This window comes from Chenopodium quinoa, unplaced genomic scaffold (genome assembly GCF_001683475.1).
Source record: "Chenopodium quinoa cultivar QQ74 unplaced genomic scaffold, ASM168347v1, whole genome shotgun sequence".
Taxonomy (NCBI): Eukaryota; Viridiplantae; Streptophyta; class Magnoliopsida; order Caryophyllales; family Amaranthaceae; genus Chenopodium; species Chenopodium quinoa.
In genome coordinates, this window is record NW_018744874.1 from 2,169,777 (window position 1) to 2,225,126 (window position 55,350).

At 36.9% G+C, this 55,350-nt stretch overlaps 4 protein-coding genes and 1 long non-coding RNA gene across 9 annotated transcripts in view; 2 read left to right on the forward strand and 3 right to left on the reverse strand.

Moving 5' to 3' along the window:
- The window catches only part of LOC110705149 (uncharacterized CRM domain-containing protein At3g25440, chloroplastic-like), a 5,617-nt gene extending 2,337 nt beyond the window's left edge, over window positions 1–3,280 (forward strand). Inside the window, exons 2-3 of the mRNA XM_021882992.1 lie at window positions 342–743; window positions 1,488–3,280. Of these exons, the coding sequence (XP_021738684.1) occupies window positions 342–743; window positions 1,488–2,699 (1,614 nt within the window). The 3' untranslated portion in view covers window positions 2,700–3,280. The remainder of the gene's footprint in view (window positions 1–341; window positions 744–1,487) is intronic.
- A 1,633-nt stretch (window positions 3,281–4,913) lies between these two features.
- Window positions 4,914–5,747, reverse strand: LOC110704919. Its single transcript, XR_002508022.1, has 2 exons — window positions 5,407–5,747; window positions 4,914–5,191 (listed from the first exon to the last, which is right to left on the reverse strand). It is a non-coding gene; the product is annotated as an uncharacterized LOC110704919 (long non-coding RNA).
- Window positions 5,748–19,840: 14,093 nt separating this feature from the next.
- On the reverse strand, window positions 19,841–26,983 carry LOC110705150 (coatomer subunit alpha-1-like). The gene is made up of 4 exons (XM_021882993.1): window positions 26,661–26,983; window positions 25,855–26,079; window positions 24,426–24,920; window positions 19,841–23,214 (listed from the first exon to the last, which is right to left on the reverse strand). The coding sequence occupies exons 2-4, from the start codon at window positions 26,060–26,062 to the stop codon at window positions 20,279–20,281; spliced, it is 3,639 nt and encodes a 1,212-aa protein (XP_021738685.1). The 5' UTR covers window positions 26,063–26,079; window positions 26,661–26,983; the 3' UTR covers window positions 19,841–20,278.
- Window positions 26,984–29,740: 2,757 nt separating this feature from the next.
- LOC110705151 lies at window positions 29,741–33,976 on the reverse strand. The gene is made up of 11 exons (XM_021882994.1): window positions 33,806–33,976; window positions 33,615–33,700; window positions 33,162–33,270; window positions 32,524–32,622; window positions 32,362–32,427; window positions 32,155–32,271; window positions 31,827–31,901; window positions 31,348–31,450; window positions 30,841–30,888; window positions 30,295–30,416; window positions 29,741–30,174 (listed from the first exon to the last, which is right to left on the reverse strand). Exons 1-11 carry the CDS (start codon window positions 33,884–33,886, stop codon window positions 30,073–30,075), a joined length of 1,008 nt encoding a protein of 335 aa, XP_021738686.1. The 5' UTR covers window positions 33,887–33,976; the 3' UTR covers window positions 29,741–30,072.
- A 633-nt stretch (window positions 33,977–34,609) lies between these two features.
- Window positions 34,610–39,523, forward strand: LOC110705152. 5 transcript variants are annotated; one of them, XM_021882997.1, is made up of 7 exons: window positions 34,610–35,300; window positions 35,431–35,526; window positions 35,690–35,803; window positions 36,100–36,325; window positions 36,650–36,687; window positions 36,767–36,910; window positions 39,037–39,523. In XM_021882997.1, exons 1-6 carry the CDS (start codon window positions 34,662–34,664, stop codon window positions 36,863–36,865), a joined length of 1,212 nt encoding a protein of 403 aa, XP_021738689.1. In that variant the 5' UTR covers window positions 34,610–34,661; the 3' UTR covers window positions 36,866–36,910; window positions 39,037–39,523. The 5 variants fall into 5 exon arrangements, with proteins under 5 accessions (XP_021738689.1, XP_021738688.1, XP_021738690.1 ...); XM_021882996.1 differs by having other exon boundaries at window positions 39,053–39,523; XM_021882998.1 differs by lacking the exon at window positions 39,037–39,523 and adding an exon at window positions 37,802–39,030.
- Window positions 39,524–55,350: the final 15,827 nt, after the last annotated feature.

Below are 55,350 nucleotides of genomic sequence, written 5' to 3' on the forward strand. Positions count from 1 at the left end.
TATAATTACAAATAAGTGCTTCTCCAAGTTCAATTTTATAATCTCAGATATATAAGGTGTAATGAGTTCAAATAAGCCCCATTATGTTCAGATTTAGCATATTCAGGTGAAAAGATCAAAGCCTTGTGCAGTTCATAAATCACTGGTGTTTTCTGAAATTCCTTTGTAACCACCACCAGGAAGAAAAGAAAAAAAAAGCTCCTTCTACAATGGGGCACTGCTCTACGCAGTTCAATCAAATTATGACCTTGTATCAGTTTTGCACAAAATATTAAATTTCATCATATGATTTTTTTGCATAAATACTTAATATCATCATTGGTCTTTAAATGATGCTGCAGGCTAAGAAGAAAGTTGCATTGCTTCTGCAAAAGCTCAAGAAGTATGAGCTGCCTGAGTTGCCTCCACCAAGGCATGACCCAGAGCTGCTGACAGCTGAGCAGCTCCAGGCTTTCAAGAAGATTGGCTTTAGAAATAAAAACTATTGCGAGGTTGGTGTTCGGGGAGTCTTTGGTGGAGTTGTCCAGAATATGCATCTTCACTGGAAGTTCCACGAGACTGTGCAAGTTTGTTGTGATAACTTCCCTAAAGAAAGGATTAAGGAGATGGCAACAATTCTTGCAAGGCTAAGTGGTGGTATTGTGGTTAATGTACACAATGTAAAAACTATTATTATGTTTCGTGGTAGGAACTACAGGCAACCCAAAAATTTGATACCTGTCAATACCCTTACGAAGAGGAAGGTATGTGAATCTAGTTTTGTTGTTGTTTTCCAGATCTACATGGTTAGAGTTGCCTATGGCTGGTCATTTTAGAAATTTTGTGTCTTGATTGATACGTATGTTACTGGCTAGTGCCTAGTGGCATCTACCTCCTTCCCCTGAGCTACCTTGAGTTGATGATGAGAGTCTCAAGTAGGATGGTCTTTATATGCGTGGCCTTGAAAATTGAAGCCACATTCACCCCTTTTGTGGAACTTCTATCCTGAATTTTTTTCATGTGCTCATTATGTCCTATGAGGGCTGTCATTTCTTGCATATTGGGTTTGTGTGTGTGTGTGTGTGTGTTGGGGGGGGGGGGGGCATAGCTGCAATTCCATTGATGGAGTTCCTTTTTGTAAATTTTAGTGCAATGATATAATTTCCATTGTTTTAGTCCATCTTCTGGTGGTCTAATTCAAATTTCCTAAGCCTGGTCTGGTTTACACCAATATATTGTAAAAATTATAATCAAGCGGGGTCTTTTTAGATGTCTTAATGTGTATATTCCAAATATCTAAATTTTCATAATATTCAATAATATGGTTAAGAATTTGGCAGTAATCTAATTATAAAAATGATGATCCACTCTGTGTCCTGTATGATTTTAAAAAATAAGATATATGTTCCAAAATAAGTTGAAGTGAACACTGCCTAGTTGCCTGTTTTTGCATTTGTCTTCCACTGGAATTTCATGCTAATGATCTACATTTTGGTTGGCAATTGCAGGCTCTCTTCAAGGCAAGATTTGAGCAAGCACTTGAATCTCAGAAACTCAATATAAAGAAGATTGAGCAGCAGCTTCGCAAAAAGGGAATAAGCCCGGATGATCCTGTTGCCATGGCAAGTATTCAGAGGGTAGCATCAACATTCTTTAACGCAATTGACAAGAAGGAAGGGAGCCCCTATGTCTTCCGTGAGGCTGAAGAATCTGTGAAGCAGCCTCTGAAAAGATCAGAACACTCTGATCCTTCTGAGGATAGTGATCAAGAAGAGCTTGACAAATTTATAGCGGAGATAGAGGATGCTGTTGACAAGGAATGGGCTGAGGAGGAGGCTGCAGAACAGGAAGAGTACGGAAAGATAAGGTACCGGAACAAGGAAGAGTATGGTGGAAGATTCAACAAACCAGAGCGCTTTGTAGATAATTTCTCCGATGATGGAAATAAAGGTCGAGGTAGAGGTATGATGGATACGCATCGAAGGCAAAGAATAGAAGACAGTGAAGATGAAGATTCTGCACCTATTGAAGAAGATAGCGCAAGCGAAGATGAAAGGCAGGCTTATGATTCTGATGATGATAAACTTAAACGCCGACCATCCAGAGTTGAAAGATGGAATCCAGAAAGGTCAAGAGGATCACATGGAAACCAAGGCTTCAAGCAGACCAATAATAGAATTACAGGAAAGATGTCTGAAGAGGAATCTGAGCCAGAAAGTATGTTTGAGGACCTAGATGATGTAATGCGTGAATCTGATAGTGAAGGGGGACATACACCAAGACTACCAAAGACCCCAAGAAATGAATACCGTAGTGGCCATAGCTCAGATAGGAGAGAGAGGAGCAGTAGGGTAGATGGTGCAGGTTATCCTGCAATTGATAGTGATGACTCTGATGAAGGTGACAAAAATCCCAGGTTTAGAGATAGAACCAGAAATCAGGACAAAAGAGGCAAGGCTGATAATATGGGCAGAAAATGGGGGAGTGATGGTTCTGATATTGATGAAGATTTTATTGAATCTGAAATTGCCATGTATGGATCAGGTGATAATGATGATGATGATGCTCTCGAATCCAGCGCTCTGAGAGGAGCCGATGAGGACTACAACAGCTTGGGTGGGCTGCCACATCATCATGCCAAGGTGGAGGATAACAAAACCCCTAGGAGAAATCAAGTGTCTCGAAAACAGAATGATGATGAACTTTGGGATAGTGATTGAGCCCGGTAAATGTGAGTCCATCAGTGATAGCATCAACTATTGCAGTCCTGGAGTAAAACTGCATTTCAATTCGAGAAAGGATACAACTTTCAGGATGACTCGACTGTCTCGTGCACTGAAGATGGAAGTACTGCATGTGAAATATCGCATTGCCTGTATAGGGCTCTGACATAATCATGAAGTACAATATACAGCACCTCTTCCAGAATCCATACATAATACGGGCTACTGTACTTGGGTAAGTAGAATTTATAACTATGATATTCATACGAGCTCATGACATTTCATTGTGTATTCTGCTCATGTTAGGGGTGTTAGTGGTTAGGTATCTTTTTGAAGGTAAACTCATGTATCAGTGAAGTGTATGTGTGTAGAAATTCACAATGTAGCTTGCCTTTATTTTGTGTTGGTTTGAAGGAATTTTCCATGTAGCTTAATTTAAAGAAATAATGATGTTGCTTTTGCCACAAATTGTATTTGTACATTATCCTGGATGCTGTTACTGAACTTGAAAACTTGTTGGGTTTCGATAACATTTGTTAATTCAATAACATTTGTTAAGCTCTCTTTTTTGTTTTTCCTCATTTGTTTCTACTATATGAATGTGATATCTATTTTGCAAACCTGTTGGTTTTATTGACATGAAAGTGGAATACAATACACTACTCCCTCCGTCCACATTTACTCACATTAATAGTGTAATATAAACAAGTAACCAACTAATTCGAACAGAGAGCAATCTCAGAGGAAGGTAGCTTAACCAACGTGAGGAATTACCACAACATTTCCTGCATTATCAGTCCAGATCCAAACTCGACTGCAAACATAGTCATGAGTTACAATAGCCGTTTGCTTCTTGATGATCGCCCTTACAAAAGGATTCTGTGTCTCAATTATCCTTTTCGCGACTTGAGCATTTTTCCCTAGTAATTCTGGCCAGGCATTCTTTCCTGCATCATTATAAGAACCTTCATTAAATCATTAGATTTAGTTTAACCCCGTAAAAATCAAAATCAAAATCAAAATTGTAGACCCAAAAAATATAAGTAATAATCACCTCTACAATAAATTTCCATCTCAACTTTTTAAAAAAACAAGGCCGCTGTTGCTTAAACTCTGAAAGTTTATTTTATAAATTTTAGAGCTAATTATGTGTATGTTGTAAAAAAAAAGGGTACAAAAATGCTGATTTTATAGAGGAATATTGTTGTTTATCGGCATTTACTAAACTTTGGACACACTTACGAAGTATTTTTTTTTTTGAAGAAACCATATTTGATACTTATGTATAAACTTATCTAAATTATTTTTATTTAAATTTGGATTAATATGATTTTTTTATTTGACTAAACTTTGACCATATTGAAAAAAAAATTATCAAATGAAATATCGTGAAATTTGTATTACACGAAGTATATATACTTACTGATAAGAAAATATAATAGAGGGGTATGGTATACTTCCTCCGTTTTTCTTTTATTGCACCATATTGACTTTTACACTATTCACTTAATCTCCTTTGACCATCTTTTACAAAGTATGATTTATCCATTAGGAAAAACATAGTCACGTGAGATCTAGTTACATTCGTCTCGAAATCTACTTTTCAAATATCAATTTTTAATAATTTTTACAAAAGTATAATTAAAGATATTAATAGCCAAAGTAATGCATTGGCAAGCGTGAAACCCCTTATAGTGCAATAAAAAAAAACGGAGGACGTATTAGATATTCCGATCTAGTTATTGGTAAATTAAGCAAACCATGGCCTAATTTAAACTCCTAATAAAGTTAAAATTTAAGATGTAATCTTTTGTTCAATGGAATCATTAACATATAGTTTTGTACTATTATAGGAAAATAAGAAATCCTGGACTCGTGTTTCATGTATGGATTATTTTATTATCACTTGTTAAACGTAAAAGAAGATCCCAAAAATAATGATGATGGTTATGAATTGTATGATATCTAGTCATTTGATCATGGATATTTTTACCAAATATTTTTTGGCGTTCATCTAAAATCATAGACTACGTACACAAATTGTTGGCGTATAACTTGATTATTGTTAACACGTTGATAGCCATATACTCACATTAGTGTACCACAAGTTATTAGGTTACCCTTATGGTAGCACCACATCAACGAACGCACGTGTTACTTGTGTATTAAAAAATTATAACGAAAACGAGCAATCAAATACTCATTATACAATAATAATATTGCTACTATAGTTTTATTTATTGATGAAGGTAGCATTACATAATATTTCAATCAAGGAGATAATGAACTTAATCAGCCAACTTTAGGTACAAGGACAATAATTCCAGCATCATTCACCCAAATAATAACCCTATCACAACGATGATCATGGATATAAAGATTTTTAACATTATTAATGACTCCCGTCACAAGTATGTTCTCACGCTCTACCACTTTTTTACCTTCTTCACCACTTTTTCCTAGCAATTTAGGCCAGAAGAGTGGATCACCTGCATCAATATATAAATAAACATATCGTTAGTTAGTCGTTTTAAATTAACTAGTACGTGTACGTCCCTCCCTCCGCTTCTTTTTGTTCTTCGTATTTAGAATTATTTTGCCAAAACAAAAAGAAGCAGAGGGAGTAATTCGGCACAAATGAAAAATGAAACAACATAAAAAGATCACATAAGAATTGAAGAGAAATAAGTAATGAGGTAATTACCCTCACACTTATCTTGTGCCATTTTTTTTTTTTTGAGAAAATTAAAGTTGAAAATGTAAATTTGTGTTTTTTGTTCATAGAAGATTAAAAGAGGGGGTATTTATAGAAGCATTTTGGATGAGGTTATGCCTAAGATAATATTAAAAAAAAAATATTTCTTGCTTAATTATTAAAAATATTGTAGGAGATGAGCTCATAAATATGAACTTTTAATTACAAAGGATTTATTCCTTAATCTGTATATTATTTTTTGTAAATGCGGTTGATTTGATGCGGAGTATATATTTTTGTATTGCTCTTGTTTAAATTCCCCTTATTTCTTACTTTGGGGCTTTGGATACATTGCTCATACAAGTAATTGTATTATCTCTTCTATGAGCACATCTTTTATAATGTATATAAAAGAGATTAAGATACCTTGTATATAAAATTAAATACTCATTTGAGCAATGTATCTTAATCTTAATATAGGGTACCTAAATAGAATTATACATTGTTCATACAATTAATTGTATTATCTTTATATACAAGGTATCTTAATCTCTTTTATTTAGGTGCCCTACATAATTTTTTTTTTTTGAATGGAATAGGGAGGGGTAATTTCATTAAATAATAATAGCCATTCGGCACTTACAATTATCCCTTAAGATATCTAAATTCTCAATACATGAATTAAATACCCCTAAACTAATGACATCGCTTCTGAACTGCTCCTGGATAATTTTAGATGTCTTTGCATCGTTCTTGACCGAGCTCCATTGATGTATAGTCGCAAAAGAGGTATAACTTGATTGATCATCAAGATCTGCAAATTTATCAGACGAATCTTCTAAATCTGCACCCATATACCAACAGACGCGCAATTCCACAAATTTACAAGATGAATCTTCTAAATTTATATCCCAGCACCCACTAAAACCAAACAAACAAACAATACTAAACCCTACATGGAGGGACTGATTATAATCACCATACTGATGGTAATCTTTATTGGCCAAAAAAATTAAATTAAAGAAGAATTTGGGGCTTACCATCGATAAAAATCGATGGCAGCCCCTAAGTTTTAATATGGTGGCTAGGTTTGAAGAGAGAGAACATAAATTTTTTTAGGGTTTTTGAAGAGAGAGTAGGTGCCCTACATAATTAGTATAGCTATAGTGCGTAATGATAATAATATTAAAATATATTCAGTAACATTTGCTCTAAGACTTAAATTTGTTAGCTTTCTTGAAATGTTATGGATGTTTGTCATTACAATTTTTAGTGAGACAAGATAATGTCAGATCCAAATAGATGAAATAGAAGTGGTTGTTGACTAAGTAAGGTTTTATTTTTGAAACAGTCCAAAAAATTAGTGAAATTTGGTAGATTAATGAAAAAAAATGATAATAAGGTCCAATTGATTAAAAAGGTGAATAAACAAAAAGAGTCATTTTGCAGTTTTTAGCCACTCTAAAACCCCAACTCTATCTCTCAATTCTCATGCACTTTTTTTTTTTTTTTAAATAACTCCCATAACTCCAAATAATTAATTTATGAAATTTTTTTTATCGTAACTTCCTTTTTTTTAAAAAAAAATCTATAACTTTCACTTATACTAACTTTTTTTTTTTTCACATGCATTAGCATGGATACATCCGGCCCATACATTAGCATGGATATATCCGGCCCATGCATTAGAATGGATACGTTCTAGCTCAAGAAATTCCCACTAGAATAAAATAGTGATGAAATTTGGTTGTTCAAAGTGAAAACAAGTAAAAAAAACGTGAAATAAAAAAAAATTAAAAATAAAAAGCAAGGATTAGGAATTGAAACTATAATTTGAGACTACAATTTTTTGCCAAAATAATAATGATAAATTAGTACTTCCTTCAATCCTTCAATTGATTAATTCCTCTTATTTCACAATATTAATTAAGAGTTATGTTGCATGACTTGTAATTTTTATCTTACATGCTGGAAAAAAATAGGTCTAAAAAAATTAAACGAGGCAATCCAGCTTTCAGTTATGAGACAGACAAGTTTTCAAATTAAAAAAAAATAAAAAAAAAAATAAAAAAAAAAAGCTGATTTGGGTGAGTCAAAACTCTTCTAAATGCTTGGTTGAACAGAAATTTTCAAAAATTCTACCAACCATGAGAGTTGGAGTCTTGATAAACGATGCAAGTGGTACAATTAGGGTCTATTCTCATTGACTGAACTCAGCTGAACTGAACTGCATTGAACTGAACTGAACTAAAATGAATATTTTATAAGAGAAGGAAATTAGGAGCTGAACTGAACAGAACAGAACTGAACTGAATTTCAATGTATGAGAACAGACCCTTCATCGGTTTTCATAGGCAGCAAATACTTCAAAATTTATAACAAAAATCTAATAGGGGAGGTGTGGGTTGAGTAAAATCTCCAAATTTCTGCATAACTGAATGTTCAGACCTCGTTGTACCTATTTAATTCAGTGGCGGATCTTGAAACATTTTTTATCGGGGTCCAAAATTTTTTAACATCTTCTGTTATGCATCATAGCATTTCACAAATATTAAAGACTTCGTACCAAGCAATTACTGATCAGTTTGACTCATATTAAGGCTGGGATGTGACAAAGTTTTACACTGGCTGTCACTGGCCTTCCAAGTAAACAAGGAAAATATACATGATAAATTGACTCAATTGCACAATCAATTTTAGCGTTTATAATCATTTATGATTTGTAGTGTCTGAATTTATACAAGTATAAGATATACATAGTACTCCGCATACAGTTTGATTCAATTTTTTTTTTAAACATAACTAAAGAATTTCAATACCATATGTTGAGTAAATTTTGATAACATGAATTGACAATCATTCACAAATTTTGATAACATGAATTGGCAATCATTTACAAATTTACTTGCAAATTGCAATAGTGTTGCATGCTCATAGAGATAAGAGAGAGGAAAGTCATTAGTAATAAAATAGTACTCCCTCCGTTTTTTTTTTATATGCATCACTTGCATTTACACGAAGTTTTAGGAAAGTTATTTGCTTCAGTATTATATTGTGCAAGTGGGGCAAGTGGATGATTAATTTATTTTGATAAAAGTACAATGTGGGTCATGAAATAGATAGTATGTGAGAGAGTGAAATAATAAAATATTTTCAGTGGGGTATTTGAGAAGAGAGAGAGGAAATAATAAAATATAGTATAAAGTTACCAAATATAGAAGTGATGCATATATAAAAAGCACCCCTAAATAGAAAGTGATGCATATAAAAAAAAAAGGAGGGAGTACTCCGTATAAGTTAAGTGGCCCACTTATCATTATTAGCTGTCAGATTATTATAAGAAACTCTATCTTTTACTAATACGTACACTTCTTATTTTATATATAAAGCTTATGCATGTGGCAGTTGGGGGGGTTGATATTTTCTTGTTTTGGGCTTCTTTGTCAAACGGTCCAATATTTTTATTTCAAAAACCTTTCAGGGGCTAAGCCCATGCGAGCCTCAATGAAGGTCCGCCTCTGCCTATTATGACCATATCTAGTTTAACATGAGCCCCTTGGCCATTTCTGTCTATCAACATCTAACATGAATGACCAAAAATCAAAATTCCAGAGTTTATCATTTCTGAATTCGTAAAATAAACTAAAGGTAGAAATTTTAAAAAAAATTGACATCACAAAGCAAGTTAAGAAACATTCATTCGATGATCACTCATAAAACGTACAAGAAAATCCCTAATACATCTGATGATGGTTGTGAATTGTGTGATATCTAGTCATTTGATCATGGATATTTTTACCAGATACATCTAAAATTGTAGACTACGTACACAAATCGTTGACGTATAACTTTTATTGTTTACATGTTGATAGCCATATACTCACATTAGTGTACCACAAATTATTAGGTTACCCTTATGGTAGCACCACATCAACGAACGCACGTGTTACTTGTGTATAAAAAAAATTATAACGAAAACGATCAATCAAATACTCATTATACAATAATAATATTGCTACTATAGTTTTATTTATTGATGAAGGTAGCATTACATAATATTTCAATCAAGGAGATAATGAACTTAATCAGCCTTGTTTAGGTACACGGACAATAATTCCAGCATCATTCACCCAAAGAACAACCCTATCACAACGAAAGTCAGGAATATAATAATCTTTAATATTAATAATGACTCCCGTCACAATATCGTTGTCATGCTCTACCACTTTTTTACCTTCTTCACCACTTTTTCCTAGCAATTTAGGCCACCAGACTTTGCCATCTGCATCAATATATAAATAAATATAAACATATCGTTAGTTAGTCGTTTTAAATTAACTGCTACGTGTATGTCACTACCTCCGTTTCTTTTTAGAATTGTTTTGCCAAAACAAAAAGAAGCAGAGGGAGTAATTCGGCACAAGTGAAAAATAAGACAACATAAAAATCATATAAGAATTGAAGAAAATTAAGTAATGAGGTAATTACGTTGACACTTCTCCGATGACGACATTTTTTAGAAAATTAAAGTTGAAAATGTAAAATAGGAGGGGGGTATTTATAGAATCATTTTGGGTGAGGTTATGCCAAGATAAAAAATGATTTCTTGATTAATTACTAATTTTGTAGGAGAATCTCGTAATTATGAAATTTCAATTACAAAGGATTTTTTTTTTCTTGATTTGTATATTTTTTTATGTAAATGAGGTCGATTTGATTCTATGTACATATTTTTTGTATTGTTCTTGTTTAAATTCACTTGATTTCTTACCTTTGGGGCTTTGGATACATTGCTCATACAAGTAAATGTATTCTCTCTTCTATGAGCACATCTTTTATAATGTATATAAAAGAGATTAAGATACCTTGTATATAAAATTAAATACTCATATGAGCAATGTATCTTACTCTTAATATAGGGTACCTAAATAGAATTATACATTGTTCATACAATTAATTATATTATCTTTATATACAAGGTATCTTAATCTCTTTTATTTAGATGCCCTACATAATTTCTTTTTCTTTTTCTTTTTCTTTTTTTGAATGGAATAGGGAGGGGTGATTTTATTAAATAATAATAGTCATTCGGCACTTACAATCATCCCTTAAAAGATCTAAATTCTCAATACAGGAATTAAATACCCCTAAACTAATGGCATCGCTTCTAAATTGTTCCTGGATAATTTTAGATGTCTTTGCATCGTTCTGAACTGCTCATATAGGTGAGGTTATGCCAAGATAAAAAAATGATTTTTTGATTAATTACTAATTTTGTAGGAGAATCTCGTAATTATGAAATTTCAATTACAAAGGATTTTTTTTCTTGATTTGTATTTTTTTTTATGTAAATGCGGTCGATTTGATTCTATGTACATATTTTTTGTATTGTTCTTGTTTAAATTCACTTGATTTCTTTTCTTAAAAAAAAAAAATCACTTGATTTCTTACCTTTGGGACTAAGGATACATTGCTCATACAAGTAAATTTATTATCTCTTTTATGAGCAATGTATCAAAATCTCTTTAATATAGGACACCTAAATAAAATTATACATTGTTATTTTTGGTGAAATAAAATTACATTGTATAAACGTAGTAAAAGAGATTAAGATACACGTATAATTTTGTTATATAGGCCACCTATAAAAAAAGAGATTAAGATACCTTAGCTTGTATATAAAATTAAGGAAATAATCATATGAGCAATGTATCTTAATATCTATATAGGGCAACTAAATAAGATTATACATTGCTCATATAATAAGTAATTGTATCGTTCACCAAATAAAAAAATAATTGTATATTTACAAGTGTATTATCTAGTATCTTAATATCTATTTAGGGCACCTAAATATAATTATACATTGATCATACAAGTAATTGTATATACAAGGTATCTTAATCTCTTTTGCGCTGAAACTTAATTTTGTTGCTTTCTTGAAATGTTATGGATGTTTGTCATTACAATTTTTAGTGAGACAAAACAATGTCAGATCCAAACAGATAAAATACAAGTGGTTGTTGACGAAGTAAGGTATTATAGTTTTCCAAAAAAAAAAGTAAACAAAATATTTTTTTGGAAATAGTCCAGAAAAATTATTGAAATTTGGTAGATTAAAATATGATAATACGGCTCAATCTATCTATCTATATATATATTTATATAGGACCAAGTTATTATGAGAACCAAGGCTAAAATAAGAACTAGGAACTAATTTAGGCCCTTAAATCATGTTAATTGGACGGCTCACATGCTTCCCGTATCATTAATGGCATTTTCGTAATATTTGAATGTTACAAACTGATTCCCAGCTTCATTTCTAAAAAGTAAATGAAAAGTTAGTAAAAGTAAATGAAATCAGTAATTAAGTAAATGAAATTGCCTTAAAAGTTAAAAATCTGGAAAAAAGTTTGAAAATCCGCGAAATTACGAAAATGCCATTAATGAAAGCAGGTGAGATGTGAGCCGTCAGATGGAGCACGATTGAAGGCTAAGATTGGTTCCTAGTTCCTATTTTTCACCTTGGTTCTCACATGATCTCAATTATATATATATATATCTCAATTATATATATATATATATATATATATACTTCCTCCGTTCTTTTATTATTGCACCACTTGCTTTTTTAGGAATTTTTACAAATATTGCACCATTTCCTGTTTAGGAAAAAAATTATTTGTGTTCACACTACAAATACCCAACATACCCTTGCTTTTTCACACTTATTTTTTAGTTTATAAATATGTCACATGGGCAATTTTGTATTTTTACCTTTCTCTCTCTTACTTTTTTCCACTACCAAAATATTTGTACTCAATTCCTGTGGTGCAATAATAAAAAAACGGAGGAAGTATATATATTATACTAAAAAACAAGCGTCTCAATGTGAGGATGACAAATGTCACTCTCTCATTGGCTTATCTTATGTATAAAATATATACTGTTTACATATTCAAGAATATTTCTTTTTGTTCAACTTTAAACAATAAAGTAAGTTTCTTTACATGCATAAGATTTTCATGATTTCCTAACATAAATATTGATTTAATTTTTAATAATAAAATATATACTTTCCAATACTACAAATAATCCATAACGTCTTTCCAATCTTTATTTATAATCAAGTTAAAGAATAATAACTAATTTGAAGCAATATGATTAAAGTGGCATAATTAAGGAAACAAATATTTCGTATTTTGAAAGGCTAATATTGTTTTTTTTTAATGAAAATTAAATAAAATCGATAGAATTTAGTTTGACGTCAATTATGAAATCAATACAAACATTTAAAAAAAAAATCAGATGTACGGTAAAATATTGTGCACCTTTCATAAAAGTTATCCTAAATTCAATACAAGTTATCGGATGAATACAAAAGTTTTTGATAAAGATACAAAATAGTGTAAAAATTACTTTTATCGTTTGTTGTACTTCTTGACAAATACTGAATGCTGAGCCGAAATGTTGTTTTAGAAAAAAATGTATAATCTTGAACATAAATTTAATTTTAATTGGCCTTTTATTTTCTATACAATGTCATTTACAATCACCTTTTGTTTTTCTTACGAAAAAAAAAAAATTGAACCAAAAACCAATCTAGACAAAAAGAATAAAAGTTGAATTGAATTAGACATTTAGCATAGATATAAAATGTATTATAACTATTACTCGGGTTTAAAATTGTAATATTCTTATTAACAATGCTATTACCTATGAATTTTTTTTTAGAAAAACTAACATTTTGATTTAAAAATCGTGCATTGATCATGTACTATACTAGATATACAACAATCACATGCAATAATTTATGTTGTTTTATACTTCGTACTTAATAATACTTTTAACTATAATTTAGACTTTCAAATCAACATTTTATAATAAAACAAATATGCATATATGTCATTTTTTATTACACCTAAACATTATATAATAAGTCATATTGTTAAAGTTCTAATTATATTATTGGAATGTAGGTATGATACTATTTTCATGTACTTTACATTCTATGTAATAACGTATAGTTTGAAAATTAATATATTTCGTGTAAAATACTATGTGTATATAATATAATATTTTTATAATATAAAAACGTATATGTATATACTATAATATTTTATAACATGGGTCCTCCATATCAAGTGTAATCTCAATCACCACTACACCAACAACCAATTGGTGTAGTGGTGATTGAGACTAGGGAGAACCCGTGTTCGATCCCCTGCAACAACAATCGGGAGGGGAGTGGAACCTAAAAGCCCAGAACTGATCCTCGAATCCGGATTAGCCCAAAGGGTAGAACACCTAAAAAAAAATATGATCGACTAACTCAATGCATATATGACAGGAATTAACTTATCCTTTTTCTATCTTATACTTCCTCCGTTTTTTTATAGTTGCAACTCACACTTTATCACGGTATTTTAGAAAAGTGGACCTCACATGATACAATACACTTAAAATGGGGTTAAGAGTATAATCAAGTGGGTCATGTGCTTTTAATATAGGTAATAGTACAATTTCCACCGTAAAAACCTTCCTTTTATGGTGTGTTGTAACTATTATGACATTTCCATTTAGGGAAGTGTTGCAACTATAAAGAAACGGAGGAAGTACAAAACTCCAAAGTCTATATTTTTTTTCAAAATATAATAATAACATTTGTAAATTTTTGTTAATATGAAAGATATAAACCTATCAAAATGTATAAATAGTTCAATTGTTTAATAATTTATATCGAATGCGTAATTTTATTAAAATTATCTGCATGTAGTCATTAAATGTGTTGGATGTTGTGTAGCTATGCAATGTTCAAAACTTTAGTTGAACTACTTTGATTTAGTAGGGTTGGCAAACAGGTCGGGTTGGGTCGGGTTCAGGTCGACCTGTTTAGATAAACAGGTCAGGACCCCCCAACCCGAACCCGACCTGTTTACTTAAACAGGTCAAAAAAGTCAACCTGAACCCGACCCGTCTAAACTTGTTTTTTTTTTTAATAATTAATTAATTAATTTATTATTTTTTATTTAAATAACCTTGTAATTTGTTTACCCTGTATATTTTTTTAAATATAACTGTATCATTCAACTAACATAAAATACAAATTCAAAGCAAACATAATTCCATTGACATTTCAAAATAAAAATAAGTGTTGTTGTATAGTTTATACAATCATAAAACAATAAAATTAAATATGATTAATTGGCTGGGTATTATCAAATAAATAATTAAGAAATAAAAGCAAAACAAGTGTTGTTGCATTCTCCATAGTTTGGTATCTTCATCATCTAATTCGGATTCGCAAGTTCATGGGTTCAGGAGAAATAGGGCTATCAGCTATCTGCCTATCTGTTGATTAAGAATAATTAAATAAATAATTAAGCCAAACGCAAATAGAAATCACAAAAAATGCAAAAATTAGCCAACAACATTCATGCATACCAAGTTTCCAACTCATGATGAAAAAATCAACTCATAAACAAGCTGAAATATTCTCATAAACTCATGAAAAAATCAAATTAAATCGCATAAATAGATGATAAAAAATCAATTAAAATCGCATAATCAAAGTGATGAAAAAATAGCATAAAATAAACTCATAAACAAACAAACTTCAATCAGGATTAAAATAAGTAAATTGAAGAAATTGAAGAAACAAAACGCATAATAACATGTAAATTAAAGAAATTGAAGAAGAGAAAAAACGTATAAAAAACACAATAAAATTAAGTGAAGAGAATGAAATTAACAGGTAAATTACCTTGATAATGTTTAGATAAAGATTTAATGAGCTTCAATCAACAGTTTCAATGGAAAAGAATTGAAAACAAGAGAGAGGAGAGAGAAAGAGAATGAGTAAAGAGTGAATGAAAATGAAAGAGGAGTGAAAACGGCGCGAGGTAAGAAATTTTTTTAGGGTTTTTCATTTTGTTTCATTAGATAGTTTGGGCTTGGCCCATATTTAAAAATTAGGATGTAAAAATAGGGTAGGAAACAGGTTTAGGCGGGTTGGGTTCGGGTTGACCCGACCTGAAACTGACCCAATTAATTAAATGGGTTTAGGCGGGTTGGTTTCAGGTTGGGATTTCCAACCTGAACCCGACCTGTTTAACTTCAGGTCGGGTTCGGGTTGACCCAATTACATAAACGGGTTGAAAATTTCTCTCAAAACCCATTTAATTCGGGTTGGGTTCGGGTCGGGTTGTCGGGTCGGGTCAGCTTTTGCCAGCCCTATGATTTAGTGATTGTACTGTAAAAAGATATTGACTTTGATCTTGAAATATAATAGTCTAATAAATTCAAAATAGAAAAATTAAAACAAAAGAAAATGAAAATAGTAAATGACTTTAAATAATGAAATAAACATAATCTATTAAATCAATTTAGCGAATTCAAAAGACAACTTTAAGGCTTTTAAAATTAAATGGGGGAAAAATATATGTAAAAGAACATTTTTAGAGATATAAATGTCCATGCGCTATTATAAGAGTTTTGTTAACTTTTTTTATAATTAAGGTAGGGATAAATCTTAATATATACTCCGTATATTTTATTTATATAAAATAATCAGTATCCATACCTATATACGAAGTATTTGTGTTGTATAGTGTATTTAATCAGCTGTTGGTTATATGACTATTATATAATATATAGTTTTTGGCGCAATGTTTAACTTAGGAAAATATATGTATTGATAGGTTAGATATAAAGTTATTATTGTGTCTATAGATTTGGTGAGTGTGACGGGTAAATAAAACATGTACTTCCTCCGCTCTTTATTACTTGGCCTGTATTCCTTTTTGGAAAGTTTCTTTTTACTTGACCTGTTTTTTTTTGGCAAATTTAATACTATACTTTTACTTATTTACCCTTACATTTTAAACATAATTAAAACCATATACCCTTTGTTACTACACCCCCTTCTCTCTCATCTCAATTATTCAACCCTCATAGTTCACCAGACCACCATATCCTCCCTGCTCCCTCCAAAATATCCATGGCAGCCACCAATCTCCACCACCCCAACAATTTTTTTGAAACACCACCACAAAACATCAATCATCGCCCTTATCTACCTCCTCACCGTCGATGGTCTACCGTCACCTCCATGGCTCTCGTCACCTCCATGGCTCTACCGTCGCCGTGACCATCTTAATTTGTAAAAACGCTTGAAGTTCACCAAAATCAAGGCCATGGTGGTCGAATTTGGCTAGCAATTGCAGATCTGAAACCACCATAGCCAATTTCGACCACCAATAAGCTCTTAATTCTCAAAATTTTGCTAAGGGACGGTGGTTGCCCGGTTGGAGAAGTGTGGGTATTTTCTTTCTCCTCTTTCTTTTATTTTTGTGGTGGAATGTACGATGCACGGTACATCTGCGATTTTTGTCAAGTTTACGATGGTTGTGGTGGTGGCGGCGTAGGGGATATGGTGGTGGAGTGAGAGGTTACGCCTTACGGTGGTTGTGGTGGTGGCGTCTGGGTTGTGGTGGTAGCATGTGGGTTGCGGTGGTAGCGTGTGGGGGATAATGGTGGCAGCGTGTGGGTTGCGGTGAGGGGATGTGGTGGTGGAGTGTGGGTTGTGGGGGTGAGACTGTAAAAGTGAAAAGTCAGTGGAGGGGGAATAGTTACTTGGCAGGTGTAAGACCCTTAATAATCGTGCATGGGCATGATGCGCGGGTGCGCTTGTAAATAGTATTGTTAACTCTATGGTGTAGTTAATTGTGTCGTTTGTAAGTTTGTAGCATTATATATATGATATGATATTTTACTAAGTACCTACGGGCTATCTTTGGTTCCAATGGATGGGCCAAAAGTCTCATTATTGTGTTACTGTCATTTCAGTGTTCACTAATATTTGAAGCCTAGAACAAAATAAAGCTCTTTAGGGGGTGAGTGCCTAAAGGGGTATGGTGCTAGCATGGTATGGGGCATGTTAGACCTTGGCACGGTTGTTGGCTTGATACTTAGTGCGATTGGATGCGTGACTTAGGTTGGGGCTATGCGGTGCGTAGGCTATGGTGTCGTAGCACGCATAGGTGCTTTAATGCTTGGCTTAAAGCTACGGTTTGTGTGTGAAACGACACTATCTTCATAGTACATGTTATGGTACTTGTACTAAGTCATATGGTTGACTATTATCCGTTGGATATTGCGCTATGGTGCGCGCTTGTGCGAAGTGTCGCTTGGGGTTCGGTTGTGGTGCGAAGCGACGCGACGCTTGGGAAGTGTTGCGATGCTTGGGCGAAGCACTGACATCGAGCGAAGAGACACGATGCTTGCCAAGCGACGTGATGCTTGCCAAGCGACGTGATGCTTGCGAAGCAGCACGTCGATTGGCGAAGTAATGCGTTGCTTGGGGAGCGACGCAATGCTTGGCGAAATGGTATGTTGGTTGAGCATGCACAAGTAATGGTTGTGTGGTCAGACTATTTGGTGACTATTCATTGATGCATGTGTTGGGCACACGCCAAGGTAGTTATCCTTGATGGGTCAATATTGGTCACCAAGGGATGTGTCAGTTGGTGAGATGCCTATGGTGGCATGGCTGACGGTTAACAAGTGTGAGTGAACGGTTGCTTTTGGTGCGAACAGGTGCGATGCTTCGAGGAGGCGCTATGTGGCTATGCTGTGGATAAGGACGGTTAGGCTTATGTGAGTTCGGTTTATCTGTTCATTAGTTTAGCCAAAGGTAGGCGTTGCATGGATGCCACTTGGCATGCATGCATGCTCGTGTCTGTTCGCCCAAGGGAGGGGGTTGTCCTCCCATTTGTCTATAAATAAAGGACCTTGGGGGTTGTCCAAGGCATTCATTCATTCTGATTCGTATTCTTATTCATTCAAAACCCTTGTATCTTTGTCTGATCATCAATAAAATATATAGTTGCCTTTTGGTTTAATGTTTGGGTGTTTGGTTACATTGTTAAGTATTGTTTCCGCGTAAAATTCACGAGGGTATTCTAACCTTGTAGGCTTTAAAGTTAGGCTGACTAGGGGGCGTTTCCTAGTGCCGCGCAGCGTGAAAAATTACGCTAGCTGTGACAACAGGTCTTTGAGCTTTTTGCTCTAGTCTTTCTTAAATTGTGTGCCTATTTACAATGAGTCAAGTAATAAAAAACAGAGGAAGTATATATTAGATTGATTGTAGCTACTAATGCGGATGGTATGATAAGAAAATTTAAGTTTTTTGTCAACAGGAGATATAAATAAATTAGTCCACTTCTCTTACATAGTTACGTGGAGTATTATCCAATTATTTTTCAATTAATAAAATAACATTATAAAAATTAAAAGAAATTCAAATAACATAAAATACTATTCAAATAACGTTCCTTTAATAATTTTTTTTAATTGACCATTAGTAACCAAGTCCTTTATTAGTAGTAATTGAATTACCTTTGTTTTTATTTATATTTTTCCTATGGGTTTTATAATTTGATTTATAAACCGTGCATCGCACGGGCACTATGTTAGTTGATTAATAAGTGAAAAAACAAAATTGTGAGGAAATTTCGTAGAATTTTTATGGGTTTTTTTAAATTATACCCCCAAACTTCTTCGATTTCTAAGTTGTGCCCTCAACCTCACTAATTTTTATTAATAATAACCTTTGACGTTAACAATAACCCTTTTTTATTATTATTTTATTTTCTGATTTTTAAATTTTTTTAGAGTATTAAATCAATTAGAACGGGACACATGTAAAATTAATAACGCCAAGATTTTATTATTGATGAAATAACTTAACTTTCGTTAACAGATATGGATGTTAAAGGGTATTGTCGATAAAATATCGTGAGATGGAGGGCACAGTTTATAACTATAAAAAAACATGGATACAACTTAGAAATTCAATAAATTAGGAGGCATAACTTAGAAAAACCCATTTTTTATACACCCCGGTGTACTGTACACTCAACTAGATTTTGAAATTTCATTATTTAAAGTGAAAAGAAGTATAACTTAACGTGAAATTAAGAAATAAGGGTTTTTTTTTTTTTTTTGGAATCTAAACTTTTATTTGAGACTACATTTTTTTTGCCAAAATAATACGAAGTAGTAATGAAAATTAGTACTTCTTCCACCCTTCAATAGATTCATTCCTCCTATTTCACAATTTATTAAGAGTTATGTTGCATGTCTTCCAATTATTATCTTAAATGTTGGAAAGAAAAAAGATTAAGATAACAATGTTAAACGATGCAATCCAGCTTTCAGTTATGAGACAGATGATTTTTCACACACACACAAAAAAAAAAAAAAATAATAATAATAATAAATTAATAATAAAATTTTAAAATAAAATAAATAAATAAATACAGTAAATAAATTGGGTGAGTAAAAAATGCTTGATTGAACAGTAAAGTTCAAAAGTTCTACCAACCATGAGAGTTGGAGTCTTGGAAAACGATGCATATGGTACAATAACTCAGTTTTCATAGGCAGAAAATACTTTAAAATTTATAAAATTTAATAGGGGAGGTGTGGGTTAAATAAAATCTCCAAATTTCTGCATAACTGAATGTTCAGACGTCGTTGTACGACTTGTACCTATGACCATATCTAGTTTAACACGAGCCCTTTGGCCATTCCTGTCTATCAACATCTAACATGAATGACCAAAAATCAAAATTCCAGAGTTTATTACATCTGAATTCGTAAAATAAACTAAAGGTAGAAAGTAAAAAAAAATAAATTGACATCACAAAGAAGTTAAGAAACATTCATTCCTGTCCAATTTCCTTACATGTGTAGCTGTTGAGGTTCATTCTTCGGGATATAACTTCCTTGGCAGATGCGAAAGCAATTAATGCCACAGAATAGAGCCAATGCAGAGAGGGTAAAGTTTACAAATGTCTCAATCGAGCAGGGAGGTTGCTCATCTTACCTGAGATGGGGAACAAAGCAAACCAGATGCATCTTCTCCGATCACAGCAAGCTCACAAACGTTACAGATTTGCCCTTCTTGGCTTGGAACAAACCGTGCAGTACAATAAGGACATGAGACATCTTTTTGACCACGATAAATTGGCACATATGTGGCCCCACATGTCACAAAAGGATTTCGGAAATCATAGTCCAGTTCAACTGCATTAGTCATGTTCTTCTCGGCAGCTTGTACAACTTGCCGGGCAAGCTTTTGCTGTTGCTCACTGGGGTTTGTCTCAATGAGCCGTCTGGCAAAGCTAGCAGCTGTGAGGAGATTCTTAGCTCTGAAGCAAACGGTCATAGCATTTTGCAGGGCCAGCTTCAAATGAGTAGGTTGAAGCTTGCAATGAGTGAAATAAGCAGCAAGCTCCTGCTGACGCTTTGGATCATCCTTCAGCTCCCTTCTCTTAGTTTCCATCTTGAGACCCAAGACATATTCTTTTACTATGTCAATCAGTTCTTTAACATCATCAACTTCTCTTCTGGACTCCACAACTATCAGAGGAATAGTATGAAGCATACTTAAGAAGGTCCGAAGGGCATCCGAAAATTTGCCTTGTGTTGTGAGCTTGTAGCCAGTCTTCAGTTTCTCTTCAATTTGGGATAAACTATACACCAAGGCCGGTGGGCTTCTCACATTAGGGCTGGCTGACTCAGTCCAACCCCTTTCCAAGGCCACAGAAATAACAGGAGCAGATGCAAATGCACGTAAATAACTATGACTACCAGAATGAAGATCTAGGAACATGGGTTTCAAAGGAGTAAAATTTTTAATCCCAAGTTGCCGATTCAGCAATTTCATTGCAGTATCAAAATTCCCAGCCGCTGCATGCTCAGCAGCAAGAGCTGATCTCTGGGTCCAGATTTGACTGACGGGCATGCCAGGAGTTGGAGCAACAAACATTGCTGAACGGGCACTAACAGAAGCTCTTGGAGTATCTATCTCTGGGGGAAGATCCAAATCCTCCAAGATCCATCCTGGTTCCTCATTATCGTCAGCTACTTCTTCGTCAGCCAAATCTTCTGCCACCTCCTCATTCTCAACATCATTCATATTTAAATCATTATCCCACTCACCACCAAACTCTTCTTCTTCCTCTTCAGCATCGACCCTGTTAACAGTATCAAATTCGCTGAAGATCCCCTTCATCACTCTCAACAGGGGCCAATCTCCAGCGCACACAACAGGTGAAGGAGGTATCAAAAGGGAGGGGACCTTACCTTCAGGTAAGGACGGAACATCATCTCCCAACTCAGTAGCTAGCCTCTCAGCAACATCATGCAGCCCATGGACTGAAGCAGTGATGTAAGCCAGAGGTAAATGCCCCGCATTCTCCAAAATCTTAACACGTTCCTCTACATCACCCAAATAAAGGGCATTGTGAAACTGACCCATAACATCATTCTTTACCTCAGCAATTTTCAACATCTTGTTTAACTTTTCCACATTTCCAGTCATTAAATAAAGAAAAGACAGCCTCTCAAAATTCTTTGTCCTCTGGTAAGCATATTCTACAATACCAGCATTACCCTGGCGAAGAGCCTCCAGCCCTAGTCTATACCAGTGATCTTTCTCATCAATTTCCTTTGCTGAAGCAACGGCGATTTGAATATTTCCACTCTCCAGAGCTAAATTAAAACGGGTCCTCTCATCTTTAACAAAATGCAAAGCAACTTCAGGAAATCCTTTCTGCTGCAAATAAGCTATCATTGCTTGCCCTACAAGTTGAGAGCTTCTTATCATGTTCATCACATGGTCATACCTCTTCCTCAGCAGAGATAACTTGAAAAGATACTCTGTTGCATCGATAACTATGGCCTTGTTCTTTCCATCCCGATCCAAGCAAAAAATTGTATTCCCAGAAACCTTGGTGATGTAAATTGGAACGTCAAGCGTTTTAATTATGCCACTATCTCCATTAGGAAGACAATACTTGATGTGATTTAGAGTTGTATAGATGAATACTCCATTATCATCCCAGGCTCCACTCTTGACTCGAATCGTTTCATGAAGAGTGCATTGATGCACAAGCTTTTTACTTGCAATCACAATGGCGTGTTTACTAAGCAAGGCAACACTCTCCATGTCATTGGACCAGACAACATACTTGACAAAAGGGGTTTGAAGTTCACCAAGAATACTCCTTTGTTGAAGGTCAAATATAACAACCTTATCCTCAGCCCTACAGAGCAAGTTACCTGTACCAGCATAGAATATCGCATCAGTGGCAATAGGGAGGACACTCTTTTTCCCAGTCTCATTCTTCAGATTCTTTATCAGCACTTCATTTTTGCTTTTGTCAAGCACTGCAAACCTGTTACGAGCAATAAAAACAGCAGATCCTCCAACACCTCTTTTTGCCTCTTGTGCCGTATCACCCCTGCCAAATGAATCTTTAGGTACAACATAGAGCTCATAAGACCCACCATCAACATCAGAACATACAAGGACAGCATTCTCTGTAGGACTATAAGAAAGAGTCCGAGGACCCTGATTTAAGCTTGCAGTGCCAGGCCGGCGAATAGGAATAACCTGAGTATCTAGTTGAGTTGAAAATTCAAAAAACCTCAAGAAACGGTCTTTAGCGTAAAACATGGCATCACCACTGACATAAAATGCAGGACGCTCTCTCTCCAATTTGAAGACAATCATCCCACTATCATGACCAGCAGCCAGGAGATTCATCTCAGGATGAGCTGCAAGAATCCAAAATCTATCTTGCTCCCTACGAAATGTCTGAATGCCGGTCCGCTTTGTTACATCCCAGACACGAATACTTTTGTCTTCTGAATTAGATACAATAATATCCTGTTTAGCATGGAACATAACACAGGAAACATTGTTCATGTGTCCCCTCAACGTGTCCACCTCCCAAGCTTTTGTATCTGATAAAAAAATGAACTAGTAAGAGCTAGTCATTCAGCAGAAAATCATGCAAGAGCAGGCACAAGATGCCTCAGCCTAAAATAGAACTGAGAGCCAACTCTAGACTTAACACAATACTTATTCCATGACATTCATGTGCAACTTTTACATTTTAACTAGGGTATAAAGATGTATTAATTTAACTGGAAAAAGTAAATATGCAAGTTTAATAGCACCCAATGTTAACTGTAATAACACAAGCGCGCAGACACACACATGTACCAATGTCCTATTTTATCATTTAGGTAGATTTTATAGTCACAAAGCTACACAAAGTATTTTATAAGAAGTTAACAGCTCAATTACTCTATATTTTATACCAATGTCCTCTTTTATCTATCAAGTTGATTTTTATTAAAGTGACAAAGCTATATTTTACAAGAGGTTAACAGCTAGATTACTCTACACAACCACATTTGAAAAAAAAAAATAAAAAAAAAAAAAAAAAACAAGAGCAATCAAATCAACTCAAAAAAGAAAAGAGCGAGAGAGAGATGTATGTCTACAGATTGTTCAAAATCCAACGCTTCCTTTAAACAAACAGAACATTAAAAAAAATGCCTCCAGGGACAAGTTACATGAACACGTAAGATATCAAGGACTACTACTGAAGGCATATGGGGTATTGTTTTGGAAAAAAAAAAAAAGCACACTAAACTTGGAACAAGGGGCTAAGGACTAAATTAAAGAACTCTTTGCTAAGCCGACAAAGGGTGCAAATTGGGAACATACTAATTCTGATCTTTATTAAAAAAATTGCCTTTAGAGTGGAATCCAAAAACCTATCCTGGAATTTACTCATTGCCAGTCTACAGACTAGGCAAGCCATGCCAAGGTTCAAAAAAAAAATGTATCAAAAAAGTGGTCGCAGAAAACCCATGTACTCTATTTTCTATCTATGAAAGAGACAAAACAGAAGAAATACTGGGCACCAGAAACAAACAACACTCCACTCGTCTAAAAGCAGGGAAGCAACAGATTAATTGCTTATTTTAACTCTCTATCAGGTTACTCCTACAGATAATTTAAGTCCTAATATTATAGGAGAGAACATCTTGAGATCCATAAAACTGATGGAAAGTCATACGATTAAAATATTTATTTTTAAGTCCTGATATTAACATCCATATACAATGGGTAAAAAAAACCAGAGGTCACATAATAGACTTACCATTCATACGCCACAATTTCACTTGACGGTCATCAGCTCCAGAAACAATCAAGGGCAGACTAGGATGAAATGAAGCCCAATTAACCCCCCTGTCATGACCTTCCAAGACATACTTGACCACAGCATCAACCCCACCAAAAAGATCTGTATTCATCTGACTCAGTCGCAATAAGTCATCTGCAGGAGATGCACTTTTCTTTTTAAGCGACCCAATATCCCAGACCCGAACAGTCTGGTCAAGAGATGCTGACACAACAAGGTCTTCTTTCGGATGAAATGAGGCACACATAACATAATGGTTGTGTCCTGTCAAGACAGAGATACATGTTCGCGACTGCCAGTTCCAAATGCGAATAGTCTGGTCATCACTGGCACTCACAATCCAAGGGCTTTCGTGGTGGAACTGCACCGTACGAATATAATCAAGGTGTCCCAGTAGAGTAAATAGACACCTGTGGAGTTTATAGTTCCAAACTTTAATCTTGTAATCATCACCTGACAAAACAAAGGAAGTTGTATATACATCACTTATGAGACGCATATTACAGAATATGTCAACTTTTACCAAAATCATCTACAAAGTATAACATAACTGCACCTAATACACAATCACTGCACTCATGAAACAAATAACCAAGGTCTAAGATGTTCAACAAGAAGTTAAATGCACTGAGAATCCAACACATCAAGAAAACATGGGACAACTAATATATCTTGCATCTTTAATCCTATAATTATATTATAAACCACACACCTATAATATCTATACGGTGTCATATGCATTTTGCCCCACATCCATAGAGATTATATAGTATTGTATAAGAATACAGCTAACTTGGGGATACTTTCTTCAGTGCATCCAGAAACTCATATAAACAACCTTGAATCATTTTTCATCTATGAGTTTCTATACCAACATCCCAGCTGGCCTACAAATTATTATAGAACATCAATCTTAGCCCACAAATTACAAGTTCCATCCAATATTATAAATTTAGGAGTCGTAATCTGCTTGTTAGCCTGGAGACAATGGGCAATGGATCAGGCATTGGTTTAATTTGGCTGCACTCTAGCTCATTAGCCTTGACACATTCACTAATGTGTGATGAGATCAGGTGAGACTGAGAAATTCCATCCATATATAAGTTGCACAGAATTAATAGGTAATTAAGGTAAATACCTCAAAGGTCACTACTAATCCTTCAAGACCATAAGGTGGTAAGGGATGTTAGAGAGGGTATAAAGGCAAATTCTCACAGCTTACTATCCTGAAGGAAGGAGACTATTTTTGCCTCACATAAAGAGATGAACATTATTTATGAACAGGGTATGCATGTTATAATCTATGGCATGAAGGTTAAACTATTATTCGATGCTACAATTGACAACCAAAAAACGCAATGAACACAATATTAATATAATTTTTTACCTCCTGACACAAACAGTGGCTGAGATTTATGGAAGTGAACACCACGAACAGGGCCATCATGCTCATCAAATCGGTCAATCAGTGTACCCATTCTGTAATCCCATAGCTGGATCACACCACTGTGAAGACTCGCCAAGATCCATGGCCTCTTAGTGTGGAAACTAAGTCCCTTAACCCTGTTACTCTTTGTCTCGAACTTTGTCAACATCACTCAAATCTTTCTCGCTGCAAACAATCATAACCCAATCAGAACAGATACTGCACAACTAAGCTCTAAGCATCCTTATTATGTTTTTACCAATCAAAACAATGTAATTTCAACAAAATGACCACTCAATTAATCATTTACATTCGTCGAAACATCAACATATCTCAGTATCCCTAATTCAGTACCAAATTTATAAAATAATTTACTACTTCAAGCTCAATCACATACAAATGTACAGATAATCAAATCACACACTCAACAGTCATCCCAAACAACACTCACATCAAGTCCACTAAATTCTCCCCCAATTTCTGAAACCACTACTAATTAAAACAATCTAAGCTCATTATTTCAGCATAAAAGCTAATTAAATAAAAAAATCTGATCGAATTCAGAAAATACCTAATTACACATAATGCTCAAACTAAATCAAACCGAAATCAATTAAAAACTTACCAAATCAATTACAACCCTAACTAAATAAAAATCAAACCGTAAAACAAACTAATTAAAAGCAGATCGAATGCCAATAATAAATCGAATTCAAAAAAAATAAAAAGATCGGTGAAAATAAAATTGAAATTGAAACTAAAATTACCTTCAGATCTGAAAAGTGAAATAGTAGTGGTAGATCAAGTGAAGCGCAGAATTTGCATCCAAAATCGACAGATGAACAAGAGAGAGAAATTAAAAATTGAGAGGATTTTAGGAGAGAGAAAATGAGGGAGTGGAGAGAAGAAGGGTTTTTTGTACTGTATTTATTTTTTTCCCCTTTATTATATGATAGTATCGTAGATCTGGATTCACTGCTGCGTTTAATTAGAAAGTAAGGAAGAGTGTAATTTCTTAATCATATTCATAGCCTCATACGAGGGAGGTGTAATTCGTGGTTTCATTTTTTTTTAACTTGACACAGTAATTCGTGGTTTCATTGGGATGACTGATGTCACTAATTAAATTTTATTTGAGTACTCCCTCGAAAGCGACTTATTTGGGTTGATTACGCGGGTATTAAGAAAGTTGTATATTGGAAAGAAAAATTTACATGGAGTTTGTAAAAAAATAGAGAGAGAAAATAATAAATAACATGGAAAATTAAATTTTTATATGGGGAAGCTACTTTTGCACAAATATTATTACAAATTGGTGGGTGTTAATGCAAATGGGTCATTTTTTTTGGAACTAAAATTAGGTCAAATGGGTCGTTCTTTCAGAGACGGAGGTAATATTATATATACGAGGGAGCCCCAGTTAATCCCTGAGATTAACATTCCAAGTTAATCTCATGGTAAAGGCTACACATACAATTGTTGTATGTGGTCCCCACATACAACTTTACTTTGTCATGTTTTTATTGGCTGCAATAATGGACCCATGTTCCATTAGTATTCAATTTATATTTGACTCCTAATTTTCTCCCTTTTTTAATGATGTGTCAAATTTCTAGTGATGTTGTATGTAGGGACAACATACAATGATTGTATGTGCATCCAAAAAAGGCAGGAAAATTTTTAACCAGGAAATGACAAGTGTCATTCCTAGTTTCGCCTTTAGTATAAGTTATTGATGATTGATGTTAGTATTTTTGTAATTAAAAGTTTCCAAGTATATATAGAATATATGTAAAAAATTTAATTGAGTAATATTGGATTAAATATGTTGTCAAAATAGAAATGACTATTATTATAGGTTATAAAAATGTATAGATGTCATTAAAATATGGCAAAAAAATTAAAAAGGAAGGGAAAAAAAAGGCGGGAAAATTTTTAACCAGGAAATGACAAGTGTCATTCCTAGTTTCGCCTTTAGGGCCTGTTCATATTTACTTAATTTTAGTTCAGTTCAGTTCAGCTCCAATCAGTTCAGTTCAGCTTCAATCAGTTCAGTTCAGTTCAGCTCCAATCAGTTCAGTTCAGCTTCAATCAGTTCAGTTCAGTTCAGTTCAGCTCCTAATTTTCCTCTCTCATAAAATATTCATTTCAGCTCAGTTCAGTTCAGTTCAGCTTCAATCAGTTCAGTTCAGCTCCTAATTTTCCTCTCTCATAAAATATTCATTTCAGCTCAATTCAGTTCAGTTCAATTCAGTTCAGCTCCAATCAGTTCAGTTCAGTTCCAATTAGTTCAGTTCAGCTCAGTTCAGTAAATGTGAACATGCTCTTAGTATAAGTTATGATTGATTGATTCGCCTTTAGTATAAGTTATTGATTGATTGATAAGTTATTGATTATTGATGATTGATTGATACGATCAATATGAGTATGCAACAAGTTAATAACAACACATTTTGTGTATGTTTTTTTTTTTTTGATAGGTCATTTTGTGTATGGTTGGTTATATCATGTGACCACTTATAATTTTTTTTTAAAAAAAGGTAATCTTTATACTATTGGACGAGTAATCCCTACAACACGTGGACAATGAGCAAAACATCCACGACACGAGATTTCTTAACGGTTGCAAGTTAGCTTTGTCAATTTTTAAAAAATCGAATAGTGTATTTACATGTGATAGTATTACATGCTCTTTTAATACTAGTATTAGAAAAAAAAAAGAAAAAAAAAATCAAAACATAGACTATATTTCCTAATGTCATCTAATACCAAAATGTCCAAATGTATAGGAGAAACCTATGTATTCTTTGTGTATTGCTGCTTGAACAACATTTACAATATCACTTTCAAAGTTTCAACCATTATACGTGTAGTTTCAAACATTTGAGAATGATGGATAGCTCAAGTGGTTAGAATTTCCTTCCCGATTTCAAAAAATCATGTGATCAATACTCACCCCCGCCCCTGTGGTTCTAAAAAAAATAATTAATACGGAGTATTAATTAGAGTTGGACCATTCAAAAAATAAATAAATACTGAGTAATATTTTGGGGATAATATTAAGAGTTGGACCATTCATGGGTGCATTGGGTAATTGTACATTTGTACGTAAATTTTAATCACTATAAATCGTTGTCATCACTCATTCACTCATCATCCTTGAATATAAAGCAAGATAGACTTAACATTGGAAGAAACAAAGTCAATATTTGGCTTTTTACCACTTGCGGATTAAATGATTAGATAGGGAAAAATTGCTTTAGAGAAGATATTTTCCAAAGTTCAAATTATTTTGGTTGAATTTATTTCCTGTTCTCCCTTTTTGAGAAATATTTCCTGATCAATAAAAGGAGAATGATTAAAATCAAAATAGTTGGTTTCTGTAATTTGTTTTTAAACTAAGAATAGATGAAATATTATAAAACATTTACCGCTAAATCATGCCTAAGGCTTCTCTAAAAATCTCAAGATTATGTGGTCAAGATTTATCTAGTTTGTACGAAAGTACAAATACATTTACCATCCAAAAATTTCATTGTCATGCTTAAATCGTTTAAATGAATCGATATTGCATGCAATCAATAATGTTCCTTGGTACCAAATGTTGTGCATATACTTTGTATTTAACTCCCTTTGAGCCTTTTAGGTGCTTCATATATAACACCACATACTCCGTACTAGTTTCGGACTTACTGGGAAGTGGGAAGGTATGTAGAAGCCTGCCATATGACATGAAACATGATCTTTACCCAAGCCTGAACATCTACGTTATCTCAAGATTTGGACCTTTTCGTCTAATCTAAGAAGCAAATTTTGATATTTTGGGTACATGTAACGTATTCAAGCATTTTCATGTCAAGCAGGAGTGACTCCGAGGGGAATAACATGAAAATCTAATCGAAGAACTTCCAAAGAAAGCAACAACAACCAAAAATGGGGAATCTAGTATCTATGAACAGGAAGGGGAAGTTTTGCAGCAAACTTTATGTTGAGTTGTTCCTGAATTTTCAACAGAGTCAAGGTGGTTTCATCAAAAGATGATTTCTGTAGCAAGGAGAACTGTATTGGAGAAAGGCTGAATTCGTAAGCGTGGCTTGAAAATTCTTCATTTTCTTTAATGTCCTGTAATAAGCCGGTAACTACCTTAACTGTCTCAACTCTCAAATGATCTTCGAGACCTCATTGTTGGTTTCCTTGTAAGGCCTGAATAACTTCCTCAGCTCTTGACTGTATGCCTTTAAGGTACTCGGTAAGAATACGCTGCTGGTAAGATCCTCCTTCCTGAACATAGGAAAAATGACTGATACATCTAATAGTACTGGTTACAAGCTTACAACGAGGAACTAATGTGGATATATGACACAGCCAAAAGGGGAAAAGGAGATAGTGGTTTTTACTTACTGTTCGAATCAAAACTCGTTCTCTTCGTTTATTAAGCACAGCATAAAATTCCTCTGGAGAAATATGTCCTTTTGCAATTGTTAAACCATTAAGCAGCAGCATGTTCCATTCACTTTCAGGAGCTGCACAAGTTCAAAAGTGTTTACGAATTGCTGAAAGGCAAGTACAAGCAGTAAAGAACTATAATACACATAACACTTCCCAATATCCCATGCAAGCTGGCTTTAGCTAAATGCACAGGTCAAGCTAAAGATGAACTTCATATCAAGCAATGTGGTTCACCACACAATATCTAGATGAAATCTGACGGGCTGAAGAAAGTAATTTCAAGAAACAGGATTGCGAGCAGTAAAAGTGAACTTAAGATGGGAGATTATGCACTCAGTAATCAGAAATTTTTTCATGTCTTCCAAGAAAGGTTAATGGAAGAAAGGGACATAAGATGTTGCAGATTTCCTCCGCGTGGAAATGAAGATAATTCAATGCTAAGAGAGGAAAGTTGAGCAAAAATTAACCAGGAACCAACATTGATAAAAGATGAGTTACCTTTAATAATAGTCTCAAGGAATTGCTCCGTCTTCAGGATTTCATTACCTGTACAGAAACACATAAAGACTCCAATTACTCATTATTGTAACAAATAAGCATGAATTTTCGTTTACTGCCTCCTTCAGCGCCCCTAACACAGGAATACAGGATCAATCTACAAAGTACTGGGATGCTGAATATAATATTAAAGTAACACTCAAAGAGATAATTAAGCAATCCTTTGAAGCTAAGGTTAATTTTAACTTCATAAGCAACTATTCGCACAAGAATAGATTTTCCAAATCTAAGCTACTGAAACAAGAAATTTGTTAGTAACACTAAGTTCTGAGTAAACTAAAACTTTCACTGGAGATAGGGTCCATATAAGAGTCTGACATTCCTTTGATATATATGTATGTAAAACAAATTAATTGACACCTAGTATCTGGATTCTGGAAGTACAAAAGTTTGGTTCTGCCAAATAGCTAATAACAACAGATCAGAAATATGGGTGGGGGTACATACCTTTTTTAGCATAACTACGTTTTGAAAGAATTCTGGAGGCATAAAGCTGTAAAACTTTTTGCAGCATAGCCACAAGTCCTGGCTTGTCCCCGTCTTCTTTTGCCTGCAAGAAAAGATGAAAGACTACGGACTACAGCTTCCTCCATGATATTGGCAGTAATGTATAAACATCTGACTGTTTGAAAGTTTGAGACCTCAAACCACAGAGGACTAAATGGTTCTCTTATCCATGTATGAATATTTCAGTTTGTCACTTTTTGATACATCTTATTGAGTTTAAAAGGTCACACCACTTCGGCACTTCATGTGATAAGCTGGCCTCAATGACCATGATGAAGAGAAACAGAAGACATGTATACAAGTCTTTTCAATGAATAATACGGAGTATCAGATATGGTTGGTTAAGATTGAATTGGCCAGTTCTTTACCACAATATACAAGAAAATCTAAATATATCACATAATGAAAGGAATACTCACTTGCCGCAGTTGTGCATTGACTTCTGAAAGGAATCCTTCATCAAGATATCCTTCTTGTTCTCTTTGATTTAACTCCTGGTGAACACATATAAAGGGCACAATGAAATTTTTTTTAAAAAATAAAATTAAAAACGTCAAGAAACAAGAAATTTTCAATTTACTTATAATCTCAAAAGCTAGATGAACCTGTTGAACACTATACTGTAGACACTACACTTAATATGATAAAAGCAACTAAGTTTCGAAATACATGCAATGGACACAATATATAAATAAGCAGTGTGTCAAAATAACAAAAAATAATCAGTGTACAAGAAGATGGACGTGCCTGTTCCATCAGACTGAGAGCTTCGGGGTCTCTTGGTGGCCAAGTAAGCTCTTGATCTTCATCCACCACATGTTTGAGAATCGATTTTAAAACATCAGTAGCTGACTCAATTTTTTCCTTCAAAAGAGAACAAAGAACATAAGATCAAGCAATGGACAATGTGACTGGATTGAATGGAAGGGTATCCCAATTAAAACAAGAAAGTACATTGGTTTTGTGAACAAGACGGTCTACTGTACTCATTAACGTTGCTGCCAATTCTTCATAATCTTTCTGCATGCAAACAAAGCCAGGTCATTTTTTATGAAAATAAGAATGCACAACTTAGTATTCCACAGAAAAATAATGACAATAGTGAAGAAACCATGCTTTATCATCCTCTGATTTGCAGGTATCAGTTCTGGCAGCTAGCCGAATCCAGAAACCCTCATTGAAAGCCAGAACATTTTCAGCCACGAGCTGTGGTAGCTGTTACAAATAGAACCAATATCAGCTAACGAGAAACTGTCAACGGAAACACAAGTCCTGAACTGGTCGGATTTAAACAATCACTTAAGGCAAATTGGCTAATACAACTTTTTGTTCAAACAATGATTTCTGAAGTACACTTGCACCAAAGAAGTGAAAGAACCTCTATCAACAATCACAAAAGCTTACATACATGTACCTCCCTACTCCCTAGTACCTGGCAATGATACTACTCCTACTCGATTATAAATGTTACAAAAATCATGACTTCTCCGTGCATTGCCAGATAATCAAACCACAACATGGTCAGCTAATTTATCAGCATCCCCATTCCTATGAGTGGCTATGAAGCCCACCGCCCACGAGCATAGGATTTTGGCTACGACACGAATTTGCAGCATTAAAGAGGACTCCAGGACTAATATATCATGCAAAAATGTGTTTCTTCAACATAGCTGAACTATAAAACAAAGCAACCTAACACTAAGAAGCTTGTAATCCACAAAAGGGCAAACAAATTATGCATAAGAAATTCTCACCTCTTTCGGATTAGCTTCCCTTAACGTATCGATCAGCCTATCGACTTCAACAGTCTTCTTGAAAGCTTCCTCAGCACCACCTTGACTGACTGCACAGACCAAATTTCTCCTGTTTTAAATATACCCAAAACAAGGCCTTTTACCATGAAAATGATCACCCATTTAACAATTATAATGCTGAATGTCTCAACATACAGAATATTGCATCTAGAAAATAAACTAATTACAAACCCCCAAAACATTTGATTTTTTTTAGTGATTCTATTAATTGAACACAAATAATTAGTAATAATCATAAACATTCATTTTCAACAACATTTATACAAAATTGTAATGAATTTTGAATCCAAGGAGGAAATTCTACATTAATTTTAACGAAATCCACCCAATTACATAATTATATAAATAAATTGAATTGAACTATAAAAAAATTAAAAATTAATAAGGAAGTACCTTTGGTTGAACAATGGAGAAGGGAGTTGCTTAATCATTTTACAAAACCTGATTGTTCCCTGCTTCCATGATTGACTCAAAGCATACTGTAATTCCCACAATTTTCCGCCATAAAAAAAAAGATAATCAAGCAAGAATTTAGCTACAGTAAGTAAAGAATTACAGAACATTCATAAATGAGATAGAGAGACCTGGGAATGAGAAGAGTAATGCGAAGAATAGATGGTTGAAGAACAGGAGGGCGAGGTGGTCACTGCAATGGATGAAGCCATGAAATGAGAGAGAACAAACACAGGAGAAAATGACCAGAAATTTTTGGGTGGTGTAGAGTTTGTATTATGAGGTACAAGTATATGGAACTTGGTTACTTGGGGTGTATTTTCGGGTAAGAAGAAGGATCTTACGCAGCACTATAGTAGTACTTCCTCCGTTTTTAAATACTTGCTCTATAAAGGTACGTTATTACTCTAAAACACCCTAATAATAATGAAAACTTGTGTAGGAAAACAAATAAATTATGGGGGATACGCATTTCCAAGGAAGTGAATAATTAATTTTTATCCATTATGGATAACCTATCATGTTGGGCACGAACTTTGTTGTGTAAGTGCTCCAACAAGTTATGCCAAGAAAAGTTGTGTAGATATTTCATAAACAAGTTTAATAGTTTATATGCCGAGTCATGTCAAGTCAACAATCTTCCTTCCCCCTTGATGTCTATGCACAACTCATGTCATGTCAACAAACTCCCTTCCCCTTGATGTCTATGCACAACTCATGACCTACCATCGTGTCTCTCATATTGTGCTAAAATCATAGCAATCTTATGTCAAGTTACGCCAAATTGCCAATTATTTAGAATAAGCAATTCAACCCCATTTATGCCCTAATCTATCATAGAAATCAATTGGTGATTTATGACAAACAATTGAAAATGGAAAGAGTAAAATAAAAACATTCCACCATGGATAAATAAGTTTCTTTAGCTAAGAGATGGAGGGAAACTCACTATAAAAAATAAAAAAATACCCGAAAAAAACAGACGAAATGGCGGTAATAATATCTAGCAACTTCTACACCATTACCAATCATCCAAACCTCCATAACCATATCCAAAGAAGCTTCCAAACTACCACCAAAAACTCCAATCTCTCTCCTCTTCATCATCATCATCATCATCTTCGTCGTTGCAGATTACGCGCATCATCAAACCCTAGCGATTACGAAGCAGAAGAACAACGATGGCTTCGAGAAGAACATAGATGGTTAAGAGAAGAACAACGATGGCTTCGCGAAGAAGCTCGCTGGAATTCCGAACGACAATCTTTGTTACGCCAGATTTCCGAATTATCGCTTCAAATTCAACATTTGCAGTCGGAATTGGATGATTTTCGTAGTAATCGATCGAATTCTGCTGATTTTGAGGTTACTACTCCGACAAAAATGGCGGCTCTTTTGGAAGCTAAGAATTCTAATCAGATTCTTGATTTTTCTGGTAGTGAGTTGAATTCTGAGGTGGAATCTGTGAATTTGGATTCTGGTTCTGATATTTCGACTGTGAATTCGCCGGAAAGTGAGATGAAGGAGGAGACGAAGCCATTAGAGAAGGCGAAATCGAGTTCGATTTCGAGTTGGAGTACTAGTTTGAGAATTGGATGCGAAGGTGAAGAAGTTCGTGCTATGCAGGTTTGATTGATTTCTCTTTCTAAAACCTAATTTTGATTTTAATTTCTTCATTTTTATTTTGAAGTATGATTTGTTAGTTGTTAATTTTATTATTATAAAATTAATTTATGGAATTGTATGAATATGGCAGGATGCATTGATGAAATTAGGGTTTTATTCTGGAGAGGAGGACATGGAGTTTAGTTATTTCTCTACTGATACTGAGAGAGCTGTTAAAACTTGGCAAGTATGTTGTTTTTTTTGTGTACATTTTAAACTTTTTTTGCTCGAAATCGTAAATTTCCATTATAATCGAGAAAGATTTGATGACCTAGTGCTCTTATATTTGGATAACAGCATTGTTTGATTATGCTAAATTTTACATTGGTTGTGATGAACATAATTTACAGGCTTCAATTGGCATTCGCGAGGATGGGATTATGACTATTGAGCTGCTTGATCAATTGTATGCGCCTCAACAGATTTCGAGTCCTAAAACACAAGTCAAGGCTGATATCCCAAAAGTGAGTGCTATGGATGAAACAGGAATGGTTTGTTTTCTAATATGTGCTGTAGCTGTGAGCTGTTTCTTCTTTCGTGCTGTATTTTTGAGGGATCAAGCATCAATGTGTAATCGTGTTACATTATTGGGAGATTGATTCTTTGTCTATGTATACAAAGAAAATAAAGCACAGTACCAGCTTAGTAGTGTTATAGGGAATATACATTGTGTTTGGTGTTTGAGTGCAGTGTTGAGTATCTGAGTATTGATTTATAATTCGATGCAAACTACTTAATTCATTTGTTGTTATGGTGAAAGGACAAAGCAAATGGGGCTCCTATCAAAGTCAAAGAAGTTCAGCAGACAGTTGCAAAGAAAGTGCCAACTGATGTGGGTATTCCTGAACACCGAGTATTTCTTCTAGGTGAGAATCGGTGGGAGGAGCCTTCCAGGCTAAATAAAGGAAATGATAAGTTGGGTGGCGGAAAATCATCTGCACCAAAATGCCTCAGTTGTCGAGGGGAGGGTCGTCTATTGTGCATGGGTATGTAGATATTTCTATTTCACTTGCAAAAAGGTATCTCTTTGGTGAATAGGTCCCTAGAGTTGATGCACAATTTTTTTTCCAATCATTTGAGAATTAGTCATGACATAAGCTGGAACTTCTTTCCATATGTGCTATGATTTACTAGGCCTCAATCAATACTTGTGAGCTTTGGCTTATCCCCAACAAATCATACTAGAAGCAATACAATGCTAGTAATTCTTAAGCTTCCGAAGGAAATAAATAACTGGCAGCAAAAGCTCTTGCTTAGGCTTACATTTTATCAATCTTTCTAGCTAAACCCTAGTTCCCTTTTCACTGCAGAGTGTGATGGAACGGGAGATTCACAAGTCGAGGAACAGGTTGGTTGAAATTTCATTACTATTATTTATCTTTTTTATTTGCATGTTTTCTTTGCATCTTATATTCAGACATATGAAGCAGTTTTTGGATTGGGTGGACGGAGGAGCAAAATGCCCATATTGTGAAGGCCTTGGATACACTGACTGTGATATTTGTGAAGGGAAAGGTACTGCCTAGTTGCAGTATGGAGTATTTGGACCCTTCGCAGTTTTGCCCAACCAGGTACCGTTCTTTAGCTACTGGAGATGTCTGATGAGAGAGTTTGAGTTTAGATTGTCCTTTATATGCTTGATGCTGTTAGAAGCTGCCTTATAACTGCCCCATCCCCTACCCACTTGCACACACCACCATTGCTGTTTTATAATTATGTTGATGACACTGCTTAATACAAAGTTAGGAGCTTTACATAAATTATTGTGCTTGGCTTGCTCAATCTCTCAAGAATAGCAAACAGTATTTGCCTTACTGGAATGCTATTCAATGATGTTACTAGTTACAGACTTACAGTAATAAGAAAACTCATCCTATCAATTAAATATTATACCAATTACACTTTTGTACATCTCAGATTCTCTATGATCTAGCTTGATCACCTTTACAATTCCTGTATCAGCTGCATTCTTCAGATCCTTAAAGTCCACCCCTCTTTCCTCCCTCCCTCTTTCCCAGCAATAGTGCTGTCATTTATAACACTCTCTAGGTTCATTTGAGTGTGAAAGGATATTTCTCACCTCCTTCAGGCATTTGGTCTTTCTTGGGCAATTAAGAAATTAAATGAGTAACATTGCTGAAATATTGAATAATTAGTTTTAAAATGCCATGGCTTATCCACATTTATAGCTAGGAACAAAGTGGTTGGACTCAAGACTAATCCTGAGTCATGGCAATTAAACTTATTCAGATGTTTTTGCTCTTCAAAATGCAAGATATATTCATTATTCAAATACATAAAACTGAAGATAATTATATGTACATGTATTTACATTATTATCCTGTTTTCCTATTCATCACAAACTGGGTGGTTATTTAGTGCTGTTTTAAGTTTATCTTGTTTCGGTGGATGGAGCTGAGCTAGGCTTATTAAGGAGGCACATATATTAATAATATCATTAGCTCTTAATTTGGAGCAAGGTGAAGAGATATTGGGCTTTATATAAGTGCTGATTGCCTGACTGCCTGAGGAGACAGGAGCTGTCCATGGTCCTCCATACAGAAGATGCATAAAAAAGGTAGGAGCAAATGGTAAAGAGTGATGAAGGAATTGATGTGGGAGAAACATTTTGGGTTGGAGATAGTACATTACTATCAAGTCCACATGTATATATTTTTATTTTTGTTACATCTATTTATGACTGTACCCAACGGAATGTCAGAATAATGAAGATGTCAAGGTCCACTGAAATCAATAGTTATAGAGACCATGTTAATACTCCGTAGTTCGTACTCCACAGTAGAGCTACTACAGCAGCTAACATGTTGACCATAAGCTGTTGAAACAGACCCGCCAAAGTTGATTAGATTATCTTGAACATTTCATGCATTATGAATTTTACGATGATACTTTTCAAATGTGTTTTGTGTACATCGTATACCGTCTTATCCAGCTTTGGCTAAAAGGTTTTTTTTTAGACAAGGGGGGCTAGAATATGACACAACCATCTTGTGAACTCTTACATGATTTTGGTTCAAAAGTAAAGTGTCTAACTGTCATACCAATACCTGAGTATTGAATACGGGGCTTCACACATGGATATTTGAGGTGAAATGAAGAGTCAAGTGATGTAGCTGTAAACTAAACATAACTAAGTGGGCGCTGTAACTGGTCAGTCTTCAGATTTTTTTCTTTGGATGTCTATGCTACAAGAGCTTATCACAAGTACCATTAGAATTTTGTTGTGAATTTTAATTAAAAACCTTGACTAAGTTTGTGCTACCTATGCTTGTTAAATGTGCTGATATTGTTCTCTAAGTTTTCTTTTTCACAAAATAATCTTCACTGTAGGTCTGCATAATTCTTGTAAAATGTGCAGTTTTTGCTACTTCCAGTCTCAGTCTTGTACATATAGTCATATATCATTATATGGGCTACAATAAGGATTTTCTTCTATGGTATGTGAGTCTGTCAACTCCTAAAGTTTTTCCTGGTTCCTTTTTTTTTTTTTTTTTTTTTTTTTTTTTTTTTGGCTATCTGCGCTTGAATAACTAAAAAAACTGTCATAAAACTGTTATATCCCCAAGGAGGCAGGAAAAAATGGAGTATTTTGTGCTACCTGTGGTTTGGATACTCCTCAGGTTTATACTGCTATAACTCTGTACTGATGTACCAACCTTAATTAACTCGTCAGCAGAAACTTTATATTACAGATTTACAGGACGTTGTTGGTGATCAATTTTCAAGACCATCTCTAATTCTCTTATCATGGAAGTCCACAATGTCCTACAGGCTTCTTACTCGGGCTTATATCAGTTATATGAACTGCCTGCTTCTCTCAGAGTCTGATTCAGCCATTAAAGTATTAAATTATACTCCATATGCCGTAGCCTGATTTAACGCAGCGTCACAGCCCATGATTACCATAAGTGTTCTGGTTGGTGGAGCTAGGAGAAGAAAAAGATACTCCCACAGGAAAGATGAGCTAGAAAGCAGAACTGTTTGTGGGCGATTTCCTTTTCTTGAGTTCTGATGTCTAAATTTAATAAATCATGTAAAACCAAACTTTTATGCCTTTTACATGATAAAGATCTTAAAATAAGTATTTGTGAAGGGTTGTATTTGACATAATTAGTGTTAATTGTTGAAGGTTAAGAATCTCAGTCTTGATATTGTTCTTTTCACCTTAAAGTTGTGTGTAGGTTTTGATAAATTCACTCTATAGCTAATAGGATTTGAACATAAACTATCGGATCCAATTTCTAATATGATGCTAGAGCAATGGCAACTAGCAAAATGTTGAGCTCAAATCTTTGGATTTCTTATTGACCAATTGTCAAGGTTTGATTCATTTCTACTTTGCAATGCAATCTGTAAAGCACAAGGTGTAGATAATAACATATCCAACCAACATTAGGTGACATAAAGCTTGAGATTTTGTGGAATGTGCGCTAAACACCTTATGTGAATGTGTCACACCATTTGATGGTATCACTTCTAATTTCTGACCAAAGCATGCTTAAAGAAAACTTATTAGAGTTTTAAGCTTTTGATATGTAGTTATTTTATATTACATATACAATAATACAAGTATATCACTCAATCATCCAATTTACTCTAATTTTTTAAGGAGCGAAGATAAATAAAATTAATTTTCTTATTAAACGAGGACCTATTACACTATCTCCCTTTTAAAATTCTCTCAAATAACATTGTTTGAACATCAACTTGGACGTTGAAGGTTCTACCAAGGGACTACCATACGAAGTTACGAAAACATCAAGATATCCATCCATAAACGACCAAAAGCGAAGAGGTAGGCCCTTATGCATAAATGAAAACTTGTAATTAATTTGCGATCTAGGACATATCTTGAAACCTCATCCCATCAAGATCGTTTATGAATTATGAGGAGTTGCTAATAAGCTACGCGACGACAATCATTTAAAGGACAGCCAAAAGTGAATCAATTACACATGGAAACTGAGCAATGGAAATTTCAAGAACAAAGTTCTTAAACTAGAGTAATATTTTATGAGTACTTTTTTATTAATAATGCATTATTATTTTATTAGTCCAACAAAAGCCAATGAATTTGATTGCTTCAATTTCTCACCTTTTTTGGATAGCTAAATTATTTTATCTAAATTTTATAAAGGGTTGAAGATTCCTCTAGATTTCCTCGGTCAAATAATTCTTACAAAAAGGTGTTGTTTGTCTTAGAGTACCAACTACTCCGTATTAATAATTAATCTACTTTCCTGTCAAAAAAAAAAAAAAAAAAAAAAAATCTACTTTCTTCCTCTTTTAGATGTAGCAATTTCACCAATATTCTCATGGGTTTCCATTTAAAGGGTACATATTCAACTACAAGCATTTTTTTCCCCCTCTTTTAAGGGGGATTTGTTCGAGCAATTAATAAATAATTTGTTTGAAATATTTGGTGAAACTTAATTACTTCACAACGATAATATTTGTTTGAAATGTTGACAAATGATATATCTAAAATGATTGTTGTATACAATACATTTTACTATCTTATAATTTTAATTTTAGAAAACAAAGGGTAGAATTAGGGTCTGTTATCATTGACTGAACTCAGCTGAACTGAACTGAACCGAGCTGAACTAAACTGAACTGAACTGAATTGAGCTGGACTGAACTGAAATGAATATTTTATAAGAGAAGGAAATTAGGAGCTGAACTGAACTGAGCTGAGCTGAGCTGAGCTGAACTGAACTGAATTTCAACGTAAGAGAACAGACCCTTATTGTAGATAGAATTTGTTAAACTCGAACATTACTCAATAATTTACATGGAGTAAGTGACAACATGTCATGTGTTTATCATTAACTTGTTATAACCATTTTTTTTTTAATCTTTATTTGTGGCAAAAATTAGTACTACGTACGTACTTTGTTTATGGTATAGATTGTGGTCAAAAGGCAAAAAGTGTGTCCTTTAGCCAAACCCACAATCACTCATCAGTATGAACTTGCATTCACACATCCATATTTTAATTATGTTAGTATACATCGAAAGCATTAGTAAAACCTTGGTTCATGCATTCATTCATATATATATATATATTACTTTACTTTGTATTTGTGGACGCCCAAAAATGCATGCATTCAATAATATAATCTTACTCGTTTTCAATAATTCCTACAAATAAAAAACATGCATAAGATGGAGTAGTTATTACTGTTCCAAGAAAGCGGCAACCTAAAAATATTCAAAGATAAGGATTTCACATGATAATGCTTGCTCCCAATGAAGAATTTGGTTGATTGAAAATTTGAAAGTCCAAATCTTGTTGTGTCACTTACAAAAGTGAAGTTTTGATTATATATTTGACGTTTCATGTAGGTAAGCCGCTATTAATTCCAAAAGTGAAAGGGCAATGTTACTACCTCTTCAATAATGTGGAATAATTATGTATTACTAGTACTTCCTTCGTCCTAAAAGTTATTTATGTCGTCTTATAAACATGTAACATAATTTTAAAAATATTTTTTTATAAGTTTTATTTATAAGGTATGTAGTAAATCAAAGAGGAATAATAAGATATGTGTACACAATTTTACAAAAACAAGTACTACGTCTGTTTTTTTTTTAATTGTAATTTTGGGATATTATTTGACAAATATAAAATATTTCAAAGTTACAACTAAACCGTGGAAGTAAATTAAAAGTGTGGGTGTACTGTTTACATGGATAATGAACGGAAGCAGTAATCAGAACTTTACAAGCAAAGTGGGAGAAGAAATCGAAATGCAAAAACTACAAAAATACCCATTAATGGTACGGATAATACAACATATATGGGTCCAATTTCAAAATTTATTTTGTTCTTTATTTCTAATTTTAATTGCTCATCAAAAATCAAATAAAAATAGAGAGTAATACAGTAGTATGTATTTATGTGCAGTGGTCCATGTATTATGTAGCTATACTATTATTAATTATAGAGTTTGTTAATCCACAGGTTACAGCTAACAAGTTTACAACCAATATATGGCTTTTCTGTCTACTTCGTATATGACTAATTGTCTATTTAATAAGGATGCATGGGATATTTAATTTTTTGAAAAATAACCCGGTAGAAACATCGATATTATATTATATACAAGTATATGGTTTAATAACTAAAAACAAAAAATAAATAAATTAGAAAACTCTAAGACCAACCTCACTATCACATACACTCATTAGAAATTAAATATCCCATGCATCCTTATTAAATGTTCTTCCCTATATATTGCTTTTTGATATATCAAACGAAGTATAAAATAAATTGAGATAAGAAGTTCGAATAATATAATAAGCCAATGTTCTAGAGTTATAGCTCTTATAAGTCAATATACGAGTTGTTTCGGATGAAAACAATGGGACCTTGCCGAAGGTTCGATGAAGTGGTGAACACTGGATTCGGTCCAAGTGATGTTGGGCCGAAGGTTTCCTGCACAGCAAACACACGTAAACTAGCCTCGGGGGTGTTGCCGAGGAAGGCCCCTCCGATGCTAAAGTCAGCACAATGTGTAGAGAGAGAAAGCTATGCAAGAGAATTAATTGCTTGAGGCTTTTGTGAATTATCCCACGAATGAATAAATTGAAGGCTTATATACCTTTGCATACAAGGAGGAAGTGGGCCTTGGCCCAATTGACTTGTCTTGTGGACTGATCTTGACTTTAGCACAAATGAGAGTTGAACCTTGACCTTGGGCTTTTAATTGGATCATTTAATGACTAGGCCCAATGAGATAATTGGACCCAAATGAATGACTAGGCCCAATTAGGTAAATTGGACCCAAAAAACTTGCCCCCCAGACCCGATTTGGAAGGATGACGGGTCGGGTTTGAATCCAATAAGAAATGGAGGGAAGTAAATGATTTAATTAAATCAAAAGATTTAAATTTTTAAGCAGTTATTAATTAAATAACTGTAATTTGGATAATTAATAGGAAGTGGAGTGGATAGTGGGCGGTTAATCAAGAGAGAGAGAGTTTAACGGTTAATTAAGGAGGCATTTAAGAGAAATTTGAACTTTCCGACCTTTGGAATTCTCCTTCCTGGAATTATAAGGTCTGATTTGCATTTTTGCCTCATTTCTTCACCAACTTACACTCGAATTCTCCCATAAACCCACCTTCGCTTCGAATTTCTAGCGCACCATTCTCGAATTCGAGTTCGATACTCAAATCTGTCGCTTCCACTAATTTGACTGGCGCATTTCGGCCAATTTGAAGGTAATTTTCTTCGAGTTTTTTCGATTTTCTTGTCTTTTTTAAGGAAATTCTTCTTCTCCCTTCTTTCCTTCTTTGAATTTGGTTATGGCTCGAGAAAGGAGGCGTCAACCAGGTCGACGGGGTCAGGTTAGGGATCCCCGTGACCGCGCCGATGTTTGGAACGGGGAACGAACCGGGAAGACCCGGAAAGGGGGATTCCGACTGTTCCTTTAAACGCCGCGCCGCCTCAGCAGGACGCCGAGGCCGGCGAGGTGGAGCAACCTGAGCAGAGAGAAAGGGCTGGGCAGGCTGAAGATTTGCCCCCTGTGCTCTGGGACCTGCTTCCTGGGCATGCTGAATGGCAAGACGCCGAGGCCCAGGACGCCATGGTGAGAAATACCCCATACTCGTGGTGGGTTCGGCACGCCGAAACCTACCGGTTCGCCGAGCAAATTGAGTTGCACTACGGCATTTTTGAAGAGGATGGGCACTGGTGCCGAATGCCCTCGCCGACTGACAGGATTCACCGTCCCCCTCCTGGGTATATAGGGGTGTACACTCGGCAATTACAATACGGGCTTCGGTTTCCTTTGGATCCCTTCGTCAGGGACATTTTAATAAAGTACATGATCTCCCTGTGCCAATTAACACCCGTTAGCATTCGGCGGGTGATGACTTATCTCTGGGTGTGTCGGTTTTTAGCTGTTAAGCCGAACTTGCACTGCTTCCGAAAGATGCATCAGCTAGTGCAAAACCTTCAGATCACATACGGCCAACATGGGTCTTCAGGATGGTGGCGAATAGAGAGACGCCCCCATTATCTGACTATGTGGCCGAACAATTCCTCGGACAAGGATTGGAGAGGTCAATGGGTCTGGGTGAGAGTTCCCGCTGATCCAGAGCATCCCTATTTTTTCGGGGCTCCCTGATACCTCTCCAGGCCTGATCAGAACATGCAGGATTTGGGCCCTGAGGACCCTGATGCCGCTCGTCATCCCAACTACGAGCAAATGAGCTTCTTCGAGAAGCAGAATAACCCTGGGGGAGTTGGCCGAATGAGATTTATCCCGGCCAAATGGCTTCCAGATAACCATTACGTCTTCCAAGAGAAGATGTTGGCAGTTGTCGGCCTCAGCCGAAAGTACAGGGATGGTAAGTATGTTCGGCTGGGGCCGAGGACTTTGACTTGTTTAATTTTCCGCTTATCTTTGATGCTTATTCCCGTAGTCTAACCTTCGTCTGTTCTTTTCAGAGCTGAACGAAGCTACTTCGGGGGTTGACTATAACCGGCTTGGGGTGAACGTTGAACGAGTCATTTTAGACCGGGCTCCGGCAATCACAGCTCCGAAGGACCGTCCGCTGCATCTGCACGAAACGGGCCTTCAAATCGAAGCTGCCGCCGAATACACCAAGCAGAAGCCTTGGTGGGAGAAGCGAGATCCCCTTCGACCTTTATTACCTGAGGAAGCACAGGCTGCTCAGACAGCAGCTGACGTGTCCCGAGAAATCGACTCCTTGGAAGGAGGTGTTGGGACATCTAGTGCTGCTGAGAGGGATATCCCTACATCTGGAGCTCAGCCGAGGGTTCCAGTAAGTTCATGACTTGCTCGTTTCTCTTTTTCTCTTCTTTTTTTTTTACTCACACTTTGCTGCCCCCCCCCCCCCCCTTTCTGCAGTCTGAGGAAGGGAGCGAAAGAAGAGAAGGAAAGGCGCCTGCTCGTTCTGAGGATCCATCTTCGTCAGAATCTGAAGAAATGGACGAGCATCCCTTAGCAAAAAGAAGGAGGAGGTTAGCCGTGCTGGAGCCTCGTCAGTTTCAGACGGGGATGAGGCCTACCGGGGGCATCCTCATACGGGAGCCTGATGAAGGTAGACGCTCGCCGAGGGCTCCCCCTCCGCCGGAAGCTCCGCGTCCTCAAACCCCCCCTCCACCTCCCGAAACTCAAGAGATGGAGGTGGACCAAAAAACGCCTGATCCGAAGGGGGGGTTCAGGGATGCCATGCTGCCGATTGCTGAAGGCTTCTCAGATGATATTGATAGGGAGGTTGACGCTTTTCTTCGTCAACCTTATCTAGGGGAGGAAGCAGAGGAGGTCGTCGCTGCTGACCCTGGTGGAGACCAACTGGGCTCCGCCGAAGGAGAAGGTCATGCTGAGCCTGAGAAGGTTCAGGAGGTTCCGTCTTCTTCCTTCCCGTCCTTCCAGACAGTGAACACTGGAGATTTGGGTTTCTCGGCCCCCCGCATCACAGTCCCAGAACCTGTTTGGGAACGAATTTGGGGCCAGAACCGTGAAGGGGCTGCAGGTTACTTCGGTGACCTATCTAGTATGTCCGAAGTGGACCGAGCAGGGGTGTGGTCGCTGAAGGCCACGGCTGGGATGGGAGAATCCAGCCGGAGGGTCCCTGACCCCGCAAGAGATAACCAGCGTTTGCTAATGCAGGTACTTAGCCATTTAGTTGTTTTGCTTTCTTTTATTCAGCTCTCTCCTCCTTTTCGGCTCTTCCTTTTTTATTATTTTATTTATTTTAATTGATGTGCCCCGCAAACAGGTTGTGCACAATCAGACTCACACTGTAGAGCTGATTGACACCCTCCAAGATAAGCTGGAGCATGCCTGGGAAGATGTGAAGATTGCCCAAGAGGAGGCGAAGCTTGCTGAGCTGAAACAGCAGGCTGCTGAATAGAGGCAGTAGCAGAGCGAAGAGTATGAAAAGAGGGCTGCTGAAGCCATTCAGACCTTCTTCTCTGCCATGGAGAAGTAAGTTTTTCCCCCATTGATAGAAGGGGAGAAATTCCTTCAGGAGCAAATGGGAGTGGACATCTCCAAATTTAAAGTTGCCATCGAGAGCCGGATTCAAGAAGGAGCTGCTGCACAAGCTGAAGTGCAGCAGAAGTTGGAAGCTCTTGAAGCCAACAGGATGGCTGCTGAAGAGGCTCAACATGCTAGGGATGTTCACCTTTCTGCTGCCCAAGCTGCTGCTGAGAGCCAGGACCAGAAGCTGAAGGAGCTGGAGGATCAGCTGAAGGTTAAGGTAGATGACCTGACCCAGGCCAAGGCCGAGGCTTCCAACGTCCAGCTGGAGCTTAATGAGCAGAAGACTTCTTCCTCGAAACTCTCAGAAGAGTTAGAAAAATCTAAAAAGGATTTGGAGGACAGTCAAAAGAGATTAGCTGATGCTTCTTCTTCCACTGCTTTGTCTTATTTTGAATGCTTTACTGTTTCTGAACTTTGAAATTTTCGCAAAAATTTGCTAAGTACAAAGCTTTCGGCTTGAAGAATTCTGCTGAAGATAAACTTGCACTGATAGTGCCTCTTGCCCCCCGCTAGGAATCTGAAGACTCAAGTCTTTGGATTGCTGAGTGGGTTTTGTTTCTTTAGCTTTCAGGCGAAGCTGAATAAAAGATTTCTAACAGTTGCTGTTGTCCTTGGTTTTCTGTCTATCTTTTAAAAATGGATATCCGAAACACAGGGCCAGCTGAAGGCAATGTTTCGGATAATGGCTTTCTGGGGTACAAGGCTCAGTTAAGGCAATATCCCAGACTCGTCCATGGACTCATGTCTTTAGAGAACAAGTCTTACTGAAGTTTGACTTCAGCTGAAAGACCGGTGTTCTTTAAAAAGACGAGTTTGTCAGCAATCTGAAACCCAGTTACCCGGAGGCGAAGGTTTCAGACGAGGCTGAATAAAAACCCTTAAAGAGTAGATAGAATAAAGAAAACTTTGAAAGAATAATGTAAATGGTGGCTCCAAGGCCTTTCATTAACGATTCAAAATGTACTTACAAAGGTTGTTCTGCCCCGAAAGATTTACACATGATATTTCTTAAGTACATCAGCATTCCAGTGATTTTTCAACTCAGTTCCATCCAACTGCTGAAGTCAGTATGTCACTGGCTGAAGCTCATCACAGATTTCATAGGGTCCCTCCCATGTAGCTGAGAGTTTCCCATGGATTCGGCCTTTCTGAACTGCAGCAGCATTTCGAAGGACAAGGTCTCCAATTTTGAGAGGCCTTGCATGGACCCTTCGGTTGTAAAATTTGCTGATTCTCTGCTTATAAGCAGCCATTCTGACTCGGGCTGAGTCTCTCACTTCATCAAGAAAATCGAGGGATTCTCTCATTAGGTCCTCATTCTCAGCCGAGAAGTGGTGCACTCGTAAACTCTCAGAGCCGATTTCCACTGAAAGTACGGCTTCGGCACCATACACCAACTCATAAGGTGAATAGCCCGTTGCCTCTTTTTCCGTAGTCCGAAGCGACCAGAGGGTTCTTGGAAGTTCCTCTATCCACTTGGACTTTTGATCTTCAACCCTTTTCTTCAAAGCATTGAGGATTTGTTTATTTGCAGCTTCGGCTTGGCCATTACTTTGTGGATGACACACTGCTGAATATGCCAATTTGATGCCGAATTGATCTGTGTATTGCCTCAGCGGCAGATTATCAAATTGTCTCCCATGATCAAAGACAAGGACCTTCGGAATACCGAAGCGAGTAATAATGTTCTGCCGGATAAATTTCCTGACAGTTTGCTCTGTGATATTCGAAGCTGCTTCAGCCTCAATCCATTTTCTGAAATAGTCGATGCCGACTATTAACCATCTTTTTTGGTAAGGCGCATCTGGAAATGGGCCCAGTATATCCAGTCCCCATTGGGCAAACGGGAGTGGATTAAGGATCGGCTGAAGGTCTCTACCTGGCTGATGGATAACTAGTGCGAATTTTTGACATTTTTCACATTTCCGGACCAACTCCTTAGCATCTGAGATCATGGTGGGCCAGTAATATCCGACCCTCAATGACTTGTGGGCTAAGATCCTTCCCCCGATGTGGTACCCACAGATGCCGAGGTGAATCTCCCGAAGGATGTAATCTGCATCTGTTGGTCCCACGCATTTCAGCAATGGGGCTGAGAAGGACTTTTTTAGAAGCTCCCCTCTGAAGACTATGAACCTCGAGCTGGTTCTCTTCAGCTTGGAGGCCAAAATTTTATCTTCGGGAATTTCTCCCCGAAGCTTGAAAGCTAGGATGAGATCCATCCAGCTGGGCTCTGGGTCAGCGCAACACACTTCAGGTGCTTCGTCGACACTTCTTTCTCGGCACACTTCCACATATACAGATCTGTTCAGCTCGGTGAGAGTTGAACTAGCAAGTTTGGAGAGTGCATCGGCTTGAGTATTCTGACCCCTTGGGATCAGCTGAACTTCAAAAGTTCTCAGCTTTGCAATGACTGATTTGATCTTGGCAAGATAAGCTATCATGGAGGGCTCTTTGGCCTCGTAGCTGCCACTAATCTGATATGCAACTAGCTGAGAGTCTGTCTTCAGGCAGACATGCTCGGCTTCTAGGGAGGTGCACAATTCTAGGCCAACAATTGCTGCCTCATATTCAGCTTCGTTGTTCAAAACCTTAAAAGAAAATTTTAGTGCATACTCAAAGGATTTTCCTTCGGGAGAGGTTATCACTACCCCTGCCCCCGAACCATTTACGGTGGAGGATCCATTCGTAAACACGGTCCAGATTTTCTTTTCATCGTCTAGCGTCTCTTGGTACGAGCATTCGGCCAAGAAGTCCGCTAGAGCTTGAGCCTTGATGGCAGCCCTCGGCTGGTAGCTGATGCTGAATTCGGTGAGCTCAAAAGCCCACTTGGCCAGCCTACCAGATTTTTCAACTTTGCCGAGAACTTTTTCCAGCGGCTGATCAGTTAAGACCACTATCTGATGGCAATCGAAACAGGGCCTCAGCTTCCGAGCAGCTACCACTACTGCGAAGGCGACTTTCTCAAGTAGAGGGTAGCGGGTCACGGCATCTGTCAGAGTATGACTGACAAAGTAGATCGGTTGCTGAATTTTGTTTTCTTCCTTCAGCAGCACTGCACTGATGGTGGCTGGGCTAACAACCACGTACAGATACAAAGTTTCTCCCTCTGCTGGGCTAGCCAGCGTTGGGAGTTGAGCCAGATGCTCCCGAAGCTGCTTGAAGGCTTCTTTTTGCTCTTCTTCCCAAACGAGCTCTTTTGTTTTCGGAAGTTTCAGGGCTTTGAAGAAAGATAACCCCTTATCCGAAGCTCTGGAAATGAACCTCGAGAGGGCTGCCATTCTTCCGGTGAGCCGCTGAATATCCCGCTTTGTTTTCGTCTCAGGAAGGTCGAGCGCTGCTTTGACTTTGGAGGGATTGGCATCAATCCCCCTTTTGCTGACCATGAACCCAAGGAATTTCCCTGACTTCACGCCGAAGACACACTTCTTCGAATTCAGCTTCATTTGGTGCTTTCTTAAGGTGGCGAAGGTTTCAGCCAGGTCCTTAACATGGTCCTGAGATTTTTTGCTTTTGACGATTAAATCGTCAACATAGACTTCCATGTTTCGGCCCTTTTGATCGGCGAAAACTTGATCCACCAGCCTTCAATCCGAAGGGCATCATTTTATAATTGTACACCCCGGCGTTCGTGACGAATGTCGTCTTTGCTCGATCGTCGGGGTGCATAAAAATCTGATGATACCCCTAGAATGCGTCCATGAAACTAAGCAAGGCATGGCCACTTGTCGAGTCAACCAGCTGATCGATCCTCGGCAAGGGATAGAAATCCTTCGGACAAGCCTTATTTAGGTCCGTGAAGTCAACGCACATTCTCCAGGTACCATTGGCCTTCTGAACCATCACCACATTTGCCAGCCATTCTGGATACTGGCAAGGCTCGATGAAGCCTGCGTCCAACAAATTTTTGACCTCGGCTGCGATGTCTCGGTTCTTATTAGCGGAGTAATTCCGCTTCTTTTGCTTAATTGGCCGACACGTTGGGTCAACATTAAGCTTATGAGAGATGAGGTTTGGACTTATCCTGGGCATATCAGCTGCCGAGAAAGCAAACACATCTCTGTTGTCCCGAAGGAGTTGAATAAGTTCACAACGGGTGTTCGGATCGAGGTCCATCCCGATTGTTACACATTTCTCAGAGTCTCCTTCAGTCAACTCAACCGTTTCGGTCTGCTGGTCCATGTCCATTGCTGATGGGCTGGACTCCTCACAATCTGGCCTATTGTCTATGTCAGCGGGCGTCCCAGACTTCTTCTTCTTCGGCTGGCTCTCTGAGTCTTTCGGCTCAGATGAAGAGCTAGCCTTTTCTTTTTCTGGCCCTCTTTCCTTGGGCGCAAAACCTTGGGCCGAAGCACTTAGACCTTTCGGCTTTTTTGTGCTCGACTCTCTTTCTTTTTCTTTCTCCTCCTCATCCTCATCGTCATTTGGGCGACTAGGGGATGGCTTGAGGTAGTTGCACCTTCGGACGTCCTTTTGGCTGCCCTGGATCCTTTCGGGGAAGCCGGCGTCTAAGACGTAAATCATCAGCTGATGATAGTTTGAGACGACCTCTTGGATCTTGTGAATTATGGGTCTCCCCAAAATCACGTTGTACACTGAAGGAGCGTCAATGACCAAAAATTCAGTCATGACGTTCCTGGCTGCCTCATCGCAGCCAATGGTGACGGGAAGTGTTACCTTCCCGTCTGGATAAGTTGAAGCCCCCTTGAATCCGGATACCGGGTATGGTACCGGTGTAAGGTGCTTGGGCTTCAGCTTAATTTGATTGTAGGCCTTTCGGAACAGAATGTTTGCTCCGCTGCCACCATCAACAAGAACCTTGCTGACGTCGTGGTTGGCCACCGTGGCGATGATCGTCATGTTCGGTTGGCCATCAACAGAATGTTACCCCCTGGCAGTCGGCGGCTGTGAACGTCATGTTCGGCACCGACGACTGAGGAGGCTGAATATCAGCGTTGTTCACCTGGTGGGTCAGAGCCCTAAGGTGCCGCTTGTGTTCCCTCCTAGAGCATATTCCTCCCGAGATAACATTGATTGGAGAGAATTTTCCCTCCGCACTTTTGTTGTTCTTCCGGGGGAAGTCAAGGTCCTGCCGAGAGTCCTTTGCGGACTTCTCGGCCTCCTTTTTCTCGCGGTAATCCGCGATGTATTTTTTCAAGTATCCCTTCCGGACCATGTCCTCGATTTGGTCCTTCAGCTGAATACATTCCTCGGTGTTATGTCCCGGTGATTCATGGAACTCGCACCACTGATTTTTATTTTTTCGCTGATACCACTCTGGGAGTGGTCTCGTCTTTCTGTAACTCTGCTCCTCCTTTGTCACGTTGTAAATTTTGGCGCGTGGAAGAGAGAGTGGAGTGTAGGACTCATATATGCCTGTAAATGGGGAAGATTTTTGCTTCTTCAGCTCGTTGGCCGAAGATTGCTCCGAGGCTTTCGCCTTTCCTTTCGTCTTCTGGCCTTGGCCTTCGGACGATTGTTTTTGTTTCCCATTCCCAGATTGGGGTTGGGCTTTTGTTTTGTTCCACTCCTCGGCTCGGATGAATTTATCCGAGGCGTTCAGAGCTTCCTCCAAGGTCTGCGGGGTGTGCATGACCATGAAGTCTAGGAACTTCCCGGGCTGAAGGTCATTCTGCATTGCAAAAACAGCTAGCCCTTGGTCCAGCAGAGAGACGATGGATGACTCGTTGCTGAAACGGGTCAGGTAGTCCCGGAGACTTTCGGTCTCCCCTTGTTGTAGGCCCATGAGCTCAGCAGTGGTCTTCTCTCGGCGGTTTTCCGTGGAAAATTTGCTCCTAAATTTGGAGGACAGATCGTCCCACCCAGCGATTGAGCCTTGTTTCACTCCTTTGGAGATCCACGCTTGCGCGACCCCCTTGAGAGTGGTTGGAAAATATTTGCACCAAGTCGCTTCGGACCTGGGGCAAAGATGCATATGAGCCTCATACGAGGCAATGTGGTCCTTCGGATCCGAAGTCCCATCGTATGTAATGTGCGACGGTATTTTAATCGTGGGCACATGCTCTTCCAGAATCCATTGCTCGAATGGGGAACTGGTGGGTAGCATAACGGCCTTGCCTTTATTCCTGGCCGAAGGGACCGCGCTCCGCCCTCCTAGGAGTGGTTTTCGTCCCTGGATGGGAAGTCTGGGCCTCGGCTACAGGGAACGAGAGGCGGCTGTGCACACTCGGCTCCCTGCCGCCGAGTCGGTCGAGTACACTTCGGCGGACAGTCTCAGGTTGCTCTCGGCGAGCAGACTCTGGCCGAGAGGCTGAGCTGCTGCTCTTATGCGTCTCTGGCCGAGAGGTTGAGGACTCTTTGAAAAATTGAGGGTTTTTTTTTCCTCTCTCTTTCAGTTCTCCAAGTATCCTCTTCCTACTCTTCTAGCTCCCGGAAGGAGAGAGGCTTCCCCCCATCACGGTATAGCTTCCTCCGCTGATGCCTGGCATGCGAAGGAGTTCGATCACGAGGTGGAGGTAGGGCTGGAAAAAGCTGACCCGACCCGACAACCCGACCCGAACCCAACCCGAAATAAATGGGTTTTGATAGAGATTTTCAACCCGTTTATGTAATTGGGTCAACCCGAACCCGACCTGAAGTTAAATGGGTCGGGTTCAGGTTGAAAATCCCAACCCGAAACCAACCCGCATAAACCCGTTTATTTAATTGGGTCGGTTTCAGGTCGGGTCAACCCGAACCCAACCCGCTTAACTTAAAACCCTAATTTAAAAATATGGGCCAAGCCCAAATTATCTAACCCTAAGCTAATTCCCTCTTTCTCTCGCCGCTTTCTTTCACTCAAACTCTCTCTCTTCTCAGTTTCTCTCTCTTCTCTCCTCTCTTTTCTCTCTCTAACTCTTGAAGATTGAAATAAAAATTCTTGAACCTTGAAGATTGAAGCTTCATCTCAAACATTCTGAAGGTAATAATCCTATTATTCGATTTTTTATGAGTTTGTTTGCTCATGAGTCATTTGTTTATGCAATTTCCTTGATTTGGTTATGCAATTTTCAGATTTCTTTGATTTTTTAATGCGATTTTTTGCTATTATGGTTTATGTATGCTTTGTTTATGTGATTTAATCATTTAATGTTGTTCGTTTGTTATTTTCTTACTCTGCAATTTCTTTCGAAGATTTGATTTGTTATTTACTTATTTTGCGATTATTTGCGATTTGTTTATGCGATTTTTGCCCTGATTTGATTTTCTTACTCTGCAATTTCATGAGTTTGATTCTTTATGTCATGACTCATGAGTTTATACTTCTGTTTTTCATGTTTATACTTCGGATATGAGTGTAATTCTTTTTTTAATTTATTCACAGATGGCTAATAGCCCTAATCCTGATGAACCCATTGATCTTCCGGATTCTGATTCAGATGATGAAGTTTCTGATTCTCATCAAACGGAATCAAAGAAGAAAACCTCTAATGTCACCTCGCTGAATAAGCCTGGAATTCATTTCAAGCGCCAACGAAAGCTCACTTCAGATGTGTGGGCAAATTTTGAATTCCTTGATAAACCTGACGAACAAGGTAACATCATTTGCATGTGTAAAAAATGTGGGCAGAAATATAATGCTGAAAGTAGGCAAGGAACTGGTAATTTAAAACGCCACATTAAGAAATGTAAAAAAAGGACCTTTAAAGATGTGGGTCAGATGATTATTGATTCAAGCAGTTCTGGTTCTATGATGAATAGGGTTCCTACAATTGATTATGATATTGTTCGTGAGATGTTGTCTATTGCTGTGGTGAAACATGATTTGCCTTTTCAGTTTGCTGAATATAGTGCTGTTAGGAAGTTGATTAATTACATAAATCCTGATGTTAAACTTGTGTCTCGAAATACTTTGAAGGCTGATGTTCTGAAAATGTTTAAGAGGGAAAAAGATAAACTTAAGGAGGAGTTGAGTGTAGTTAAGGGTAGGATTTCTCTTACATCTGATTGTTGGACTTCAATTACTACTGATGGTTACATGTCTTTGACTGCCCATTTTGTTGATAATCAATGGAATTTGCAAAAAAAAATTCTGAACTTTCGTTTTTTGCCTCCACCTCACACCGGTGTCCATATGTCTGACCATGTCTATGATTTTCTTAAAGAGTGGGGTATCCAAAAGAAAATCATGTGTATTACTCTTGATAATGCTTCCTCTAATGATGTGCTTGCTGATGTAATTAAAAATGAACTTGATTTGGTATGTGGGGGGGATTATTTCCATGTGAGGTGTTGTGCACATATCCTAAATTTAATTGTGCAAGATGGGTTAAAAGAAATTAATGAGGCTGTTGTTAAGGTGAGAGAAACTGTGAAGTATTGTAAAGGGTCTCAGGCTAGAAAGCAACGTTTTTTGACTTGTGTGGCACATGTTGAACTAGACTCAAGTAGAGGATTGAGACAAGATGTCCCTACTAGATGGAATTCAACTTATTTGATGTTAGAGAATGTTTTGTACTACAAAAAAGCTTTTCTTCATTTTCAAAAGGTTGATGCCAATTACATTCATTGTCCAACAAATGAGGAGTGGGGGAGAATAGAGAAGTTATTTAGATTTTTGAAGGTCTTTTTTGATGTGACAAATGTTTTTTCGGGTACTAATTATCCTACCGCTAATGTATACTTCCCAAATGTGTTGAAAATCCGTTTACTCTTGAAAGAGGAGCTTGAAAATTCTGATAACTTCATGCATAAGATGGCAGCAAGAATGAATGAGAAATTTGCTAAATATTGGACCAACTTTAGCATAATCATGGCTGTGGCTGTTGTTTTAGACCCTCGATTTAAGTATGAGTTTGTGGAGTGGGCTTTTAAGAAGGTGTATGGGGAAATAGAGGGTACTAATGAGTTGGTGAAGTTCAAGGAAAGGTTGGATTATTTATATGGTGTTTATGTGACTGAGGCTTCCACAACAACACCACGAACAAGGCGCCGTTCTTCTAGACAGCCTAATGAAGAGCAAGTTG

Excerpts from the sequence above, each read along its gene's own strand:
- LOC110705150 (XM_021882993.1), bottom strand. The coding sequence starts at position 26,062 with ATGTTGACAAAGTTCGAGACAAAGAGTAACAGGGTTAAGGGACTTAGT. Across the intron at positions 24,921-25,854 it reads GCCACTGTTTGTGTCAGGAG|GTGATGATTACAAGATTAAA; the intron begins GTAAAAAATTAT and ends TTGTTTTGTCAG. Across the intron at positions 23,215-24,425 it reads GAAATTGTGGCGTATGAATG|ATACAAAAGCTTGGGAGGTG; the intron begins GTAAGTCTATTA and ends TTTTTTTATCAG.
- LOC110705151 (XM_021882994.1), bottom strand. The coding sequence starts at position 33,886 with ATGGCTTCATCCATTGCAGTGACCACCTCGCCCTCCTGTTCTTCAACC. Across the intron at positions 30,889-31,347 it reads ACGTAGTTATGCTAAAAAAG|GTAATGAAATCCTGAAGACG; the intron begins GTATGTACCCCC and ends GTTTCTGTACAG. Across the intron at positions 30,175-30,294 it reads AACGAGTTTTGATTCGAACA|GAAGGAGGATCTTACCAGCA; the intron begins GTAAGTAAAAAC and ends TCCTATGTTCAG.
- LOC110705152 (XM_021882997.1), top strand. The coding sequence starts at position 34,662 with ATGGCGGTAATAATATCTAGCAACTTCTACACCATTACCAATCATCCA. Across the intron at positions 35,527-35,689 it reads GAGCTGTTAAAACTTGGCAA|GCTTCAATTGGCATTCGCGA; the intron begins GTATGTTGTTTT and ends CATAATTTACAG. Across the intron at positions 36,688-36,766 it reads ATTCACAAGTCGAGGAACAG|CAGTTTTTGGATTGGGTGGA; the intron begins GTTGGTTGAAAT and ends AGACATATGAAG.